Raw genomic sequence first — 72,089 nt, 5'->3', positions numbered from 1 at the left:
CTTCCATAGTATGTTTCCCTCATCTTCGTTCACGACACCCAAATATCCAATGCATGTTAAGGACTCTCTTCTCCTCATAGAGCACATGTCTCACATGCATTCATTGAATTTAAACTATAAAAGTAGTAGTGGTCAGCTGCATATGGTTTGGGGACAACCATAACAATGACATTTTCTATCAATCTAGTAACAAATTGAGCACCATACATCTTTTTTTCTTTTCTTTTTTCAATCATATGTGTTGAGTCCTAGCATTAATACTCACATTACACAACAAATGCATTCATGCACATAGAAGAGATTTTTGTGAATTAATTTATTTATTTTTAATTTGCTTTGCTTGTATCATACATATTGTTGAATGAATATATCTGTGATAGAGAAGTTTACTCGTATACTGCCCTCCCTTGAAATTCTTTTTTGACTTAAAGCAAAGTATAAGTTTCCAACCTCAAAGTTAATTCAGTTGGCAATTGAATGTCGAAGAATTTATTTTGGTTAGGGGTTTTCACAAAATAAGATTATATGAAATTAGAACATCAAAAGATTTAGACTTACTTGTTGAAGACATGATTCTTGATTTTTTTGCTCTTATTTGCTCTGATGCTCCTGCAAGTTGGAAAGATCAAGATCTTCCTATATAGTTCACACCACTCCCTGATCACAACTGTGGATAGGGCAAGTTGTAGAGTGAAGATTTACCAACTCACTTTGAATGCAGAGGGGACTGTTAAGAACCTTGGGATACACCACCCCAAAAGCTAGCTCAAAGGGTGGGAGTGCCCAAGACCTTATAAACTCCACATTAGTTGCACATACAACCAATGTGGGACTATATATCTCAACACGCCCCCTCACACGAGAGCCCATTGGGCTTGAAGAGTGGACAATGCAACAGGCCCAGCCTACCTGTGCTAAGAAACGCCACAAGAGAAATAGGGGGCGGCGAGGCTCTGAGAGTGAGAGAGAAGAGAGGAACATTTGAAATAATATTCTGTGTGTATTGATCTAATTCAGAGAGTTACAATCTATAGAGACTCTAATAGGCTTTAAGTGAAAGGCCCAGACCTAATTACAATCATCATAATAACAGACTAATACAATCAGCATAATTACAGACTAATCATATCTAATCATATTTAATACATTCTAACACTCCCCCTCAAGCTGGATCGTATAGGTCATAAGCACCAAGCTTGTTACATATAAACTCTATTCGAGGACCCCTCAAAGATTTTGTAAACACATCTGCTAATTGCTCATTAGAGGGTACAAAACTAGTTTTAATTTCACAGCAAGAATCTTTTCTCGAACAAAGTGACAATCTATTTCTATATGCTTGGTTCTTTCATGAAACACTGGATTTGATTAAATGTGCAGAGCTGCTTGATTATCACAAATTAGAGTTGTCTGTCCAATGTCTCCAAACTTAAGCTCTCTGAGAAGCTGTTTAAGCCAGATGAGCTCGCAAGTAGTAGTCGCCATGGAGCGGTATTCTGCTTCAGCACTTGATCTGGCAACCACGCTTTGTTTCTTACTTTTCCAGGAAATCAAGTTGCCTCCAACAAAGACACAATACCCAGAAGTAGATCTCCTATCAGCTGGACAACCAGCCCAATCAACATCACAGTACCCAACAACTTTATCATGACCTTTATCTTCATATTCAAGGCCTTTTCCTAGAGATGCCTTGATGTACTTAAGAATACGAATGACTGCATTCCAATGTTCTTGACATGGAGAATTGAGAAATTGACTGACAACACTCACTGCAAAGGAAATATCAAGCCGAGTGACAGTGAGGTAGTTCAATTTTCCAACCAATCTTCTATACTGTTCAGGATCTGAAAAGGGCTCCCCCTGATTTGGTAGAAACTTGATACTTGGATCCATAGGAGTATCAACAGACTTTGAATTCAACAGAGCAGTTTATTCAAGGATATCCAGAGCATATTTTCTCTGAGATATCACAACACCAGTTTTAGATTGGGCCACCTCGATTCCCAAGAAGTATCGAAGTTTCCTAAGATCCTTAGTCTGAAAATGATGACATAAATGTTGTTTCAATCGAGTGATCCCATGCCAATCACTGCTTGTGATGACAATATCATCCACATATACCACCAGATAAATAGATCCAGAAGCAGAATGATGATAAAAGAGAGAATGATCAGCTGCACTCCGAGTCATGCCAAAAAGTTGAACAACACTGCTAAATTTACCAAACCAAGCTCGTGGAGATTGTTTGAGGCCATAGAGAGACTTACGGAGACGACAAACAAGACCTGACTCCCCTGAGCAACAAATCCAGGAGGTTGCTCCATATAAATTTCTTCCTCAAGATCACCATGAAGAAAAGCATTCTTGATATCCAGTTGGTAGAGAGGCCAATGGCGAATAGCAGCCATGGCAATAAAAAGGCGAACAGTAGACATTTTCGCCACAGGAGAAAAAGTATCAATAAAATCCAAGCCAAAGACTTGAGTGAAACCTTTCGCCACCAAGCGAGCTTTATGACGATCCACTTGACCATCAGGTCCAACCTTAACAGCATAAATCCATCTGCAACCAACCACAGATTTTCCAGAAGGAAGAGGCACCAGATCCCACGTGTCATTATAATGAAGAGCACTCATTTCATTAATCATAGCTTGTCTCCATCCCGAATGTGAAAGTGCATCACATGTAGTCTTAGGAACAGATCAGAGGACAAAGAGGAAAGGCAAGCAAAGTATGATGGAGAAAGACGATGGTAACTAATATTGACTGTATACCTGGCCGGAGGGCGAGTATCACGAGTACCCTTACGAAGAGCAATGGGAAGGTCACTATCCGAAGGTGGGACCGAAGCCGTGGGAGGAGATGCAGTTGAATGTGAGTCCACAGAGACATCTGACGAACTATGCTCGATCTCATCAGCAGAAGAGGTGATAAAAGGAGAGTCAGAAACATGGACGGGTAAAGACGGAAGGTAAAGAAGGTCACCTGGGAGGGATGACTGTACAGAATCAGTATCCACAGGAGTAGTAGATGATCCAAAAAAGGGAACTGATTCAAAAAAGGAGACATCCGCGAGATAAAATATCGACATAAAGTGGGAGAGTAGCAACGATAACCCTTCTGAGACCGAGGATAACCCAGAAAAACACATTTATGAGACTTGGGAGCTAATTTATCCAAACCTGGACCAAGATGATGAACAAAACACATAGAACCAAACACATGTGGAGTTAAAGGATATAAAGCTTGATGGGGAAATAAAATAGAGTGAGGTACCTTATGATTGAGAACAGATGATGGCATGCGATTAATGAGATAACATGCAGTAAGTATAGCATCACCCCAGAATGTGTATGGAACATTGCGATCAATTAACAAGGCACGAGTGGTTTCAGCCAGATGGCGATTCTTGCGCTCGGCTACACCATTTTGTTGAGGTGTATAAGGGCAAGATGTTTGATAAAGAATGCCATGAGATGAAAAGAATTGTTGAAATTGATGAGATAAGTACTCACATGCATTATCACTACGAAAAGTACGAATAGGAATACCAAATTGAGTTTTTATTTCATTATAAAATAACTGAAAAATAGAAAACAACTCAGATCAATTTTTCATTAAAAATAACCAAGTGCATCTGGAATAATCATCAATAAAAGTAACAAAGTACTTAAAACCCAAAGTAGAAGAATGACGACTTGGTCCCCAAACATCATAGTGGACCACAAAAAAAGGAGAAACAGTTTGACGACTAAGACGACTCGAAAATGTACTACGAGTATGTTTCCCAAACTGACAAGACTCACAATTTAAAGTAGAAAGAGACGATAAATGGGGAACCATCTTCTGAAGCTTTGCAAGACTAGAATGGCCTAGACGAGCATGGATAGTAAGAGGAGAATCCACAGTGGAGAAGGCTGAAGAAGAGGGAACTAGTTGATAGAGGCCCTGAGACTCACATCCTTTGATAATCTCCTTCCCCGAACTCCGATCCTGAAAGATGACAGAGGTTTTAGTAAAAGAAACAACACAGTCAATGGATTTGGTCAAACGAATAACAGAAAGTAAGTTAAAAGGAGAATCGGGCACATATAGAACATGATCCAGAGATAAATTGGGTAAAAGAAGAACCGTGTCAATCCCCCTTGATTGGACCAGAGACCCATTGGCCATAGTAATAGTGGGAAAAGAACCAGTAGTACAAAGGGAAGTGAATAAGGACTTATTACCAGAAATGTGATCAGAAGCCCCAGAATCAAGAGTCCAAGGGCCTTAGAGTGCAACTGAGAGATGCCAGCAAAAGAATTACCAGAGGGTGCAATGGATGCAGTAGGTGGCCTGATGTTTGCTTCTCCGACTTTTGTTCAGCCGGAGTCCCAGAAACAGAAACATTGGAGACAGGAGGATCCATAATCAAAAACAAAAAAAAAATCAGAAAGAACAGATCACACAACTAACCGGTAGAAGAGGAATTTGTACGTCAATGCAAAAAGAGGTCCAAACACCAAAACAAGACCAGATCCAGAACCTACGCAAGGAGACGAGAAGATCGCAACCAGCCACGGCAGGAGAGGAGCCTCCACGCGCCGCCGGAGTGAAGGAGAGTGGTCGAACTGTCACGCGCGCGTGAGGGCGCGTGTGACCTTGAAATCGGACGGGACCGGTGGCGTTGGAACCGCGCGGCTGAGACGAGCACGGCGGTATGTGGATCGCCGGAAACGGTGACCGGACGGTGGTTCTGGACGAGTCAATAGCTGTATGCGGAGAGAGAAGTGTCCGAAAACTGACAAGGAGACAGCTTCGAAAAAAAAAAATTAAACCACGATGAACAGTGGGTTCACCAAATTTTATTTTTTTCAAAATTCCTTAGGCTCTTGATACCATGTTAAATAACGAGAGAGTGAGAGAGAAGAGAGGAACATTTGAAATAATATTCTGTGTGTATTGATCTAATTCAGAGAGTTATCAATATATAGACTCTAATAGGCTTTAAGTGAAAGGCCCAGACCTAATTGCAATCATCATAATAACAGACTAATACAATCAGCATAATTACAGACTAATCAGCATAATTACAGACTAATCATATTTAATATATTCTAACAGGGACCTAGCCAAACTTATTAACCCTAGTCTCCTTTCCATTATGGGCCTATGAGTTAGGCGTACACTATTACCCACACTAATCAGTTTACAGATATCTAAACCCAAACAAACGGATCACTTAATTAAATAGACTTTATACTGCACACCCTTATGGATTATGACTTAGCCCATTTTTTATAAAAAAAAAGCTACCATTGATTGAAGCCCACAATAATACAAAAAAGTTTAACATTCTTCCACTTGGGAAAAATTAATTGTACAATTTTAATTGAAATAAAAAAACAAGTTATTTGAAATCGACTCTTGGGTTAAGGACTAATTTTTATAATGTGGCCATATTTTAAGAAAACAGATTATCTAAGATGCGATATCTAAATATGACTCCATCCAACTAAAGTCAAATAACAATGAATCAGGCGGTGATTATATCCTTTACTGATATAAGACCTTCCATGGTCACATATGTTATTTGACTCCGTCGATTAGTCATTAGTCTGAAGTGTAGCAAGAAAATAACATGCCAATATGATCCAACAACAGCCAAACTGCTATTTTCTCTATCAGTTCTCAAATTTCTCTCAAATGCCTTAAAGTCAGAGAAATTTCATGGTTTATCAAAAACCATCATATAATCCAATATGGTGTCAACCACGGGCCCTTTGGTCCTAACAACACCGGTATGTCTCAAACTCTCATATAGTGTCAACCACAGACATGATGATTCCAACGACATTAAGTTCCAAAATCATGCCTCAAACTCCAATATAGTGTCAACTACAGGCATAGTGGTCCTGATAACATTGAGTTCCAAAATCTTAATATCATGCCTCAAACTCCAATATAGTGTCAACTACAGGCATAGTGGTCCTGATAACATTGAGTTCCAAAATCTTAATATCATGCCTCAAACTCCATTATAGTGTTAACCACAGGCATGGTGGTCCCAATGACACTGAGTTCCAAAATTTCACAATTAATACGTTGAAACATATATGCTCAAACATATATAATAGCAAAAACCAACACAGTACCAATTGCTCACAATGAAAAGTACATGTCAACCAAACACCAGTAGTGTCCTAAATGAAAAAATTGAGAATTCAAACTCCCACTAATCAAGTATATCAATGGAACCCACAATGCCCATGCTTTCAAAGCACATTTAAACACCATGGGCCTAAGTCCTTTAGTTAGAGGTTCAACTAACAAGAAATCTATTTCAATATGCTTAAGAATTAAGTCATTCACATACAAGTAAAGAGAATTTTCTCCCACTAACCTCACAATAACTTCAAGATGAGACAAAGTCAAATATATCTCTCTCACCAAAAAATGTTCAAGTGTACTCTCTATGTTCACTATAGGCTAACTTTTTTTTTTTTTGATAACCACTATAGGCTAACTTTAATAATGCTTTATCAAGATCAAAATTCATAAGGAAAAATTTAGATCTCATCTCCACTCATCGTAATTCAATCCAATTAACAATTCTATCATGACATTGTTATTATTCATATCAAAAGCATATTTATTACATAAATGCAATTATATTAATTATAGGCAATGAAGTAATTTTAACAAAATAATTAGCATAATATAAACTCTTCTTTAAGCAGAGTACATAGTAAATAATTATTTAACATTTTTAAAATTTTATCTAAATACAAATTTCAAAAATTGATACATACAATAACTTCCTTTGGGCAGGTAATTGCAAACTATTTTTTATTAATAAAGAACTCTGACAATTCACAAATAACATTCTGAATAATCATACTCAAATAATATGAAAAATCTTATAACATATGCTTCCCAAATTTATATTGTGTTTACTAAGCTATAATTTATGCCATAAATTTCAATCCTCAATATCAATAATTATATTCTTAGTTCACTAATCAAACTCAAATGACAAAGTACATAAAATTCATGCTAAATTAGGAAGTAAGTACTACCTTTATAATCTTTAAAATCACCATAAATTTTCATAAATTAAATTTTTTAAAAAGATCATAAATATTTCGTACAAAATTAAACATGAATTGAGCTCACAAAATCAAATATGAATGAGAGCAAATAATTCTAAATAAATATATCAAGATATTGATTTCAAAATGAATCAAACATGTTTTCAAATTAATTTAAAAGAACTAACATAGAAGTTCATTATTAAGGCAAAACAAGAACGCATCAGAGTAAATTACAAGACAATATATACCTTCAATTAAATCAAGATATTATAATAAGGCCAATATGAAAGTACATTTCCCTTTGGGCAAAATGTAGTAACCTAGGTTATCACCAAGGTCAGAACATCGAATGAGTTAATCAATGAGCACAACAGGTTGTCATAAAAGGCCAACATATTAGTACATTATCTTTTGGGCAGAATGCACAAACCAAGGTCAAAACCTCAGATGAGTTAATCAATGAGCACAACATTGGGTTCGAGAATTCATCCCCTTTGGGCAGATAGATCTCTAGACAAATAAGTCTCCAATAACTTCATCTACAACCTTAAAGAAAAGTTGCTCAGTGAGCATACATTGGTTTAAGAGATTTGTCCTCTTTGGATAGACAAATCACCTAGATCAATGCACTTCTATTAACTTCATCTCAAACAAATTTACAGTTATAACACACAATTACCCCCTTTGAGGAGGAAATTGCATGAAATAACCAAAATCATTCCTCAAATTTTACAAAGAAATTTTCACAAAACAGTATAAACAATCCCACTTTAGTGGTAATTACCCATAGTAATTTATGAAAACTCTTGCACAATAATTAATTTCTCTTGCCCAAAATATTGATACATCCCATAAGATATTTTAGCATCCCTACTAATTATATATTCAAAATGATAGCATTCCCAGACAAATTTTGTAATTAAACAGTTCAAGTGGAAGCATATAAATTACAAAACAAAATATTAGAGCATGGATTACAGGCTCAAAATACAACATTTAATGCAAAATATAATAAATGTTATATCAAGCAAGCCAATTCCTTTAACACAACACTCTACCTTTCGCATGATATGCACAGAATCAAAGTTTCAAACTACAATTGCTAGTTTTTAATCTTTTCAATTTAGCATAGCTTGTGCCCAACAATCCAATCCAACTTTTAATTACAACTTTCACAAATCAATTGTGCCATAATAAAATTTGTTTAAAACACATGCAAAATATGAAATAAAACACCAAACCATTGTTATTTTTCATAATTTAAATCTTGAAAATATTGAACTACACTGAATGTCAAATTTGGTTTAAAAATCATAATCGTGGCGCTATGAAAGCAAATTATCTCCCTGTGTATTATATAATGGAACATAAATAGATTTGTCTTCAAAAGAAGCACGAGACAATAAATACATGTATTGTGTAAACACAATTAAGGTCACCAATAAGGAAAAGATTTTACAAGATCATAGCGAATCAATTTAACGCCATCAATAGGAAATACAATATTTTCAAAAAAAAATATCCTAGAAAATATTTTATACAATTTAATAATTTTTAAAATATTTATTTCAATTGAAACAATTATAAACAATATGTAAAAAAATCTCCTTTAATCCCATGACCAAACGTGTAATATACGTCGAAGATTTTGGCCAAACCAAAGGCTTCGAAAGACTTCTAAACATCAAATTAAGGTCTCAAACTAAATAATAATAATAAAAAATCCAACTAAATATATAAGTAACATGATCACATTTTAACAAGCTTGTGGTGCAGCGTTCCACCGTGCAGTTATCATGTACAAGTTTGAATCTAAAGTCGAGATGTTTTTATTTCCAAAAAAGTCGAGATGTTTTATCTTATTCCTTTCCCTTTTTTTTTGTGAAAATAGAGTTACAGAAATAAGTAACCAATATTCCACAGTACAGTGAAAACAAATTTTGAAATTCTCTGCATCTAGCGTCGTTCTGTTCCAAATACTTAATAATCATGAAGACAAATGTCAAAATTCTCTATTTGTAATGCACAAAAATAAGGATTTAAAAGCTAATCAAAATTTTAATTCAAAAATCTAATCATATCTATTATTAAACAATTGGGTTCTAAATCATATAACATAGGCTCTGATACCAAATGTAAGATTTTCACAAAATAAGATTATATAAAATTAGAACACCAAAAGATTTAGACTTACTTGTGGAAGACATGATTCTTAATTTCTTGAAGGCTTTCTTGCTCTTGTTTGCTCTGATGCTCCTGCAAGATTGGAAAGATCAAGATTCTCCTCTACAGTTCACACCACTCCCTGATCACACCGTGGATAGGGCAAGTTGTGGAGTGAAGATTTTCCAACTCACTGTGAATGCAGAGGGGACCTAGCCAAACTTATTAACACTAGTCCCCTTCCCATCATGGGCCTATGGGTTAGGCCTACACTATTATCCATACTAATCAGTTATATTCAAGCCCAAACAAAAGGATCACTTAATTAAATGGGCTTCATACTGCACCATGGATCATAACTTAGCTCATTTTTATAAAAACATAAAAAAACTACAATTGATTGAAGCTTACAATTATACAAAAAAATTCTAACACTTCAAACATTGAGCAAAGTAAATTCTTGAAATTCTTTGAGTGTCAGAAGGAAATAACCTCCCTTTCGAAGGAGGATTAGTCTCACCCTTCTTCTGGTGACACTAGTCTAATTCACCCTCTATTTCAATGAGGAGCTAGCTTTAAGCGAGAACAAGATGGTTGGAGGAGATTGTGTGAGGAAACCTTTAGGTTATCTTTTCAGTACAAGAGAGAGTATAAGTTTCCATTTTTGACCACTTACAGTCTGATCTGGTGTACATCCTTTTTGCAAAGAAAGTTATGACATTCACAATTACTTTATACATATTAATTAAGTGAAACAATTTTCATTTATATATGAATGAAAAATGCTTGAATCAAAATTCACAAGTTGATGTGCTAACTCACCATATGCAACTTGGAAAAATAATTTGATTGTTTAGTTGATATGCAACTAAAGATACTTGCTTTTAAGTCATTATGATTGATATAGTGGTGAGAAATTTGAAAATGTTTGTATTAAATTATGTGTTCAATTGTCCACTTGTAAGCGGACCAAGGAGTGGACAATCGTCTCTCCTTAAATTTTTATTTTATTATTATTATATATTTAAAATAATATTTTCAAAATAAATTTATAATAAAAGTTGAACAAAAAGTTTTATTAAAAGAATTTAAATGTATGTTCACATTTTTTTTAATACCTCAATTAATAACATCAACATCACCCTCACCTTTATTTCAAATAAATTGGGTCGGTTGAGATAAAAATAAAATAAAAAAATATATATATACATAACAGTAAAAATTAAAAAATAACAATAAATAATTAAAAAGAAAAAGAAAAGAAAATAAAAATATCTCAACTAATAACATTATTTAAAAATCCAAATAGAAATATCTTTAAATAAGTTATGACAACAAATTGCCTTAAAATTTTCTTTAGAAACAACAAACCTTAATCGTGCTTGTGTTAGCTGCTAAGCATGCTTTCTCTACAAAGATCATTTGTCGCTATATGAAGCCACATGTGCATAATCATGCTTTCAGGTATATTATTTTCAGGTATATCTCAACTAAGTGCTACTAATGCATTAGCAAACTCCAGAAGAGGAAACGTGTAATGGGTGTCTTTAAAGAGCTCTTGTTAAAAAGGTGAGATGCTTAAGAATTTCCTAAAAAATACATTTCAATTATACCCATTACAATTATAGATTAAAATTGTTGTAAGAATAAAATTTTATTTCAATATTCAAGTTTTTATTATTATAAAATACTTGTTTCCACGTATGGATGGCTGAACTTTTATTTATTATATAAATCAAGAGTAATTATTCTCTCATTTTACATGAGATAACTAACCCATATTCTTCTTACATAAACAATTATGCCACCACTTTTTCTTTTTCTTTTTTATTTGGTGATGATTCCTACCACATCATGTGTCTATAGTACTAGTAGTAGATAACTATATCTTACAACATAAGAAAATAGAATCCCATAAATCAAATAGCATAATTAGATTTTATAAACATTGTTTTAAAACTGAAAACTATAACTAAATAATAATAAAAATAAAAACAGATACAATGAGTAAAATTATTACTAGAATTTTTTATATTTAATATTCAAAAGAATAACGAATGTAATGTGTTACGAGCTCCACATTAGTTGTCTATATAATTAATGTGTGATTTATAATGCATTGAGCACTCCCGCCATTTAAGCTAGTTTTTAATGTGGTGACCTTAGGGACATTTGGTAGAGGAGTAATTTTTTAGTGCATGGGAATCATGATTTCCAGGAATATGGTGAGAAAATGAATTACCCAAGACTGTTACAAAAAAGTTGTTTGGTATGGAAAAATATTACTGAGATTATTTGGTTAAGTTTACTGAGTCTGTGTTTGGTTGATTGTGAAATACTAGTGGAAATGTGGGGTTATTTTACAAAAATAACCCCACTTTACTCTTTTTTATTCACACTCACTAATTACTTATAAGAAGAAAAAGAAAGTCTAGGAGCTCTTTCCTTTGTAGCTGATGAAAGAAACCAAAAAGAGAAAAAAAAATTAAAAATGTTGCAAAAGAGAGTGTAGCTAGCCCAGGTAACTTTAGATCAAACTCCAATCGTCATCATTATTTGTCTCTTGAATTTGTATCAATCATTGCTGATATTTCGAAGAAGGTTCCAAATCAAAAAGCATTGAAGCTTCCCCTCTATGATCTCTAAACCTTGGTGATGGTGAGAGTAGTGTGTCTTCATGGGGTACCCTCAAACGCTGAAGAGGTGGTAGACAAAAAAAGAGGGAAGTGAATAGGCATTGTCATATGTGCTACCGACAAATAGCTCTGTCATTTGTATGCTTGGAGCAGGGAAAGGTAGATTTGTCCGAAAATTTTGGTGTTAAAATTCCATCATCCGGTATTCCAAAAATACCACCTTGTTGGTGGTATTTTGGAAGGGAAATTTCAACACAATTTCTATATAGATGAAAATCCTAGGCAAATTAGATATCCAGGAAAATTTTGTGAAAACTCCCACCAAATATGGATAAATACGAATCCCAAATTCAGTTTCGTGACATTCTAAAAAAATGACTCCTACCAAACAGTCCATAAGGTCCGTATCAATTGGTGTTCTCATTGAGAGTTGAAACCATGATGAGAGTGTCCAATGCCTTATAAACCACACATTAGTTATATAGGTAAGTGATGCGGGGCTCGTAACATAATGCTAATTTAAGACTTTATAATCACTTATAAAATAGTAAGGAGAAACAAAAAAAAGGATTTTTTTAACATATGAAAAAGAATTAATTTTTTTCTTTTTTCCTCAACATCTAGAAATAATAATAATAATAATAAAGAAAAACTTCATTTTCATCCATTGTGATTTTATGATTTACCACTTGACCCCTTGTGATTACAAATTTGTCACTTAGATCCATTGTTCTTAAATTATTTATCATTTAATCCTCTTTGTTTCAAATTTTCACTTACACTCATTGTGGTTACAAAAATATCACTTAGACCCCTTTTAGTCTTATAAATATAAAAATATTTACTTTTTGTAAGTTTTATTTAAATAATTATGATATTATCAAATAAAATTAATAATTAAATATAAATAAAAAATATTTTAAGTTATTTTTTTTGAAATTAATTTATATATTATCTTAACTTTATTTATTTTACAAATATATTTAAAAATTAAAAAAAATATTATTTAAAATAAGTTAAATATGTATTATCAAAATAAGGTATTTACTTTTTTTTACATAATTTTATAATGATATCGGGTAAAAAGTAGATAAAATAAGATAATATTTTATTTGAATTTATAATTACTATGAAAAGAAATATATTTGATTCGATTTTAATATTTATTACTATACACACATTATAATATTTTCCCTTTCATTTTGAAAATAAATATATTTTCTTATTATTTAACAGTGAGTGTTTTTTTAGTGAACTGTGAATGAGCTTATGATAAAAAAAAGTTTTATTATGTCATGTGTAGTTATAAATTTATTTTTATTTTTATTTTGTAATTAGCCAGCTCACACATTACTAAGATATGTTTGACTCGTGAGTTGTCATTATCTCATTCTTTTTTTAATTTTTAATTCATTTTTTTTTTCTTTTTGATAGAATAAGAAAAAATAAAAATGGTGAATACCGCTAGGACAAAATATGGTACTGTTCACACCAAGTTGTCTATATTTAAGCCTTCAACATTAGATGAACTTTCATCATTATCCGGACTGATTTGAGTAGTTTTATTTGATTCTTTGATCATTCAATTCGATATTGTGAGTTGAATGAATCAAACACTTGACCAATTTACCGGTTTTTCAACCAAACTAGCTAGTCTCACCCGGTTTTCGTAACTATGATGAAAATCATTGTTGATTAACGTTTGTCGAAATTAGAATATCTTAAATTGTACTGGTTCTTTGGTCGACAATTGTTAACAAAATAAGTTGGGAAATCTTGTTCCTTACAAAAGAGAATGCCAACGTTTCCTTTGATATGGTAGTCATTGTTAATATGCTTATTGAATTAATTATAATGGTTAGCATGCATCTCAATTCTTATGTTTATCAATAGTTATTAATTGGATAATTGATTGTTGTGGAATGCAAATTGCCGTTTTGCCCAGTCTGTTTGATGTCATGCAATGAGCTCATTTGGTGTGGATATTATGTTTTTAATTAATGGTTTGTATTCAATGAGCTCATTCTCAATTTGTATTCAAAAAATTAATATTCAAATTGAGAAGTAATTTTTATGGAACTGACTTATTGAATTCTTTAATAAAAAAGTGTATATTGATATATAATATTTCAACTACGGTAAACTGTAAACTATAACCCAAAAAAAAAAAAAAAATCATTATAGGAGGCAAACGATGGAGATAAATTTGTCTATCAATGTACTAAAAATAAAGGTATCACAAGTTTGCATCTTTCTACAAAAAGCAAAGGTATCACAAGGATATTAATGTCAAGTTAGAGAAAAAGAGAGAGGATATAATCAAGAGATAATAAGTGTATAAAACACGTATTTAGAACCTGGATATATGGAACCCATGCATCTTCATTGCCTACTGGAATCGTCTAATTCATATCATCTCGACCAAATTCACTAGTGTTTAACCTGTCATTGATAGTTTTAAGCTCAATTTTGAACATTCTCATTGTTGATTCAAAGTGTAATTTCACTTTTATGCTTGCGTTGAGAAATCTTGCTTCCAACGGGTGTTTTAAAACTCAACCGCCAATTGATTCGATTGAGGTATTGAGTTATTAGATTATTAGTTCAACCGGTGAATTATTGGTTAATTAAATTTATATTAAATTATATAATAAATAAATTATAAAGTGCATTTAGACTAATAATTGAAGGTAGTCTAGTCGTACAAGATAACACTACTCGTTCACATATGTTGGGTGCGATTTCCAACCAATATAAAAAGTGAAATATTTTGTCCAATTGACCAATTCGAATCTGGATTTTAAAACACTGCTTCTTACTAGAAGTGTTAACGAGCTGAGCTGGACTGGGCTGTGATATTAAAAGTTTAAGTGTGTTTAAATATGTCAATATAATTATTGGCGAACTTTGATTTTAAAAGACTAAGTTTGTATTTAAATATGTCAATATAATTATTGGTCCGTGACCTGACTTATTTACAAAAAATAAAAGTCTTGCTTAGCCTTTTAAAAAAGATTCATAAACTCAATGTATATCCAAACAACATAATACAGAACAAGTCTGCTTAACCAATAAACTAAGGTAGTACAAAATTGTTATCAAAAAAAAAAAAAAAAAAAAAAAAAGGTAGTACAAAATTCTGAATATCCAAAAAAATAAAAGATTACAAATTTTGGGTAAACAATTTAATATATTCATATCAACAATTTAATATATTTCGATGTTGCCTATTCTTACATAAAAAAAACAAGTCAAATTATTTTTGACATTCAATCATAATATCATAAGATATAAAATATTTAAATTAATTAAGTAAATTAATACCTTATGTTTTTTCTTTATGTCATACGTAACCAATTTACACCACAAATTAATGCTTGAACCGTATTTTCAGCCAAACTTGCCCGATAAGCATCAACGACTCTTACACCAACACTAAATGTCGATTCAGATACGACTGTAGAGATGGTATTGCTAATAATAACAAGATCGTGTGTATACCGTAGCTTTGGAGGGTTTGATCGTCCTTGAGGATCCGACCCTTATAAATCAGACGTTGTTGATCGATGGCTTGAGTGGGCTAGGTGCGATGATGAGAGTGAAAATTAAGTTAGTATAAAAAATAAAAAATAAAAAAGAGAGTTAGTATGTCAGCATGACGGACTTTAAAGTCAAATTTTTGAATTGAAAACTGAGACTTTTTTATTAAATAAATTTTTATACAAATCTAAATCTAAATCCAACAACCTAAATACACAAAACCTGAGGCTATACGAGCCGGCCGAGCCTGACTCTTTTAAGACCCCTGCTTCCAACTATTGCACGCCCATATCAATGTTCTATATTTGAATTGTCCAACATATTTTTGGTCACTACCTACTCACTTTTATATGAAACACAGAAATGATTTTCCCAAACTTAAATTACCAGGATTTATACTATGTACCAAGCACAATCTTAGTTCTATACTATTCTTATATTTTAAAAAGGCAAGCAAATCCAGATTCATTATTAAGAAAAGTTGTAATATACTTTAATAATAATATTCTCAATAGCTGAAATTTAATTTAAAATTTATAAATAATATTTTAAATTTAATGCAACAACTTACATAATTATACAGTTCATATGTCATGTTTTTATTTAATTGAACGTAATATTTTAAAAATATACAAGATTCTGTCTAATTTCGGTCAATACAATGTCACAACTCACAATATAGAAGATTTCGCCTTTCATTCAACTAGCGACTTTAACAGTGTTTCTAGCTTAGCCTGTTTAGATTTGGCGTAAAAACCTTTTCCATGGATTTTGTATTACATTTACCATACAATTACAGGTCAAAATATTTTTTTGGAGTTACCGAACTCTAATTACCTCTTTGAAGCGAGTTGGCTCCTTCCGGTATCCCCACGAAGAGTCAAAATATTTTGTGATAGAGCGAAATTGCAATATGTATTCTTATTTGAAAATATAATTATTTATACAATAAAAAAATTAAAAAAATATTCAAATTTAATGCTTTTATAAGTTCCAGGAGGACGATCCTTAATTATATAACAAAAAATAAAAATAATATTTAGATGTAAATGATTATATAAATTTGAAGGGGTGTCAGCCATCTCTCACTTCCCCACCGAGCGTAGTCGGAAACAAAAGCACTCAATTTAGCTTTTCGACGAACCAACGATCAAAGTGAAAATATAAAACAAGTGATATTCAATTAAAATATTTGAAAAGTAAAATTTACAAAAATTAAAATTAGGTTTCATAAAGTTAGTGTCTATTTCGGAGTCATTCCACTTTTACAGAGACGTTAAGTTCTTCTTCTTAGTATATTTGACACTAAATAACAGGTAGAGAGCAATTTAGTTTTCTAACATTGAAATTACAAACTTTAGAAATTGATTTGTTTTAATAAAATAAGAATTGGTGTAATTGTTAAATAAAATTTTGTCAAAAGATTAAAGTAAGTGTTAATTTAATATTTTTTTTATATTTTAATCTTAATAATTTTTATTTTAATTATTTCATTACAAATAAACCTTGTATTTTACCCCCCCCCCCCCCCCCAAAAAAAAAAAAAAAACACTGACATATAATTAAACATTCTAAAGTGATTATTTTGTTTTGAATTATCAATAGATATGATTTCAGATAGAATAATTCAAAAAGTTTCTAATTAATATTTTAATTATTAAATGAAAAAGTAATACTTTTTTATATTTTTAAGATAATAAATATATTTAAAATATTATATTAAGTATATAAAAAAGATTAATTACATTTATACTTTTACTAATTACATAAAATATTATTTTAAACGATTATTTAACGTTTATTAATTAATATTTCTCTTTCTTATTAAGTAAAAAATATTGAATAATATTTATACTTTCAATTACATTTACTTTTCATGTAATGCTTTCTTCATTTGATTTTAAAAAGATTTTGAGAAAAATAAAACAAGCTCCTTTATTTATCGACGTAAGTTATTACTTTTTCCCTTTAACAATATAACTAATTATTGTTATACAATCATGTCTGAACCGAGTTTCTATATAAAAACGTAAATTAGAAAACAGAATAATATTTCTGCAGTTACTTAGTGCATATAAATTATATGTATTTACTCTCAAAATGACGTCGTCTTGGGATTAAAAATTAAATAATTATAATTATAAAGACTATAATAACCCTGAAATAAATTAAAATTACAAAAATACCATAATTTTCGTTTCAAAACGACGTCGTATTAGGTTTACTGGATATAAGTTATCTGCGGAAAAAGCGAACCCATTGAAAAAATGACACGAAATGGAATTTTTTTTTTGGTAATATCAAAATGGAAAATTTTTATTACTTAAAGTCAAGTCACAAAATTATATATATATATATATATATGTGTGTGTAAAAAAATTTATCACATAAATCATTACTCAAAATTTAATAAATAGCTTCACCGTCCTCGTTTCATTAATAATTAATCAAGTCACATAATTATACGAGATATAAGTTCAAAAACATAAAATGAGAAAATTGAGTTTAAAAAAATGGAAATGAATTTTTAATTTTTATCCATTTTTATTAAGAACTTTTTTACTTGCATTTCCACATATTTTTACACAACATTTCTACATGTTTTTATACTGATTTCGCTTTTTCTGTAATTACTGTAGATAAATTATTTGCACTAAGTTTATTACGACGTCGTTTTGAGCAAAAATTATTGTGTTTTTATAATTTTAATTTATTTTAAGATTATTATAATTTTTATAATTATAATTATTTAATTTTTCAATATCAAAACAATATCATTTTGAAAATAAATACACGTAACTTATCAGTTATCAGCCAGCAAAATATTAATGTGATAATATATACAATGTAACATGCTCAATGATCCATAATAATAATGTTAATAATAAAATTAAAAATGATCTGCGAGGACGTAACAATTTGTTGATAAAGAATGACGAGTTGAGGCACTTTCACTTCGTACTCGTCGCCCACACTGTATTCTCTTTACACTTCAGTTTTTCAGTGAATCTCGTAATCTTATTTAGATCTCATCATATATCGTATCCTCTTCCAACTCAATTCGATTCGGTACGCTATTCAAGCTCTTTAATTGTAGATCCATCACTTAGTTATAGTTGAGTTTTTATTAAACATCGTTAATCCTTAATAATCAACTGTTTCTGTTTCGATTTTTTGTTTTTTGTTTTTCTGTTTCAGATAATGGCTTCTTCAGTGCTCTCCATAGCTTCACACTCGGTCTCTCCCTCTTCTTCACTATCGATGCACGAAAAACAAAAGGTTCTTTTTTCTGCTTATTCACCAACACATTTGAATATTTTTACCTTTTCATGATTTAACGTTGGTGTTGTACAGGGAAAGCCCAAGCTTGGAAGCAACAGAGCCAACCCCTTCTCGAATTCAAGAGTAAGTAACTCTCAACTAAGCTTGATACTTCAATTTTTTATTTTATTTTTCTTGCTTTATTACACTATGATCCATTGGTTATGACTAATGTTAATGGCACTCCCTGTTAACTATTTATGTTCTTCACTAACACACTAACTACTTATGATTCTAATTTGTTAAATTATCCTCACTTTAGTAGTTTCTTTACTCAATTTGAACTGTAACTAATTATATTCGTATTTTTGCAATTGAAAGTAGTTGATTAGGAGTGTGGATAGAAGATTTTGAATGCCAATTATCCCTATCTTGATCAATTTCTTTTTCTCTGTGTTCTAATTTGATGTCTGTTGAATTTGTTTAACAGTCTTCGGGTCGGATCTCTATGGCTGTTGCAGTTAATGTTTCTCGATTTGAGGGCATTCCGATGGCTCCTCCTGATCCAATTCTTGGAGTTTCTGAAGCATTTAGAGCAGACAGAAACGATGTCAAGCTCAATCTTGGAGTTGGGGCCTACAGAACGGAGGAACTGAAGCCATATGTGCTTGATGTTGTTAAGAAGGTCTTTGTTCCTTACTTGATTTGTGTGCAATGATTTGTTGGTGTACTTTTGTCCCCAGTTTGCACAAGTCCCTTGCCATATAATTGTTCCTAATTTTAATCTATTTTTGAATTGAGTTGGTATTGATTTGTATGAAATTCTTTTTTTTAGGCAGAGAATCTTATGCTGGAGAGAGGGGAAAACAAGGAGGTAATTTTCTTTACATCATATGTCTTTATGTGTGGCATGGAACTATTGGCCTTTAGATTATTGACTATGATTTAACTTTCAAATGCAGTATCTCCCTATTGAGGGTTTGGCTGCATTTAATAAGGCAACTGCAGAGTTGTTACTCGGAGCAGACAACCCAGTAATCAAACAGCAAAGAGTATGTTGTGGATTTAGAAAATATAGATGTCTTGAAGGATATAACATTTATTGGTTATGAGAAAATGGAAACAGCAAATAATCACCTTTTTATCTTTTTCATTTTTTACTTGCGTTATTCAATTGCACCCAGGTTGCCACTGTCCAAGGTCTTTCTGGAACTGGTTCTCTGCGGCTAGGTGCAGCTCTGATAGAACGATATTTTTCTGGGGCTAAAGTTTTGATATCAGCTCCTACCTGGGGTGTGTTTTTTATTCCTTTCTCTGTTTAACTTGTTCATGATATTTGTTTTGAGGGAATTCATACCTCATGGATAACATTATTGTCTTGCAGGTAATCACAAGAATATTTTCAATGATGCTAGAGTCCCATGGTCTGAGTACCGATATTATGATCCCAAGACAGTTGGCTTGGATTTTGAGGGCATGATAGAAGATATAAAGGTTACATCCTGATCCAGAATTTTTAAGTGAAAGTTACTATACTTCTATATGGACTATGAAGAGTGTTTTATTTAACTGCTTTGGATTAGACATTGATGTGCAAGAATGTTCTAGCTGATCTTCTCTTTTCCTCATTTGATCTTTCAATTTAGGTGTTGACACTTGTCATTTTTACACAAAATTCATGTTTTCAAATATATCTTTCACTTAAAAACAACTGATGGCATTGTTTTGATTAGCATATGTTGTTGCAGTATAATGGTTTTCAATGAATAATTGATTTAGTAATTGTAACTTCAGCATCTTGTTATTAAGGCAGGCACAGAAACGTTAACTCTCATTTAGTTTTCAGATTAGTTCAATTCTAGATAAAATTGAACTGTGCCTAATTGTACGTTTTTACATTTTTATAGTCAGCTCCTGAAGGATCTTTTGTGCTACTTCATGGATGTGCTCATAACCCTACTGGTATTGATCCAACACCTGAACAGTGGGAAAAAATAGCTGATGTAATTCAAGAAAAGAACCAAATTCCATTTTTTGATGTCGCTTACCAGGTACCAATCTTTGGGTAAATGAGCTATCATTTAATTGAATTTCTGGATAGCATATATCAAACACCATTAACGTATTTGAAATTAATGACAAATTATCTTTATAGAGAATGATATTGATACATTTTAAAATAGGTAGATATTGTACAGTCACCTTGAATCTATTTCACAACATACTGAACTCATTGAATTTTAGGGGTTTGCTAGTGGAAGCCTTGATGCAGATGCATCATCTGTGAGAATGTTTGTGTCACGTGGCATGGAGGTTCTTGTAGCTCAGTCATACAGTAAAAATCTGGGTCTCTATGCTGAAAGGATTGGAGCAATCAACGTCATTTCATCATCACCAGAATCTGCAGCAAGGTGTGGTTAATTAAGCATGCCATGCTTTCTCATATCTGAAATTGAATGAACATATCTAAGAAAAGATTGAGTCTGTTTAATTTACTCTGTTCAAGCATTTCTATTCCTTTTCTAGAAAGGTGAAGGGATCATTTTATCAATTAAGTACTGGTAGTATGAAATAGTTGCAATCTGATGCCATATTGTTATGATAGACTGTCTTAACATCGTGACAAAAATGCTCAAGTTTTATTTTAAAAAAGAAGATATCTTAGACTCAACTTGTTCAGGCCAATAAAAATACCTCAGTAAAAGTTCTGTCTTTATCAAGAATTTGGTAAATATGTATTTCAGGGTAAAGAGCCAATTGAAAAGGATTGCCCGACCAATGTACTCTAATCCACCTATTCACGGAGCTAGGATTGTTGCGGATGTTGTTGGAAACCCTGCTCTCTTCAATGAATGGAAAGCAGAGATGGAAATGATGGCTGGAAGAATAAAGAATGTTCGACAGCAGCTATATGATAGCATTTCTTCAAAAGACAAGAGTGGAAAGGATTGGTCATTCATTCTCAAGCAGATAGGCATGTTCTCATTCACGGGCTTGAACAAGGACCAAGTAATTGACTCCCCTTATGACTTCTTGGCTGTGATCATCTTGTGGCTTTTATATTTATCTTGAATCCTATTTCTTCGACTCTATTAAAATTATATGAATCCATAATTTGGTTTCACTGTATTGCAATATCGACTGTGTTCTTAATGATATCTTCTTTCTGATCAGAGTGACAATATGACAAATAAGTGGCATGTGTACATGACAAAGGATGGAAGGATTTCCCTGGCAGGATTGTCGTTGGCCAAATGTGAATACCTTGCCGATGCTATTATTGACTCGTTTCATAATGTCAGCTGAAACTCAATGAAATATGCAGTAGAACCAAGCTTGTATTTTTGGTGAGTATTATCCCCAATCACAGTGGTTGGCATACATGAAAATAATTTAGTTATGTATGCATTGTCATACGAATGTACCTTAAAATCCATTAGGAAATTTTGTAAGTTGAAGCAAAGTATTGATGCATGAGTTTGCTTCTCAGACTTTGAAGCAAGTTGAATCAAAGTATTGATGCATAATGAGTATGTTTCTCAATTCATGTGGGTAAGATTCAATAAAGCATTATGACAATATTTTTGTTGGATGCATCTGTTTCAGTTGCTAGTCAGTTTCTTTTCTAATCCTGCTTCCAATATAATCGAATCATTTATATTGATAGAAATCTTGAAGAGTTCTCCCATGTCATTTATTGTGATTGACGATGAGGTAATTAGAAGAACCAGTAAAGTAAAATAATTGACCATTGGATTAAAAAAATTACACGGTTTTATATATATATATATAGACAAGAAAAAGAGGGACATTGTGTGTGTGTGTGTGTGTGTGAGAGAGAGAGAGAGAGAGAGAGAGAGAAAGAGAGATCAATCTGTACTGTCGTCAGTTCTCTATGCTGCTTTCCGTAATTTGTCAACCCAATTAAAATCACATGGATCATAGACTCTCTTTTATAATAGAATGGCTCTGTCATCTGGATTTCTGGACTCTGGACAAGTAACTATGTTGGAACTCCTTCAAAGAAGTTCCCTAGTTGACTCCTTTAAATCACTAACTAGTATTAAATGTTTGCAAAGAAATCACAGAATAAGCTAACTACATTTATTCTTCTCCCGATTTAGCACAACAATAATTTATACATAGATTACTTGTAGCCTGATTTGCTGAATTTCATTTCATACAACCAAAAGAGAATGAACGATAATCAGATCCTCTAAACAGTTCAATATTCGACACAATCACCACTCTATACACACAAAATTTCACAGAAGTGAAAGTAATTTCTTCTTTACATTTGTCTTTAACAACCCAATGCTCTTTTACACCATTTAGGCCTACTTTCTTTCCTTATAAACGTGTATTGTAGGAACAGTGTGGTTGTTATGGATCTGTCTGTAATTTCGAGCCCCTTGATAAAGCCTCACAGATTCTCACTGCATGTTGTTGTCTTATATTGATAGTGACTATCGTTGACTAGAACTCACAGGTGGATTCTGCTGGTAAGACTTGTTGTTTTACTTGTGAAACTCTCAGTGTTCCTCCAAGCTCAACGGGTACAAGAGGGATGAGCGAGTGTAGAACATCTGTAATCAGTGGGCGATAACTTGGTTCTGGTTGCACGCATAGCACAGCCACAGCAGCAACCTAGAGTGTACAAAGTCAAGGTTACAATTAAACAGAATATGATAATGAAAAGACATTGAAGAGACAGTGTGTTCAGAATTCCATTAGGAACCTAGTACTAGTATTATTACTATTATCATCGCACCAGAGGTGTGTTTGGTACAAGAGAAATTTTTTGGTATTCAGAAATCACGATTAATGAGAATACAATAGAAATTGAGTTTACTTGGAATCTTACGAAAAATGTGTTTGGTTCGCCAAAATATTACCGAGAATATCGGGTAAAAATTACTGATTCCATATTTGGTTTAGAACGAAATATGACTTGGAATATGAGGTTATTTTACAAAAATAACTCTAAACTATTTTTAACTTTTGTAATTGATAGATTGGGCCTAAATTTTTATGTGTGTTGGGGTATTTTTGTCTCAAAAATTATTGTTGTGTTTTCCCTTTACTTGGTATTCTGAATTATCATATTATTTTTGGTAATATGAATAGTGACTTTTCTTTATAAATCAAATTACCGGTAATTCTTGGATATCCGGGGACTGATTTTTGTTCCTTCTACCAAACATGGTAATTGCGTTTATTAAAGAAGGTTCACGAGTAATCCTTTTTGGAATACTTGTACCAAACACACCCAAAAGGGTAAGTAGAAAACCGGGAATGGTGTCTAAGTTCTGACTCTTGAGTTTATCAAACCTGGTATAAGTGCTTGAGATCCATTGTATTCTTGATCACAGGATCCACAATGTTTGGAAGCTTGGATCTGTCTGTAAGCTGTGGCATGGCCTGCAATCATCATAAATAGCTATGTCATTTCCATATCAACCCGATTAAATTTGGAGTTTAATTTATCTCTTACACACACATAAAAATGTGTGTGGAGCCCATATTTTTTTTTCTTCTCATATGAGCCCATATGAGCTCAATAAACTTTTATATTTTGTAGGAAATAAATTTATCTCCTACAACATGAGAAATATTAAATCCTTAAATTTGATCAATCAACCCATACCCATGTGACAATAGATCTGCATTGAGCTGGTGCCAATTTTTCCACAGGTTTCCTTCCCAATAGAAGCTCCAGAAGCACGACTCCAAAAGCATAGACATCGCTTTTATCAGTCAATTTACCTGTAAAAATAATTTAAAAGCAATCTCCTCATTAGTTTTGCTATAGGTGAATTTCACACATAGTTTCTCATTGTTCCATGAACTGAATAAAAACCCGTGTGAATCCTAGCTATTTCATTCACATCTCATGTTAACTGTTAAATATCTACTTTAATTCACAAAGAATCTCTTAATAGTTAAAAATAAAGTAGCAAACCCTGCCAGATTATCGAAGTTCTCAACTGAATAATAGAAAGCTCATAGGCTTTCAAGCTGAAGAAAACCTTCCAATGTTTCCCATCTTTCAGACAAGAATCTAATTCCACCTCACTGATGCTTGCTGACACAGTAGTTGTGAACACATTTTAGTTCCTACTCTCACGATATATATATTTATTATCATTATTATTTTTATTATTATCACTGACTAGAAGCAACTGGAACAAACTAGGCATATGAGATTGTAACGTGTAACTGACAGGATATTAATTTAATAATCTGTATGCACAGATCATAAAACTCACTACAAAACTCATTACATCATTAATGCATCAAGGGTCCAAAAAACCAATATCTTGGATCTGATTTGTTGAAAGCTTAACGATATATTAAACATATAGCAACTTGTCAGACCAATGCATATGCAGTGAAGTTATATCAAGTTCAGTTGGCATACCATCTAAAAGATACTCTGGGGCTACGTATCCCAAGGTGCCTGAAAGCTTCATGTTGTTCTTGTTTTGGGACCCATCAGTTATGGCAAGACCAAAATCAGAAAGCTGAATCCACCAATAATTCATGGGCAGCACATAGAAAAAGAAGCTTTGGTGAACACAATAAATGTATGGTAGAAAAAAGGAAATAATTTATACAGCAATTTCAATATGGTCTTTATTTTACCTTGGCATTGAAGTTTGCATCTAAAAGAATATTAGAAGATTTCAGATCTCTATGGATCACCGGAGGGTAACAGTGCTCATGTAGATATTTTAATCCTCTGGTTGACATTAATCAATAGCATGTTTACAGACAATAGAGCAAATAGAAAGATAAAGAACTGATTAATGAAGCTTACCTTGCTGTGTCAAGAGCAATCTTCATCCTCATATGCCAAGTCAAAGCCGAGCCACAAGAAGGTCCTTCACATGATCATATTTTGGAAAACAAAGAGATTAATATTATTTATGTACCAAGAAAATAGGTTAGTGTTATTTTATAGTTGACCTCATTATCTTTCAATTTGTGTCTTGTACTAGGTAATAAAAATCAGAAACAATGTTTTACCATGTAATTGAGTTTCCAATGATCCATTATGCATCAATTCATAGACAATAAACCTCGTATCTTCATTACTGCTACAACCCAGTAGAGAAATTACATTTGGATGTTGAATTTTGCTTAACAAATCCACCTCATTCTGCAAATTCATCCAACTATTCAACACAAGATTTTTTTTTTTTAAAAAGAAGAAGAGCAAAATGAATAAATTATTAATTGGCATTACATTACCTCAAATTCTCGTTCAGCATCCTGACATTCACAGTGCAGTTTCTTGATGGCAACGTCCAAATTATCATCAAACCTAGCCTTGTAAACACATCCAAAACCACCCTCACCCAAGATGTTACTTTCCCTGAAATTGCCGGTGGCTTTTTCTATTTGCTTATAATCAATTATTGGAACACTCCCTTTCTTACCAACCATCTTGACAGAACTGAATTTACTCAAAAATGGAGCTAAAGCGAGCCCTTTCTCAGCATCTTGGCATTAAAAAAACAGAACAAGGAAAAACTAAGCTCAGACAATAACAAAGGAAGCAAATTAAATGTTGGAAGTTTCTTCACATCCCCAGAATTGTGAAGCAAAACAGGAATCTAACAAATGAAATAGTGAAGAAGAAAAAAAAAACCTGAGCTTTGAAGGTTTTTCCTGTTGGATTTTGAATGATACTTGGTGTAATAAATCCAGAAGCAAAGCACACACAAAATGACTGCACCAAGTGCAGTGCTGGCTACGATGAAAGCTATTACCATTTTCTTGTGTGAATCCATTTGTTGCTGTTCATCCCCCATTAGAATACCTGATCAATATGCAGTATATGGCAGCGAGTGAGCATCAAATACATGGGGGGAAAAAAATCTTATACGTTTATATTTTGAACCATTAATAGCAAGTTAATAGAGTTTAAGCAAAAGGGTAGGATCCAAATAATAATAATAAAAGAAAATTTTACTACACGTTATCTGCATTAAGTGCTTGTCATGATTTTGAAATTCAAATTTAAGAACTATTGAATACCAATGCTATCAGAAGAAACATACAGTGATAGAGACAGAAAATGAAACAGAGAGAGAGAGAGAGAGAGAGAGAGAGAGAGAGAGAGTTGAATGAGTACCTGGAGAGGAAGCAGCCATTGATGTGGAAATTGGAGAAAAGGGTGGGACTTGAGGAGAGGAAACAAGAGGGTCTGGTGAGGCAAGAATCAAAATGGGTTCGTGAAGAATAAGAAGAAACATGAGAAGCATAAGAAGAAGCTTAGTTTTCATTGTTTCTTTCGATGTCCCTTAAGAAAACATGAACTTAAAGATATCTGAAGGTAAGGCTTGTGCTGACGCAGCTTGAAAAGGAACACACACGCATGCACATCACTGAGTTTGTGAGCCATTGAAAGTGAATGTGTATGTGTGTGTGTTTTGGATCTTTGAGGCTTGACCACCTTTTTTTTAACTTAAAAAAAAAACAAACAAAGCTTGCTTTTTCTTATCTTTTCAACCATGTTTTTAAGTACTCCATGTCTCATTTTTATTTTTATTTTATTTTTTCACTCCTTTCATTAACTTTCTTCCTCTCTCGCTTTATCAGCATAAGGAAAACTGGAAAAGAGACTGATGCAATTCAACTTTAGGGTGGGGGCAACTGCATAACAATCATGTGCACTCGTGCATTATTTCAACCTCAATTTTTTTTTTTTTTTTCATTTAGTAAATATATAATGTTTTTCTCTTAATTATTACTTTTGTTGTTTAAGTTTTTGAAGTTTTTGTTTATAAAACTTATTAACTTTCACTCTATTGAATTTGTTGGATATGGCTCATATTTCGCATGCTAATGAGAATTTTTATTGTTGGAGTCAGTATAAAGGCATCTAGGATCATGCTCTCAGGTGAGCAGGCGGGGTCCAGAGGCAGCGCCCCGAGACCCGTAGAAACTAGGTATTATTACGAGCCTCTGATTTATTGTAAATTTTCTTTTTCCTAGTAGTTTGGACTTGGGCCCATGGATAACTGTTGTTAGAGTTTTTTCTAATTCTATTTATATTCTCCTTGTAAATCAAGTGACTTGTAACGAATGAGGATGAGGTGAATATAGAACTAAATTGGGTGAACCAAGGTAAATGAGTGTGTTTGTTCTCTCTTTCTCTATTTGTTTGCAATTTGTGTGATTGTCGATTTCCAACAAAAAAAAAAATACATCTTTACCGAATTATATGTTTATTTCTTTTTTCCTTCTCCTTGAAATTCCGAGGCATTTCATTTCAAAAAAAACAAAAAAAACTGAGGCATCATAAATGGAAGAAAAGGAAAAGATTTGAACGCTTGTATGATAACAAATTCCCAAATATAGCTCATTAAATACAGAAATAACTAGCTATACCGTCTTAAAATGACACAAATTTATTATTGGCGATTACAAAGTTGGGACATTCTCTTCTTCGAGGCCTTTCAATCATCATTACAGATATTGCATCATTTTCTTGTAATAATGCATTGACAAGTATATGTCAAATATTAAACAGAGTGAAAACAACAAATTAAATATTGTCATTTGCTTTTCTTATACAATTGTTCAAGCTGGCTTTTTGAACTAACACTAGTTAATTTTCTCTTGATGCTACTAGTTTTACTGAAATAACAATAATACTAAACTTATTTTTAAGTCATTTAAGATTGATTTAACGGTGAATGATTTGGGTAATATGCATGAGGTAGTAATTTTTTATTTTTACAAAAATAACTAATGTTTTAATTGGTCTAAAAAAGGTGTGCATCAATACAATTACGAAATCTTCTAGGTCGATTTTCTTCTTAATAAGGAAAACATAGTTCGCTTCTTAATGACTAGAAATAATTTAAACTTTAAAAAGAAATATAGGTGTCAAGTTATCTTTTTTTATTTTTTTTTTGGAAAAATGATTATTTTCCCTTATAGTACGTTGATGTGAACTTTTATTTAATTAAAAATTTATTTATTTTATAAAATGACAAGAACTTCGACAGGAAACCTTCCTCCGTCAGTCAATATTCCCGAAGAAAAGGATGTATGCATAAAGAATTTGATTTTCTCATGTTGCATGAGAATTCAAATCTCATGCTGTGACTCAACTAGTAGTGGGCCCCATATTTATTAAAAAAAGAAAAGAAAAAAACTTTGCACACAAATCAAAGGATCACTAATATAAGAGTTGAATTCTAATGCAACATGAGAAAAAGTTTTCCCATACATAAAATATACATAACTTGTACAAAGGTGAATGCAAAGTACCAACTGTTAATAATTATTTTACGTTTTTAAGAATTATGAGGTGTTATCACATATTGAGTGTGACATCGTACTTATGGGGGCATCGCTAGAGTCAAGTCACAAAAAATTTAATTTTTCCACTGTCAGACTTCATATTTATAAAGAAAATATTATTCTAGGATTCAAATTCAATACCTGTAATTAAGAGAAACAAATCCCTTGACACTTGAACTAACATAATCGCTGAGATTTCGAATTGGTTTTTTTTGTGTGTGTGTGTGGAAGAATTGGTTTTAACTTCTTGGCTTTTAATTCTCAACTAATTTTATTTATCAAAATCAGTCCACTTGGCGTTTAATTCTCAACTAATTTTATTTATCGTAGAATTTTTTTGACAAAATCTATTTTTCGTCAATGATAATGATCAAAAAGGATTTTGTTTTTATTTTTTATGGAATTTATTTTCGTTTCTATTTTTTACGGAATATATTTTTAGTCAAATTTTTTTAGTAAAAATAAAGCCTTTTCTATTAACATGAATAGCAAAAGTTAAAGAAACAACTAACAGTGGGTTGATATCCTATGGTTTGATTAAAAAACATAAAGTGAATGGTTGAGAAATTTATATATGAATTCATTGTGGGTTTACTAGATTACACGCGACTCATAGGATTATAAACTAATTAATAGGGTTGATTTGCTATTCATGCCAACTCGTTGACCCGGCAATAAAAAAAGTGTAAATACCTTTTTTAATCCTCAGTAAATTTTACGACGCCTGCTTTAGTCTCTAACAAATAAAAAGGCTCGTCGTGGTCCTTAATAAATTCAAAATGGATCCATTTAGTTAAAATCGTGGTCCCTCACAAATTCAAAAAAGATTCATATTAGTCCCTGACAAGGACTAAAATAGATCTATTTTGAATTGTTTAGAGATCACGATGAACCTTTTTATTTGCTAGGGATTAAAGTGGACTTCGTAAAATTTGCTGAGGACTAAAAATGATATTTACTAAAAAAAATATTATTTCAGGCTACGGGTCAGATTGGGTGGATTCAATTTTGCAAACAGACTTCTTGACCCGGTTCCCGGATTCCCTCTTGGTTTCGCATTTTGTAAATTGCGCATTATTCCATACGCAATTTAAATGCATACATTGTCATATCATATGCGTATGACATGTGGTAATTGCCATTCGCATTTGCATAAATCATACATCGTTCCATATGTTAAGTGTTTAGGATAGATGAATACCATGGAGATTTTGCTATTTAAACAGTGAAGGATTCAGTTTTTTTATATATATATACATATTCCAATCGATTGATTGCTTTATGATTAGTTTAATTTGAGATGGGTTTTAAAATTAAAATTTTAAATTCTTCCTAAAGACAATATTGAAGAATATCAAACATATGCTCTCACTGTTAGAATATTGAGACTCTAATATTGAAATATATAAAAAATACTGAAAAGAGAATGCTACATATTTCTTCAATACACCAAGCCTATTAATAGGCAACACAAAACTCTGAAAGTATCAATGAAGAGACTCGTTACAAAGCTAATCAAGAGTCTCATAACACCACTAATTAACAACTCATAACATCAGTCATCATACCCCTAATAAACATAACAATTTAACTTATAACTCACATAAGAAAACTAAGAGACAACTTACTCTTCAATATTCTAACTGACACAAGAAATTAATGAGATACTTCAACATTCCCTCCCTTAAATTGATGTTTGCTAACAGTCAGTTTAAAGTATACTGACACCTAATAATCTTCTTAACTTCACAAATGACTCCATCTTGAGAGCTTTAGTGAATATATCAGCAATCTGATTTTCACTCCTGCAGTAGATTAAATAATAGCTCCATCATTACAAAGATCTCTTAAAAAATAAAACTTCACATCAATGTGCTTGCTTCTTCCATGTAGCACATGATTCTTGGATAATCTAATTGCTGAATTATTATCACACATAATTTCAATAGCTTTGAGTTGCTTGAATTGAAGCTCCTCAAGAATTCTCCTTAGCCAAATGGCTTGGCATGCACAAGTTGTAGCAGAAACAAATTCAGCTTCTGTGTTTGACAAGTGACAATTGGTTGCTTCTTCGATGCCCAAGAAACAGCACTTGTACCAATCATAAAAACATAACCTAATATGCTCTTCCTATCATCTTGATCTCCTGCATAATCACTGTCAGTAAGTCCCATTAAATTAGATTTTACACCCTTCTTGTAAAATATCCCGAAATTTCTTGTTCCTTGCAAGTAGCGAAGGATTCTCTTGGCAGCCAACAAATGCATTTCTGTAGGATTCTCCATATACATGCTAATTAAACTTACAGAATACATTATGTCTGGCCTTGTTGCAGTGAGATACATTAAGCTTCCCACAATTTGTTTGTAGATGGTGTTGTCAACCTTCTTTCCTCCATGATCTTTGTGTAGCTTCAAGCCACATTCAACTGGAGTGTGCATAGGATTACAATCCTTCATCTGAAACCTATCTAGAATATCTTCCACATATTTATTTTGAGAAATAAAAATTCCATCACTTGATTGTGCTACACTTATGCCAAGAAAGTAATGCATCATACCAAGATCAGTCATTTCAAACTCATTCATATAGACTTTTTAAATTCTTCAAACATAACATCACAATTTCCAGTGAATATGATATCATCTACATATAAGCAAACAATAAGCATTTTTCCTTTATCACCAATCTTAACAAAAAGTGTATGTTCATACGGACACTTTATAAAACTAGCCTTAAGAAAATAAGACTCAATGCGACTATACCAAGCTCAGAGGGCTTGTTTTAGTCCATAAAGTGTCGTTTTCAATTTGTAAACTTTATGCTCATCTCCAACCTTCTCATAACCAGGGGATTGTTCAATAAATACTTGTTCCTCCAAGTAGCCATGCGAGAATGCCGATTTGACATCTAGCTAGTAAATAGGCCAAGAATTTTGTGCAGCCAATGCAACCACCAACCTGATTGTATCATGTCTCGCAACAGGAGAAAAAACTTCTGTATAATCAATCCCATATTGTTGCTTGTACCCCTTGACAACCAAGTGTGCTTTCTGCTTGTCAATTTCACCATTTTCCTTTAACTTTGTTTTGAACACCCACTTCACACCAATGGTTTTGTGTCCATTTGGAAGATCAGTTAGCACCCAAGTATCATTCCTCTCAATTGCATCAATTTCAACATCCATTATTTTTTGCCATTTTTCTTCTTTGACAGCACTCTCAAAAGTCACGAGATCACATTTTGAAAACAAGGCAAAGTGAGTAATTGGATCTTCAATTCCAGTTACCTCATAATCTTCCATCCAAGCAGGCCTTCTTCTAACACGACGAAGAGATTGAGTTTCTTCTTCGTTGCCTCCAACTACTATTGGTGAGGATTGACTAGCTGAAGAAGTTGCGGTGGATGAATTTTCAGACATACTAGATGCTGAAATTTGCTCTTGTTTAGAATCAATATCATAAAGTACTTGGGTAGGACGCTGCATATTCCAATTCCAAGTGATTTCTTCATCAAAAACAACATCCCTGCTAACCACAATTTTTTTTGTTAGTGGATTAAATAATTTATATGCTTTAGATGTGTCACTTACACCTAAAAAGACACATTTTTCAGCCTTGTCATCAAGTTTCTTCCTTTTCTGATCCGGGACATGAGCATATGCAATGCATCCAAAAATTCTAAAGTGATCCACATTTGGTTTTCTCCCACTCCTAGCCTCTTCTGGCGTCATATTTCGAACTGCAAAGGTTGGACTTCTGTTTAAGACATGAATGCACCAATTTACTGCTTCTGGCCAAAACGTCTTTGGAACTCTTCCTCTATAAAGAACCTTGGGATACACCACCCCAAAAGCTAGCTCAAAGGGTAGGAGTGCCCAAGGCCTTATAAAGGCCACATTAGTTGCCCACACAATCAATGTGGGACTATATATCTCAACACGCCCCCTCACGCAAGAGCCATTTGGGCTAGAAGCGTGGAATTGCACAGGCCCGATTTTTGGTTTACCTTTTTTGTGCTTTTTATTTTAATTCCACTTTAAAGCGGGGGACGGTGAGGCTCTGATACCATGTAAAGAACCTTGGGATACACCACCCCAAAAGCTAGCTCAAAGGGTGGGAGTGCCCAAGGCCTTATAAAGGCCACATTGCCCACACAATCAATGTGGGACTATATATCTCAACATCCTCTTGCCAACAAGCTTCTAACCATGTTGAGGATGATTCTATTCTTCCTCTCTGATACACCATTTTGTTGTGGTGTATATGCAGTTGTAAGCTTTTTTCGGATGCCATATTCTTTATAGAAAGCTTCAAATTCTTTTGAGAAATATTCACCACCACGATCTGTGCGAAGTGTCTGAATCCTGTCTTATTCTCCACACGAGCTTTGAAATTTTTAAATGTAGAGAAAACTTCTGACTTTTCCTGTAAAATATAAACTCACATTTTTCTAGAAAAATCCTCAATAAAGGTAATTAAATATTTTTTACCTCCATTAGAAATTGGATTTATTGGACTACAAATGTCTGAATGCACCAATTGTGAAATTCCTTTTGCTCTCCATGAGTTCCCTTTTGCAAATTCAGAACGATGTTGTTTGCTAACAACACATTCTTCATATACTAAGGAAGAAGGAATCGTGATTTGAGGGAGGGAGTTGTATTTTGAGGGAGGCCTGTCACCATGTTTTTCTATTGGAGCGTCTTCAACCCACCAAAGCTCAAATGGCCATAGCAAAAATGCCACAACCATGAAGGATCTTTCATTTCAGCCATTAAACTAGATTGGATCCCTTCAATCTTTAATGGAAACAATCTGTTTGAACTCATCTGAATAACAGCAATAACACCTCTAATAGAATCATATATTTCACAAACACCATTTTTAATAGTGATCACATAACCTTTTTCTTCTAATTGGTCAGCACTCAATAAATTACTTTTCAAATCAGGAACATACAATACATTAGATATTGTTTCCACAAAATCATTTTTAGTTTTTATTTTAATGTCACATTTTCCCATTACTTTCACAGTAGAATGATCACCAAAACTCACAGTGGATTGAAAATTTTCATTAAGATGAGAGAAAGAAGACTTACTACCACTCATACGGTTGCTACAGCCAGTATCCACATACCAAACATCTGGCTCAATTTTCTTTTCATCTTCAGCAACCTACAATAAGGTTTTACCTTCCTCTTTTTCTGCAAAGTTTGAACTTTCTCCTTTTTCTTTGTTATTTGGCAGCCTAGTATAACATTCAGATTGATAATGACCAAATTTATGACACTTGAAATATTCTACCTTGGATTTATCAAAGGCTTCTCCTCTGCCTTTGCCTTGAAATTGATCATTATTGGCTCTGAAATTAGTGGAGGTATCTCTGATCTTGAGGTATCCCCTTCCTTTGCCTCTGCCTCTACCTCTACCTCTACCCCTTCCTCGAAATTTATTGGAACGAGTATCGGTAGAAGCCTTTAATGCTTGCTCATCTGCATCTTTCTGTTTGAACTTCTATTCATGCACCACCAATGAGCTCTGCAATTCATCAAGTGATAAATCATCTATATCTTTAGATTCTTCTATAGCACAAACAACAAAATTAAATTTTGCTGTTAACGATCGAAGAAATTTTTCTATGACAGTTGTTTATGTTGTCCTGTCTCCATGAATTCGCATCTTATTGACAATGGTCATTACGCGGGAGAAATAATTTGCAATTGATTCTCCCGACTTCATTCGAAGTGTTTCGAATTTCGAGCATAAAGCTTGAAGCTATTGCCTCTTTGCTCTTGCAGAGCCTTGATACTTCTTTTTCATGGAGTCCCAAATATCCTTGGAAGATTCTTTGCAAAGAATTGTTTCCAAGATGGAACGATCAATGGCCTGAAAGAAAGAGATAATTTTTCGTCTTTAAATCCTTCAGTTTTGCTGCTTCATGAGCTGCTCGTTGTGCTGCTGTCAACTGAGCTCCTTCTACTGGTTCGGCAACACCATTGGTAACTATGTCCCAATATTCCTTGGATCGAAGGAAATTCTCATCAACATGCTCCAATGATCATAATGACCATCAAAACGTGGAATGACTGCTTGCACAAAATTAGAATCTGTGACCATGGTTCTTCACTCTCTTTTTTTACAACTCTATTCCCTCACGTGTTTGAACCTCAACCTGACTCTTGATACCACTGATAGAATATTGAGACTCTAAAATTGAAACACGTAAAAAATACTGAAAAGGGAATGCTGCATATTTCTTCAATACACCAAGCCTATTAATAGGCAACACAAAAAACTGAAAGTACCAATGAAGAGACTCATTACAAAGCTAATCAAGAGTCTCATAATACCACTAATTAACTACTCATAACCTATGATGCACCGACACCGACACGGGACACGACACGACACGCCGACACGTTAATTCTAAATAATATCATATTTCGACACGTTGGAACACATTTTGATATTAAATAAAAATTTTAATATATATAATATAATTTATATTTAATACATATAAGAGCCCATAATAAGTTATTAACCAATCAAATATTTAAATTTTATAACATAAATATAAATATAAATAATTTTTCGTACTTTGTTAATTTTTCATGTCAAATTTCATAATAGAAGAAAATTATTTTATAATTTTTTTATATTTAGTTAATAAAATGAAAATAAGATTAAAAAAAAAACGTGTTCGAGTGTGTCCGTGGGTTGACCGTGTGTTGAAAAAAGTTGACCGCGTGTCGGAACGTGTTCGTGTCGGACACGTGTCCGACACACAAATTTTGAAAATTTTAACGTGTTCGTGCTTGCTCATAACATCAAATTTTGAAAATTTTAGCGTGTCCGTGTTTGCTTGCTCATAACATCAGTCATTATACTCCTAATAAACATAACAATTTAACTTCATAATTCACATAAGAAAACCAAAAGACAACTGACTCTTTAATAGTATAACTAACACAAGAAATTAAAGAGATACTTCAACACTCACTCTACCGATTCAGTTCTTTGAGAACAACTGAATTATAAATCATGAATTTAGATCTTCTCATATGAGAAAGTGATCATGTGGTAATGTTATTTGATCATAATCACTTATTCAAAAATCATACATTCTTCTCTTTCTTATCTCATCATCAATGAATAATTATGATCAAATCATAACTACATTATTATTTTTTTCATAGATGAAATCCATAAATCATTTACTTGACGGATTCAGTTCTAGAGTTTGTCACCGCCTCTGACGAAATAGGTACAAGAACTTTTGTAGTTTTGAGTTTTGACCTTCTATGGCCTTCTAATATAATGACTAGTATGTCGCCTGTCGGTGCTGTAACCGGATGCCTATAATGGGCTACAGTTGTAAACTGAGTTGGAACAATTTTCGTGTAACCTTGCTATTGGGTGGATTATTGAGGTATTGTTCCCACTTTCTATTCCGAATACCATAGTGGTGTACATTTCTTACTTTACCTACAATTTTGAATTATTTCGCTAGACGCTAAAGAGGTAAGGGCCTTTAAATGTTGAACTTTTGGATGATTTGACCTTAATTGGGTCTCTAATATTCTTCGTAAAAAAAAAAAAAAAAAAAAACAAGCAAGAATCGAAAGTGACACTAAAAATGCATTCTCAATGTTATAAAAACTTGTGCTTTCATTTCCCTTTAATTTGTATATATGTATAGAGATAAGATATTATGACTATACATACTGTATTTACTCGTTTCTAATATTATTAAATTAAAATTTTAATTAATCTTCATCATTTATCTTTTTTTTTTTAAATTCTAATCTAACGATGTCAAAAATAAATAGAAAAAGTATGTATAAAAAAATATAAACATAGTATCTTATACTATATAAAAAAATGAAAATATATTTATCATATTTTATGAGATAAATTATCTCATACAATATAAAAAAATAATATGACCTATTAAAGAAAAAAGAAAACAAAATCTCATATATATCTCATATAATATAAGAAACATTTTCCAATATAAAAATAGCCCCTTAAATAGAAAAGGGCCACTAGGCCACTCCAGCACAAGGACAGTGTGGTAGACATGAAGTTAAGAACGGTGGATTACATATAAATAAGAGACTATAGGTTTGAACTTGGAATATACTCGTAGAAAAATAACACTCGTCACGTGTTAGGTCGATTATAGGTTTGAATTTTGATAATGTAGCACGTTACTCCAACTAACTATAATATAACATATTTATGGATTCCCGTATTCTTTTTTCAATAATAAAATTAGAGGAGAGATATTCTAACTACTAAAACTTTTTACTACTAACTTACTATCTATCTATCTAATTACCAATAGATTAATATTTTTTCTCTCTTCAAAAACTTTTTAACATTCTCTCTCTTTGATTCAATGGTGATGTAATTGATAGTAAGTTAGTAGTGAGAATTTTTGGTAGTTAGAATATCCCTATGAAATGATTTATTAGTGTTATGGTCCAAAGTACCTTTCTGAACGTCATAAAAGGAGAGATACGTAAGCAAATTCATGAAATATGAAGGTCAAAATGGTTAAGCCAGAAAGGTATGACGCTGTATGGATCTTTTTTAGTTTATATATTTTTATTGATAATTATAAAATTTTCATTTTACTTGTACTTAGACCTTTGCTAGGCCCATATATATGACTCGTATTTTTATAATTTATCAATAAAAATGGAATTTTGGATTTTGGTTTTGTTATATCTTATTGCTTTCTTATCATAAAATTGAAGGGAAAAAAAACCCTTTTTATTGTGAGTAAATGGAAGAATTTTGTATACTTTATGTATTTCTTTTATTCATGTTCATATCAATTAATAAAAGGTTACGAAGCCTCTGCTTATCATCTTTAAAAGAAAAAAAAAATGAAAAGAAAGCCAAAGTAATTAAAGCAAGGAAAATCTGATAACAAAGAAATTTGCATTTGAATTATAGATGTAGGGACATATCATCATGCTTTAAATACGGTCTAATAAGTCAATGCCTTATGTACGTAGTGGTTGTAGAACAATTAAGATCGCTATAAGCATCTAATGAACATCATAAACTTAAATAATTTCAAAAAATCATTAGATAAATCATATTGCTTAGGGGCTTTCTGAAAAAAGAAAAGAAAAAAGGAAACATTTATTTAACAATGAAAGTTTGATGATTTTAGTGCTTTTCTCTAACTTTGGTATTCTCAAGGTGGGATTAATTTCTCCTCTTTATAGTGCTTCACCCAAATGCTGTCGACAATTTCTGTAATTAATAATCTATCTAACCATTAGGTATTTACTTAGAAAAAGGTTATGAGCGAATGAACCTATTTGGTAGGTGTTAAACAAATCTATGAGTAGGCCCAATAGCTTTGGAAGCCTTTGTCGTCTTCTTTCTTTTGGTATAATAATTGGTGCATACATTTTTTTGGATGGAAATGACATTTTTTGGGGAAAGATGTCAAACATGGGGGGCATGGATATAATTCAAAGTTAAGATTGGGCAAGTAACGTACATAACATTTTGTTTATTGTAAAATTTGTCACTAACACTAAAGTAGATAAAGTATTTGATTACAATTATTATTTTATGAATGAAATGTTTTCTTTTGGATCTCAAATTTACTTCATAAACACAAATACATAGCGACTAAAATTACTATCAATTGAAGAAACAAAAAAATATCAACAATTTTGGAATAAAATTGATAAATAATAGAGATTACTCGAAACATCAAGAATTAAATGATTTAAACTATGGGTTTAGTGTGTGTCATTTAAAAGGACACAAGTTGTGTCCTTTTAATAACTTACACAGAGTATTGATGTGACCGGTCATACTTTGGGTAAATCATCTAAAAAAACACAACTTGTATCCTTTTAAATGATAGTCTTTTTTCCCTTAAACTATTCGACAAATAAAAATAATGGAAACATGTGTAAGAACAATTAAAACGACAAAAGTCAAATGGTCAAGATCATTCGACCATCAAAATTAAGTCACATTTCTATGAAACATTCAAGTGCCAAGTCACGTGATTAATTTCTGTTGTTACGTGTATGGAAGGATTTATAAAATTAATTTCATTCATTTAGGTACTTAATAAAGAGAAATAATTTACGGTGACTGTTCAAACATCTCAATATAGCTGATATTAGAAGTCAAATTTTAATTAGTAAAAGGTCACAATGACTATGTTCTTATGTTCAAATTCAAGAAATAAACTATTTGCAAATATGCAAGGCAGCAAGAATAAGATTGTGTACAAAAATTAGCCTCACCACTACACTCAATAATCGGAGTTTAACGGAGAGTAATTTTTTTAATTAATAAAATATATTGTAAATTACCTTAATCAAGAAAATTGGAAAAGACCGAAAGACATACCAGTACTAAAGATACGGTTAATTGGTCCTTTAGTTAAATATGCCGATACTCAATAAACAGCATGAAGATTTGAATTTCTAATCCCCGTAAAGTACCAAACTCCTCACTACTAATCCAAACTTAATGGCTTTCTCACTAAAGTGAGTTAGGTGAAAAAGAGTTCGCGTCCATTGCTAGTTCACACTGAAATGGATAGAAAAGAATTGAAAATATAAATTCAAGGCAGCACAACTGAAATGAAATGTTGTAAATTGGACTGCATCTGCAAGAATTACTATAGAAACAACATGCTCATCCCTGAGATAATTAATATTTCAAAAATGACATGTACCAAAATCTATTTAAGAAATTACTTAGGCTATAGGGACAGCTTATGTGGATTGCTTTAGCTTCTCTTCTACAAGCTCAATACAACGGTACAACACCAACTCAAGTGGATTTAGGGTGCACACAGAGTCAATTGCAAGTTGATCATAATCATTCTTGTTCTCTGCCATTATACCTGTGACTAAGGTACGCAAAGGAAGCAGCCATTCATTGTAGGCCTTCAGTAAACTGCTCCTAGACAGGACTCCAGTGCTGTTTGTCTTTCCTGTGTTACAAATGTAATTGTGAAACCTTCATAATTAAACCTTAACTTAGATTAAGTTTGGCAACTACTAAATTATCAAACCATAACAAAAATGTAACATCAAAATTTTCAGGGAAAATTACAAAAAGGAAAATTCCAGGTAAAAATATTTCTGTTAAGAAATAATTAACCATTCAAGTGGTTCATTAACTCAAAAAATTGTTACTCATTAAACACTCCTTGAAATTGGATATATATATATATATATATATATATAGGGCTTATCATTTCTCAAGCTGCTTGAGACAATGTTATCTCCGGCTATTAAATCATAACCGTACAAAGATGGATCAATGGTGATAAAGGAAGAGAGAGAAAAAGGGAATCATAACCATTCAAAGGTGAATCAATTAATATAAGGAAATAAATAAACAAAACGACGTAGTTTTGGGGTGGCCGGAGATAACATTGTCTCAAGCAACTTGAGAAATTAACTTAGATTAAGTTTGGCAACTACTAAATTATCAAACCATAACAAAAATGTAACATCAAAATTTTCAGGGAAAATTACAAAAAGGAAAATTCCAGGTAAAAATATTTCTGTTAAGAAATAATTAACCATTCAAGTGGTTCATTAACTCAAAAAATTGTTACTCATTAAACACTCCTTGAAATTGGATATATATATATATATATATATATATAGGGCTTATCATTTCTCAAGCTGCTTGAGACAATGTTATCTCCGGCTATTAAATCATAACCGTACAAAGATGGATCAATGGTGATAAAGGAAGAGAGAGAAAAAGGGAATCATAACCATTCAAAGGTGAATCAATTAATATAAGGAAATAAATAAACAAAACGACGTAGTTTTGGGGTGGCCGGAGATAACATTGTCTCAAGCAACTTGAGAATATATATATGAGGTAGGATCCTTTGACACCAGTGTCAAATTTGAAATTTGACACCTCATCTGAGAGCCATTAGATCAAAAAAGATCAACGACTCTGATTTGTAAACATGTGACACCATTGATCTTTTTTGATCAAATGACTCTCAAATGAGGTGTCCAATTTTAAATTTAACACTAGTGTCAACGGATCTCACCTCTATATATACATATAATATATATATATATATATATATATATATATATCTGTGTTTGTGTGTGCACTTTTTCTGCAGCGGCTGCAGAGAGCTGCTATCTGCATCTGACACAGAAAAGTGGGCTCCACTGCTTTTCTTAAAAAAAAAAATGCCAAGATACGGGTACAGCGGCTGCAGAAATGATTTAGTCTATATATATATTATCAAGAACTCCTGTTATGTAATTTTCCCCATTTTTTTAATGCTTTAATTGATAATTCATTGATGATACATACCTGTAGATTCTGTCATCAATACAAATCTGTATAGGTTGAGGGCTGACAAAACCTGTAGGTTATAATACATCATGCTATAACTTAAAACCTTTGCAAATCAATGCATAACCCAAAAAGAATGAAAAAAAAAATAAAACAAAAATTAATGCCGAATGCTTCTTCAAATAGATGTGCACTTCAAGATACCAGGATTATATAAATATCAAAGAACAAATGAAACAAGAAGAATACCGCATCACTCTGCTCAGGAAGGGAAGGAGGTCCCCCCTGTGGAGGTCTTAGAACCAACTCCACCAACTCAAGTACACTGGGAGTCCAAAATAATGTATCTGGATATGCTTTGTTATCTATCTGTGCGACATTCTTTACTGTTGATGTATTACTGCAGATTTCTGTGTGCATTTCTCGCCTTACAAGATCGATTAAAATGGCTATCTACACAGATGCAAAACTGCCATTAGATGATTTAACTTTTGACTGTTAAATAAGACCAAAGTTAAACAACCTCTAATTAAGAGGATTACCATAGAAGAAGAGTCAGTATTTGTAATCAAAGCTTTGAAAATGTCAAACCTTTGAGAAATTGGAATATCAGCAAGTACCTAGTTCAAGTAACATGAGCACAGTACCATTAATAACCTCAAGAAAAATACGCCCAAGACATTAAGGGGTTTAACAAACATCATATATATCAATTTCAGAAAATTTCACGTTTCATATTACATACAAACTATTAAAAACTTTCAACTTCAAAAGGCATTGTGTAGTATTAGAAACTCACTCCTTTTAGCACAGCAAAGGCTTCTTTTCTAAGTTCTGGATCTGGGGCATACATTATAACCATTTTAACAGCCTGAAAGGTTAAAGTGTAAGCAAAAGAGAAGAATTTATCAGCAATAACCCTTCCTCCTTAAGAAATTAAAAGATCAAGCAATGATAAACAAACTTAAGTCAGGAATTGCAGTAAACAACCTGCAAAGCTGAGAAAAGATTTGGCATATAAGATGACCACTCAGAATGCTCATCATCGTAGTTTCCAGGTATAGCTCCATCTGTGATGCAAAGCAAGAAGTTGATAGTATGTTTCTTTAACTCCCATGGAAGATTTACAAAGGAAAGTACATGCTTTAATGTTCCTATTGCTTGCCACCTTTTGGTCTGGTTATTGCGAAGTTCATCCTTGATGGCAACTAAATCCTCTTTAGCAGTATGAGCAACCTCCTTTGAGGCATGCCCCCAAATCACTGAAAAAAAAGGGACTTTTGATGGGTTAGTGAAAGGGAAATGCATAAGAGAAAAGGCAAGGATTCAATTACATTAATCGTCCTAACACAAACCTGAAAGAGCAGCACCATGTTTGACATGAGATAAACAACCCATATCATCTTTATCTTCTGAGCAATTGAGGGGGAACAGAAAAACATAAAGTGGTGTAAATAATGCTTGAGTTAACATTGAAATGAATTAGCAGCAGACACGAAGTAACCTAATAGTACTACCTCCAAAAACCGAGCAAGCCACAGTCTCGACATCATAAGTTGTTACTAGATTGAGATATGATAAACCACAATATGAAGACATTCGAGACAGTTGTAAAACCATCGAACGACAACTGGAAGCTTTATAGCTTAAGCTGGCTGAAACAAGAGCCTGAACAGTGCATGGTAACATGTTAAATCATATAAAAGTAAATAAAATCATATTATATATGTAATGAATTTACTAAAAAGTAGTTGGGAAAGAATTACAAATAAGAATAATTATAAAATTTTAATGCAATACAGAGAAATCTACCAAGCACTGCAGGACATATAGACCAAGAAGAGCTCGGAGCTTCTCCTTTGCAACACTCTCCTGTTGTAAAAGTGAAAATAAATGTCAGCCAAAATATTGAAAATAAATCCGTAATTTAAGTTTTCCTTACAAAGAAAAAGATAAGTTGTTTTAAAATTGACAAACCAACTTATTGCAAACTTCACATATAGAATTTGCAATCTCAACAGCTCTGTCAAATACACCCTCAAGGTCTGCTTCATCTGATTCCAAAGACACAGCCTTCAATACATTAAGAATCATAGGAACGGCTTCTTTTACTTGCTCAAACTGACGCCTCTGAATGGAGATAAAGACTGAAAAGGAAAAATAAGTATGAATCAAAACTTTGAAGCAATGTGGCTTCAAATCATTGACAGAGCATTTAGGTTTTGTATTTCATCAAGAAAGATACCTTCAACTTGAACATTATAGCTTAAATACTAAGACAAATGCTCCATTGGTCTTTACGTTAAAAAAAATTGAGCCCATTAACAAGAGTATAGACAATCTAAAATCAAGCTGAAGCTACCTTAAGAATATTTTTATCTTTTTTTTATCTTTTGAAATTTGATATAAAAATTCAATCTCAAAATATGACTCGTTTATTTGTATTGGAAGGTTTAAATAAGATTTTGACAAAGCTCTCTCATCTTCCAGACATCCAATAACTACTTCAATATCGTTCCAAAGCAATATAATTTTTTCACCAGAAAAAAAAAATGCAAAATAATTCTTTCTCACCCTTATCATGCCACTTTACCCAAACAATACTTTGTCTCATATCAGTTTTGCTAAAGTCCTCTTAAACTCAAGATTCAAATCACTATATTCAACCCAATAAAGTTATACACATATGAATAGTTCAAAATGCTGAAGCAAAAGCACTGTGTCTTGTTAGAAATTGCTTCTCTAGCTTCATCCTTCATTTAGACATGTGATCAAACTTTAATAGACAATATATACCCTTTTAAAACATCTCTTTCAAATTGATCCTATCATGTTCTTAGCAAGAAAGGGCGGTGAAAAAACAAATTATAAATACCTTCAATAAATCACAACAAACCAATTAAAATAAAATTGATATTGTATTCAGTTTTCTCAATATTAACATAATATAATCATAAATTCGATGCAACTCAGGCTGAGAACAACAAACTGAGCTTGGATTGTAAAGGCCAGAGAGGGTAAGAAGTGGGTTCTCTTTACACCAAGCCAAGAGCAGTTAAGGTTAAAGATAACCAAATATAAAGTTCATGGCATGAATCCAATTATGAGTTCACATGCTGAAAGAAACAAGAAAAAGAACATAATCCTTCAAAGTCCTACGTTGGAAGTGAATTAGCAAGACAACTGCTGCCATCTTTCTTGCTTTTTTTTTAACAGAGGTTACAACTTCAAATTCTATCCACTAATTAAAAAGTTTAAATGCAATGAATTACCCTTTGAGAGCCCTGATAAAGGAGGAATAACGTAACTGGCAGCCTTGGTCATCTCACTTGAGTAACCTAATGTCTGTTTCAATTAAATTAACAAAAGTATAGGATCAAGATATTAACCAAAAATAATTAAATGTGACACTGGCACTGACCTTAAAGTGAAAACAAATTGGTCCCTTAAATGAAGGACCAATTTGATGTCTCTGATTAATGGAGGACTAATATGATGTCGTGAATATCTTTGAAGGACTAAATTATACATTTACTCGAAAATAAAGAGATAAACTCACATTACAGAGAATTGATAGCATATCCCTTGGACCACATTTCGCTATAAACTGATCGATGATGCTAATTGCCATGTCCAAAAATCTACTTGAAATGCTCACAAACTTTGAAACAGCCTTTGGCAGTTCAAAGGAAAGGGCATCAACAACTTCCTGTCATATCGCCAAGCAATCAATAAGTCAATCTTTGCTTCTCTCTCTCTCTCTCTCTCTCTCACTTTAAACAAGAACTTATATTAAAGTTTGAGCTTGAAAGAAGACATGATTTGAATAATAATATGTTTGATTCGAAGCATTAGCATAAAATCATTAATCTCCCAATTTCTGAACCCATAAAAGGTTCTTGTATTAACATGTCTCTATGTTGTTTGATTTCAAAGTCCACATTATGGAACACTTAAAAATCCTGCATGTGAAACATGACAGAAATGCTGAAGTTAACCCACCTGGTCAAGAGAAGGAGAACAGATATATCGATGGATCTCTGAGAGAGCTTCAAATGCAATGTTCTCTGCATGGTCATTGTCTGGGTCTGACAAAGCAGCATCCAACAAAGAATCAAGGAATATGACAAGCTCTGAGATGGTGCCTTCAGACTCGTGAAAATCTCCACCTTCAGCCAACTAACAAGTATAAAATCATGAACAAACCTCTCAGTTCATAACAATACAAAAGCATTCATTTTTATTTTTTATTTTTCAAGTTTATCTTTTCCCTTTATTTCTTGCTATAGAGCATGGTATTGGCTTCACTGACACAAGTGAAGAAATCACAAAAAACCAAAGGCAAAAGGTAAGAAATACCATAAATCATTATACCCTATATCATCATCACTGAACAAACTAATTAGCATTATTCAAGCTTCAAAATCACACCTTAGTAAGCAAAAAAATAAAAAAAGTTTAGGAGAGAACTAATTGAGCTTACTTTAGAGCATGATTCAAGAATTCTTCGAAGATTATTCTGAGCTTCAGAAGCATGAAACGACGCAGCTTCGCTCTCTACAGATACCGACATGAGAGTGATATAATTAAAGAGAAAGAGAGAGAGAGAGAGTAAAATACGCTTCTTTTCTCAGTTCCAGACACGAATGAAATATTTCGCACAAAAACAAAAGGACGAGGGCAAAATAGTCATTTAACGTACAAAGGAGGGGCATTTTGCGTCATTTACATTTTTCTGGATCGTGATTCGTATAAGCATTGAAGCAGTGAGTGTTGTTTCCGGAAACAGCAAGTAACCGCTATGGAACCGGAAGTGAGCATCGAGGGATCGTCGATGATCCAGGTGGCGGTGGTTCCCGTCGGAACGGTGCCGGCGAACGCGTTGCGTGACTACTACTCGATGCTGCTCCCTCTGCACACGATCCCTCTCTCCGCGATCAGCTCGTTCTACACGGAGCACCAGAAATCGCCGTTCGCGCACCAGCCGTGGGACTCCGGTTCGCTCCGGTTCAAGTTCGTCCTCGGCGGCGCTCCGCCGAGTCCCTGGGAGGACTTTCAGTCCTACCGCAAAACCCTCGCCGTCATCGGCATTGTCCACTGCCCTTCCTCGCCGGATCTCAACGCCGTTGTCGATCAATTCTCCAATGCCTGCAAGTCTTTCTCTTCCTCCCTCGTCGATCGCTGCTTCGCCTTCTGCCCCAACGATTTGCAGGTGCTTCATTTAATTAATTTTTTTTCTTTTTTACAATTTAGTAAAGAAATGGATCAAAAAATGAAAAACCTTAATCGGTTTTTGGTGATGTGTGATTTGGTTGTAGCTTGAGGAGGGAAGCAAGAATGAGGGGAATTTGAGGTTGTTTCCTCCTGCGGATCGTCCAACGTTGGAGTTTCACTTGAACACTATGATGCAAGAAATAGCTGCGTCGCTGCTCATGGAGTTTGAGAAGTGGGTGCTTCAGGCGGAATCTTCTGGAACCATACTCAAGACGCCTTTGGATTCTCAAGCTAGTCTCAGCTCAGAGGAGGTGTTCATGTTTAGGTGTTCTTTTTTTTTTTTTTTTTTTTTTGTATTTGTAGTTTTAAGTGTATTTTATTTTGGATTCAGCTGTATTTTTTGCTGTGGATAAGTTCAATTTGATTCATCTTTCGTATTGGATTGAAATGCAGGTAATCAAGGCCAAAAAGAGGAGACTTGGGCGTGCACAGAAGACCATTGGAGATTACTGTTTGCTGGCAGGATCTCCAGTTGATGCCAATGCTCATTATTCTACTGCATTGGAACTTGCCAGGTTGACCGGGGATTACTTCTGGTATGCTGGGGCATTGGAGGGTAGCGTTTGTGCCTTGCTGGTATTTTCTCTCTTCTTTTTCCGCTTTCATTTTGGAGAAATTCTATGGCAATCTGACAGTAATACTCTCAACAGCTAATATTTGATTTAAAATTTATTAATACTATGTTAAATTTAATCTAAGGGCCGGTATGGTTATGCAATCCATGAGTTATGTTTTATGTTGGATTAAGTGTAGTACTGACTATACTACTGAGGGCCCATCTCTCATTGTATATTAAATGATCGTTCAAAACTTATCTTTCGGTGATCAATTTTGCAATTTGAATACTGATTGAGATCATTCGCTACGGTAATGGTTTATTATTTATCTACGTATTTGTGTTAACTACATCTGACTAGTGCTTAATTTTTGAGCTACTGGCACACGAGGTTTCAAGAAATACTCATTTATTGTATTATTTAATTGGAAAGCATCAACTGGTTGGTCGGAGTGCAAAAAAAGGGATCCAATGACCAAAATCTCTCCCCTCATTTGTTCTCAAATCAAGCAAGATCTTAGGGGGTGTTTAGTAGATGGTTTTTGTTTAGATTCCCAAAATACTGAGGGTGGTAATCCAATTTATCCACATTTGGTAGAAGATTTCTAAAAAATTTCCTGGGATTTTGTTTTGTGAGCAAAATTTAACCAAGGATACCATCTCACATGTGGTATTCTGAAAATCCCACACTTTGTGGACAAAAATACCCCTTTCGATTTAGACTAGCCGTGATAGTTTTATGCACAAAATCGATGGAGTCTCCATTTTTCTAACTGATGTTTGCCTGTTCTTGCTTATACATTGATCAGTTAGCCATGAAGATTCGAACAATTTAATTTACAAAGACAGAAGGATTCGAACCACTGACACAAAACCCATACACATCAGCAGCACAACTGTATTCCTTTCTTCCAAGAGAATGGACGAATCACAATTACCGCTCTCGGCTCAACAGTCCAATTCAACATAAGCTTTCGTGAACCAAGAAAAGAAACTTCGAGGTTCTTCTAGAACCTTGTACTTCTTCATATCTTTTTCTTTTTCTTGGAAGTAATCAGCCATGGCCACGAGTGGGAGATCTACTGGCACAGTGAAATGGTTCAACGTGCAGAAGGGTTTCAGATTCATAGCTCCCAACGAGGGGAGATTTTCTCACCAACCAAACAGATCTGTTTCACCTTCATTTCATTTCATTAACTAATGAATCTTCTAACAAAAATGAAGGAACAGCTGCAGAGAAAAAATTATTACCATTTTATTTTAATTTTAAATTGAAAAAGTTTTGAATAAAACTGATGGGTAAGGTTAATTTTGTAAAATCACCTCACATTTCCAGTAATATTTTACAATCAACCAAATAAAGAATCAGGAAAATTGACCCAATATTCCCTTTGGAATATTTTGGCCTACCAAACAACTTTTTGGTAATATTTCCGGAAAATTCACTTTCCCACCATATTTCTGGGAATCGTGATTCTCGGGTAAAAAAAATTTCTCCTCTACCAAACACCTCCTTAATTCCCAAAAGAGAGAGAGATTATATGTTCAGAAGACAGTCATATGAATCTATTCTTCAATTTTTGTTTTTCTTTGGACTATGGTTATTTTGCAAGGGTCTGAGGTTGAGGTTGAAAAATTAGTTGAACTTGGAAATATTGCATGTCAGATGTACTTTAGTTATTGATTCATTTAGACAGTTGCAGTTCTATCATGAATCTGAAGGGAAAATTAGTTATTTTTTATTTTAGGAACATCTACTGTATGGCATTGCATGGTCTCTGTGCCTTCTTCACTATAAGAATATAAATATTTCAATAGTTTCTATAAATGAGATGTAGTGGCAATGCATGGGATAGGATTATATATATGATGACCATGAATATCCTAAAAAGTAGACGGTGTGACTCTTGTCGACATTCACATCCCTATATATTTATTTCTTTTCATTTCTATGGTATCAGATTGACCGTATGGGCCAGAAAGATTCGACCTTGGAGGAGGAAGTTAGATATCGTTATAATAGTGTCATCTTGAATTACAAGAAGTCACAAGATAATACTCAGCGGTAAAAAAGTTCTGCTTTGAGCTTTCATTAACTGATCTCTCTGATGCCTATTCCATAACTGTGCTTTCCATAATTATATTACTTGTCTGTATTTATATCTCTTGCAGATTATTCCATTTGGTAGTTGTCAATCCTAAGTGTTTTTATATCCTTTTGTGCAGAGTTTCTCCCCTAACTTTTGAACTTGAAGCTACTTTGAAATTAGCAAGGTTTCTTTGCAGGTAGATTATTCGCTGAGCTTTTACAATGTGATAATTGTGCTATATTCATGCATTATGCATATAAAATTCAGTTAACATTGGTATTCTTGAATCAAGATTATGCACCATGTCTGCCCTTTCTAAATTTTGCATTTCAATTGTTTGACTTTCTGAAGTTAGACCAACATTTCGAGATGAAATTTGGTGCTCCCAGCGCACAAGGGAATGGGTGGGGTGGAGGAGAGAGAGTGAAAGAGAGATTGAGGAGAGAGGAGAGAGAAGAGAGAGAAAAAAAAATCCATGTGTCACTTCCTTAATGGGAGGACCATCATGGTCTTGGAGCATGTTAAAATTTTCCCAACATTTCAGTTGATTCTTCATAAATTTGTAGATTTTTAGAAATATGTTTTGCTTTCATTATTTTAAAACAATTTTATCTGAATTCTCCCAATCAACAGGAGAGAGCTGGCCAAGGAGGTGGTGGAGTTGTTGACCACTGCTGCAGATGGTGCTAAATCCTTAATTGACGCAAGTGATAAACTCATATTATATATTGAAATAGCTCGTTTATATGGAAGTCTTGGATACCAGAGAAAAGCTGCTTTTTTTTCAAGGCAGGTTGCCCAGTTATATCTGCAGCAAGAGAATAGGCTGGCTGCAATTAGTGCTATGCAAGTTTTGGCAATGACCACGAAAGCTTATCATGTTCAAAGTAGATCATCGATCTCCGATCATTCTTTACATAATGTGAGTTTACAGGCATCATCCATTGAACCCCTTACTTCATTGGACAATTGAAACACCTAATTATATATGGACCATGCTTGTGCTTCTGTTACTGAAGATATATAATCACTTTATGTGTTGGAGAGAAAGTTTTGATTGATTTGTCATATTTGCATTTAAACTAGAAATATTGTTTGCTATGACGATAGACAGAATTCCTCTTGCTGTTGCTGCGTATCTCTTATTTTGGTTTTGTTTGCTTGAACTACTGCCCACCGCCCACTCCTTTCCATAGTTGGTTTGAGCTTCAAACTTAATGCTGCATCTGTATCTCTCGTTGAGGTTGTTGCTGGTTATAAATGTTTCCAGTCAACTCTAGCGATCATCACTCATCACTTGTCTCAATACTCAAAGCATAGCATGCATTACCAAAAATGATGTTGGCAATAATATTCCTGGGCTTCTATTCCCGTGATAAGGAATGAGAAAATTACATGGAGGACTTTGCTGTGCATATTGGATATGAAAAGAAAAATATTTTGTGCATCCATGAAACTTGTCCTTTTTTTCTTTAATTGAAACTAAATATAATACAGTATTAAAATTTCATTTTCTCCGTGAAACTGATATGTTTAAGTCTGTAACGTTTATAGTCAAAGCAATTAAAGTGCTGTATGCTGTTGCATTTATTAGAATAAATGTCAAACATCTCAGCGGAAACTCATCTCTAACATTTCAGTAAAATCATCTGATGAGGATGTTGGAATTGATTGGTCTTAAAATGGAAGAGATGAAAGAAAATTATGTGATTTTGAATTATCTATATCTGACAAAGCTAGTTAGTCAACTTTATATTATATGGCACTAACCTTTGTAATTCAATATCCCAGTTTCCATGCAACATAGTTTTTTTTATGCAGGATCATTCACACACAAATTCTGGAAGATTTCAAATTAAGTTTATGGACTGAAAGAACGAAAGATGCTAACTTGCTTAGTTGCATAATATATGTTATATAAGTCATGTCATTCTGTTGCAAATGTGATTCACCATATATCTTGTGTATACCTGCTGTGCTATCTTGGCATCTTATATTGAACTGTTTTAGTAGATAGCACAAATTATCAAAGACGAAAAGTCTAGTATGAATGCATTACTGAGATCAGAGACTCAAAACAAATTTAATAGTTTAAAGAACTTTTATTATTAATAAACGTTTGCATTTATAAAATTGTAATTTAAGCTGTTGCTTCTACACAGAAGGGAATTGGATCAAATAATGCTGATAGTGGGAAAATATATCACCAATCAGCAGTCTCACTATTTGAGTCGCAGTGGAGTACCCTCCAGATGGTTGTATTAAGAGAAATTCTGCTCTCTGCGGTTCGTTCTGGAGATCCTCTTACTGCATGGAGTGCAGCAGCACGACTTCTTAGATCCTACTATCCTCTAATAACTCCGGCTGGGCAAAATGGCCTTGCCAATGCACTTTCAAATTCAGCTGAGAGGCTGCCACCAGGGACTCGATGTGCTGATCCTGCTTTACCTTTTATAAGGTATTTGCATGGTTGAAGATTTCTTTCCCCCACAACTTACATCATGACTAAGTGATTTCATGTCATAATCCTTTTAATGCAAGTTCATTTGTGCTTATGCAAAATGAACCCAGAATTGATGATGAATTAAGTTTAGTAGCTGAAATGACTTAAAACTACCTTTTTCTGAATATTACCTATTAAAACTGGAACTTCAACTCTTTTTACTTTATTTTGACTCATTCAACTTTTAAAATTAGTTTGCTGCTTCGACAGACAGTGTTGAATTCCCCATATCAACAAAAAACTTTGTTTACATTGTCATGTCAAATAGGTGTATTTGAGAGCTGGAAACAGATCAAGTTGCTCTCTTAAATGAAAAAATCCTGTGCAATCTATACATTCAGACTACAGCTGTTTGCCATAGCAGTAGAAAACAGTATATCACAATAAGAAGGTTTTCAGTTCCTTTTGTTTACTGAGTCCCCAGAGGAATTGGATTTTTCCCCGTGGGAATTCAAAATCATCTTTCACTGCTTTGGGGTCCACAAGTTTTTCAAATGCTAATTTCATCAATTACATAAATTTTGGAGAACTAACACATATAGCGATTTGATTATTAATTGCCTTCAGGCTGCATTCCTTTCCTCTCCATCCAACACAAATGGACATTGTAAAACGCAATCCAGCTAGAGAAGACTGGTGGGCAGGTGCTGCTCCTTCAGGCCCTTTCATTTATACACCATTCAGTAAAGGAGAGCCAAATAATATCAAGAAGCAAGAGCTTATTTGGATTGTCGGAGAGCCAGTGCAGGTCTTGGTGGAATTGGCAAACCCTTGCGGCTTTGATTTAAGGGTTGATAGCATCTATCTGTCTGTGCATTCAGGAAATTTTGATGCTTTCCCCGTGAGTGTAAGCCTTTTACCAAATTCATCAAAAGTGATCACCTTATCAGGCATTCCAACATCAGTGGGGCCAGTTACAATTCCCGGGTGCATTGTTCATTGTTTCGGTGTTATTACTGAACACCTGTTTAGAGAGGTTGACAATCTGCTTCTTGGGGCCACACAAGGTCTTGTCCTTTCTGACCCTTTTCGATGCTGTGGATCTCCAAAGTTGAAGAATGTATCTGTTCCAAATATTTCTGTTATACCACCACTTCCATTGCTGATATCACATGTTGTAGGAGGTGATGGTGCCATCATTTTGTATGAAGGTGAAATTCGTGATGTATGGATAAGTCTGGCTAATGCAGGCACAGTTCCAATTGAGCAGGCACATATTTCACTGTCAGGGAAAAATCAAGATTCTGTAATTTCATATTCTTCCGAGACTTTAAAATCCTGCCTCCCTCTAAAGCCTGGAGCAGAAGTGACATTCCCTGTGACCTTGAGAGCCTGGCAGGTTGGCCCGGTGGATGCTGATACTAGTGCAGGGAAGACTGTATCTGGAAGCAATATGAGGCATTCCAAAGATGGAAGCAGTCCATCACTGTGGATCCACTATGCTGGTACTGCCTTCAAGACACAATCAGTAGTGTTTCTTGCTTTCTTCTTGATAAATTTAGCAGTTCAATCTGCAGTCCTTACATTGGAATACATTCATATCAAACCTTTTACATGCGGATTCCAACATTTAAATCATTTAACTTAGGCAAAAAGAATTCTCATGTTGCAGGAATTCCTGCAATAAAAAAATAACTATATACTACAGGTAGTACATAGTTATAAATTCTTGCCAAAAAAAATAACAATGTACTACGGGTAGTAAATAGTTATAATATTAAAGTTTTTTTTTCATACCCCATATAACTATGTACTACCTGTAGTACATAGTTATTTCTTTTGCAGGAATTCCTACAACATGAGAAAAAAAGGATGAACAGAAAAAAACTATGCGTAATTTGTCCTGTTTTCCATTTTTCCTTGTCTTCCTCTCCTCCTTTTGTTACTTCAGTGTCATTGTTTTCTTGAATTTTATCCTGTCATGAACAGATGAAATATGTGGATTTGGTCAGGTTCCTTATGTAGCTCCAATCCTGTTGCACATTGGCATTTTTAACAATTTTTTCGGTGCCATTTTCTCATACGGTAGCTTCATGTTCTGCTTAGGACCTTTAGCTTATGCTAGTCCTTTTATATCTGGTACTATTGCTCTTTCTGCGTTTATTTCAGGGCCACTGGAAACCTCTGGAGATCCTCCAGCAAATGGATCTACTGTGCCCCCTGGCAGACGCCTTGTTGTTCCCCTGCAGGTTTGTGTTTTGCAGGGTTTGTCTTTTGTGAAGGCTCAGCTGCTTTCAATGGAATTTCCTGCTCATGTTGGTGAAAATCTTCCGAAGTTGGATGATGTAAATGATAAGTCAGCGGAAGGACATGTTGACCCAGAGACAAAAATGGACAGATTGGTGAAAATAGATCCTTTCAGAGGAAGTTGGGGACTGCGATTTCTTGAACTTGAGTTGTCTAATCCAACTGATGTTGTGTTTGAAATCAAGGTCTCTGTGCAACTGGAGAGCTCTAGTAATGAGGATAATCATTTTACTGATCAGGATGCTAGAGAATATGGCTATCCTAAAACAAGAATTGATAGAGATTGCTCAGCAAGGGTTCTAGTGCCTCTTGAGCATTTTAAATTACCTGTTCTTGATGATTCCTTTTTTATGAAGGACACTCAGGCGGATGGGGTTGGCGGAGGAAGAAGTGCATCCTTCTCTGAAAAAAACACCAAAGCTGAACTCAATGCTTGTATTAAAAACCTTATATCTAGGATTAAGGTTCGATGGCATTCAGGACGCAATAGCTCTGGAGAGTTAAATATCAAAGATGCAATCCAGGCAGCTCTACAGACATCAGTCATGGATGTTCTGCTGCCAGATCCACTGACATATAGCTTCAGGCTTGTTAGAGATGGTTTTGAATCAGACAGACCTGATCCTGATAGAGAATCTAATATAATGGAATCTCCTGCTTCCAAAGGCTCTGTTCTTGCACATGAAATGACGCCAATGGAAGTTCTGGTTCGTAATAACACAAAGGATATGATCAAAATGAGTCTTAATATTACATGCAGAGATGTAGCTGGGGAAAATTGTGTAGATGGTCCCAAAGCAACTGTTCTATGGACTGGTAATTTGTATTTTATTTTTTTGCTATTTGTAATTGGCATGCAATCGCATCGGTCTCTAACTTTGTATTGTCTTGCCTTAATCAATCTTTTCCAGGTGTTCTGAGTGATATTACTCTGGAAATTCCCCCGCTTCAACAAATTAAACATTCTTTCTGCCTGCATTTTCTTGTCCCGGGAGAGTATACGCTTCTTGCTGCAGCAGTGATTGATGATGCAAATGACATCCTTCGGGCTCGTGCCAGGACCACTTCAGCTGCTGAGCCAATTTTCTGTCGTGGACCACCATATCACGTTCGTGTCCTTGGGACTGCATGACAGTTTTTGTCCATAAATGTGATCTGAACTTGCTAAACCTAATATTTGTAGATTTCACAGTTTCCACTTGAAGTTTGAGATATGATGCACTTAAGTTGCAGCAATGCTGCTCCTAGGGGTCTTCTGGTTGAAATTTCTTGGAATTGTAATTTCCAAATTAAGAATTCAACGGAAGACAAAACTTGGGGTTTATTTGTAAATCCTGTCCAATGTACTATGATGAGATCTTTGTTTTGGAAATGTTGTTTATTTTTGCCAATATGCTTGTTCTGATTTCTAATACAGTTTTTTCTTCTTTTTTGTCAATTTCCTAACCTAATACGGCTTTTGGCATTTGATTATTTTTCACATATAATAACAAGCTGTCTTCGTTAACAAATTGAATAATGGCGAGTAATACGCTTGCCAAATTTATTAGACATCATCACTAACAAGTAACACGATCCTAAATGACCTTGTTTCTCTTTCAGGTTTTTATGCCGTTTTCTTGACAGCGATTAAGTAGATCTGTAATGGTTGTGAATTTGGTTGGTTGTGAATCTGTGAGCTATAATGGTAATATTTACTCATTTTTAGGAGGATTAAGTAAATATTTAGTCCTTAGAAATAGAAAAGAAAAAGAAAATGCAAACAACTTCGAAAATATCTAATCAACCAACTAAAGCTAAGGTCTAAAACCATGAGGAAACAAAAAAGCCTCCCTTTTTTTAATATTAACATGTCGCCTCTAACAACTTTGAACTGAAGTACCTCAAATTTGTAGGTGATCATCTTCTATAAATCGGCGTCAAACAGAGATTTTGATGCTAATGATAGAGAAAATTTGTAATAGTGCAGCTTTTTAAGCTTTTGATTGTGACTAATTAGGATGTCAATTGCTTTCGTAGTTCTTCTTTAGGAGAATTAATTAGTTGTTTTTCATTACTTGCAATTTGCAAGATATGTAATTATCACATTATGATTTGACCATCGAGAGGGCCTTAATTAGGTGGCACAGGTTGAGGCAACATTTATAACAAGCAACCAACCAAAATAGCACCTTGGACGTGGCCACTCTTTCATTCGGTAGCATGTGAAACAAACTTTTGTTGTTCCTTACACTTTTTTTTTTTTCCTTGGTGAAATGATCTTAGTGACTTTGAAATTACGTACTGAACGTCGTGGAGTCTCTACCAAAATCATTGTAGGTTTAAGGCAATATAATTACACACCAGTGTTATGACATCTTACCCACTTTCATTTTCTCATGTTCCCATCAATCGTGAAAACATTGTTAAAAATTAATAATATTGTTCGGTCCTAGAGAACCGTAATGATATAACATATGGTATGTGCTCATCCAGATTGGCTTATAACCAATACTCTAATCACTGCGCACAAACAATAGGTTTATAGCCGAGACGTGAATGTATGCGCACAGTGTTGGCAGCAATAGTAAATAGGTCAAAAAAGTGTGTACTTGTGGGTCTTAAGCCTTGTATTTATAGGAGTTACCTCTTGGACTGTGTAGATCTCCCTGTTTGAGTAGAATTCAACTCCTTTTTTGTAGGAATAGAGATTCTATCCTTAGTAACTTTATTGTTTCATGCTATTAAGATAATTGGGTCTTTAATTTTTAGGGATTCTTAGGTAGGTAGTTAGGATATAGATATATTTCATGACAACCATACGAAGGTGATTTGTTATATATTGAAGCTGAAAATACTAAGGTAATGTCATGAGATTTTGTAGAGACAAAATACTGTCGGGATTTAATCATACTTATAATATTGAAGCTGAAAATGTTAAGGTACTCCATGCTTGGAACTTTATTATTGAGTTTTAATTAATATTGAAGATAGAGAATATTTGTAATCGTACAAGGCTTTTTCAAGGTTCTGATCTGACCTAATTAAATTGTCAATTGCTTTCTTGGTTGTTAATCATACTTTGAAGAAATATAATTATCATAATGATTTGACCCTCGAGATTTTCTTAGGTGGTACAGTTTCAGCTTTGAGAAACATTTATAACCAAGCAAAATTAAAAGCATAATTAGACATGATGTCAATGTCAATGTGTAGCATGTGCTTAAAGTTTCTGTAATTCTTTGTGATTTTGAAATTACGTACTGAATTCCAGAGAGTCTCCATCATCACTCATCAGAAATACTTTGTTACTGTAACGTTACAATTCATGGCAATCGTACGAAACAGTAAGTTATACCTACTTTCATTTTCAGATGCTACGATGGATGTAGACAACTAACACCTTTGAAGTGTGTCCTTGGAATAACACTTGTTCTTCTTGCATGTTGATATCATAAAAAAAGAAAAAAGATGTGTGATTGACTGAATGATTGCTCGCGTTTCATTGCTTTGAAGCCTGACAATTGTTGTTGGATACCTTTCCATTGATTCAGCGATTAACCTACTAATTCGTTGAGTGGGATAATGATCATATTGCTATCTTTTAGGTAAAAATTTACTCAATTGTTACGCCAGAATTTTTTTTTTTCAAAATGCCACATCACATTCTTGCTACGCCATCCGTGAGAATGAACTGGACATGTGGCAGCGTCTTTGTGTGGTGATCAGCGAGAATGACAGGATGCTGACACGTAGTAAAAATACATGCATTCTCTGCAAAAGTTGTTCAGGTGACTAATCTCGCAAGGCTGCTCAGCGAGAATGCATTTACTTTTGCCACATGTCAGCATTTTGTTATTCTCGCTGAGCTGCTCAACTAGAATGGTTGACCATGTAGACGCTGTCATGTGTCCGGTCTATTCTCGCTTGTCAGATCAGCAAGATTATGACATGGCATTTTGAAAAATTCCTATTGGAGCATGGCATATCGGTAAAATTTGATTAAAAGGGTGCCAGTTTGATCAATGTCCCTCATTGAATCGGATATGATCACAAAAGTCACAAAACTCTTCTTATCAAATTTTTATAATTTTTCCTTAAGCAGAAAAATTCCAAGTCCCTTCAACTTTTTTCATTAATTTTTTATTGGGCTGCATTAATGTATCTGGGCCTCGTTTGGTTTCAACCCAAGGGAAAGCTGAAATCGTCCACGTGCCAATAGCCAATGGGGTTTATTATTAGAAGTGATTGAAAATTAAAAAAAGAAAAAAGAAAAAAGGAGAATAATAACCGATCGAGGGCCTACAAAAAAAGATAAGAAGAAAAATTAGAAGTATTGAATAATGAGAAAAACTGATTGTTTTATGTGATTTTACTATATTTTATTTTATATTTTGCTATACTTGAGTATTTACTTGGAATGCATTTGCAAACATTTAAGGCTCTCTACTTTTTTTAGTATTTTATTTTATAACATGTGACATGTGAGGTTAAATTTTATGGGTTAGGAAAGGAGACCTTGATTGTAGGGGTAGATGGCTTGGAGGATATGGTCACCACTCTCTTGGGGATACCGGTTGGGAGAAGGGAAACAGGGCATTGTAACCTAAATGGACAGAAGGAAAGTGACCCCAAAGAACATGTGAAATATGGTGGTACCTTGGCAAATACTTGAAAATGATTGATGTCCAATTGACCCTATAGTTATGCATGGTTAGTAATTAGTATAGCAGGATACCTCAATTATAGAGGGGACTCAAACGGTTTCCTCAACGATTATTTGTATCCTATTCTATAGTTTCTAGCTGTTTTTTTATATAAATGAGGAAGTTTGCAGTGTAAATTCACGTTGACATTTCTCCTGTTTTAATTTATATTGCATATTTTTATTTTATGAATTGTACATAATGAATACCAGCTACCCACTGTACTTTTGCCACTTGACTCTGTTTCCCTAACCTTGTTCTTCCTTTTCACATTGACCAGTTTCTTTCACATGGGTACTATTGGTAGTCGAGAATATTCAGACTTTTGAAATTGATTTGCTATAAGAATGACCGAAAGGCCATAATGGTTTAAACGAGTTATATATGTATTTAATATAAGATTAATCTTTCTCATATTTTAAAAAGATACTTTTATTTCTTACACGGGATAAGTTATTCTACTTACTTTTAATTTGTTTATATTTTTCTACCCTTTTAATACCGTTCGATTACAATCTCATCCAATGATTGATATCTGTCATATAAAATAAATTCTTTTTTCCTCTTCTTTCTCCTCACTTCTTCCCACATCTCTTCTCTTTTCTCCCCTTTCTCTTGCGTATACCTATTTGCCTCAAACAATCATGCGACTGCTAATGGAATTAAACTGATATTCCTCCAATTTTCCTTCCAATTAATTGGTTTAGTTGGACAAAAGTCAAGTCCTTTGTGCCAATCTCCAGTAATGACTGACTCAAAAATAACATATGGTAATTACTTGATGTAATTTATCTATAAAGAAGATGTTTCTAATAGACATATGAGGAACCGAAGGAATTAAACATCAAAAGGAAAAAGAAAAAAGATTCATTGTTAACAATAATGATAAAAAGGAACATGCTGAGAAAAAAGATTCATTGTTAACAATTATCTTTTGAATTATCATATGAGAAAAACTGAACCGATTAATGGGATTCCAATGGGCTTTTTGACCCTTTTTCCCCTCATTAATTAATTAATAACCAATTTGCCCCTGATCAAGAACTATCCACCAACCTGCCCCCTTTTAGTCGACTACCTTGCTATTTTAGTCGAGCAAATGGTCAATCTTCAGAAAGTGGACTACCGCAAATTTAGTCGACTAAAAAATCATCTTAATCGACTACATTTTTGGGATATTTAGTCGACTAAGTAACGATATTTAGTCGACTAAATGTCGACTGAAACCCTATATTTTCCATGTTTTCGGTCTCATTTTGATTGTTGTTGTGTAAACCTAAATAGCTCCCTTTGTTCATGTGTAATCCTCTCAATCCGATTGTATTTCATCCCACCATCTCTACAGACCTAATATTGTGAAATCATTGTCATTGCCCAATTCCAAACCCCAAAATCCGAACCCAAACCCTCAATTTCAGAACCCAAGTCCCAATTTCGTGAGGAAGATGAGCACAAGTCCAAACATGTATGTGACAATGATCTACTATGATGGAAAGCATTATGAAGGCCCCAAGGTCTTCTTCAACAGCTCAGTCTCCATGGGAACACCAAAGTGAACCAATATCCTCTGTACCAGACAGGCGTATGGAAGATGACCCTTATGTTTGGCCTTAAACATAAACCAACAGATATAGTGCCTCAAGTTCACCATCTGGGCATGTCGGATAGCCCACATAATGGGAATGTCATGTTCCAACACCCTGGAATGATTAAAAGATCGCGGAAACAGAACGTGGGTGAGGACATAGTGTAGTATACGGGACTCCACAGAAAGCAACCCCACCGTATAGTGCAAGTGTTCCCCACGGACTCTTCTCTGCTCTTGCACGGCATCCTCTCGTACATATCCTGGAAGTACTACACCACTATCAGCGTCATACACCACAGTCTGAGAAGAGTCAAAATCATAGCCGAGTATCTCCAACCATGCAGGTGCCGTCATGATGATCTCTATTCCACAGACCCTCGACCTCAGCTCGCCCTGTACGTAGCTGAGGTTATGGTAGAAGGCCCACACCATAAGCTCTGAATACGGACATAGGGTCTCGGCCAACACCCTCAGATGTGCCGCCTCCAACACCCCCACAATTTCAAATCCCTCCTTATCAAAAAAGGCTGTATCCAAAGATTTTGGAGCACATAACGGCCGGTTCAAATGGTCACGTACGAATGAAGCGTGGACGACAGGGTCGTCCTCAAACAGATACCCATACGGGAGGTCAACAGTATCAGGCTCTTCGTCTTGTCGCCTTGACGAAGAAGGTCGCTCTTGCCTATGCTTGGTGCGTCTCTCAAGTGACTCATTGCCCTCATCGTTTGGTCTTCTGCGGCTCGTCATTTGTTTAGGGTACCTACAATGAAACATGTCAGCATTTAACTATATGAAACATGTCATGATGGTAATGAAAACTTGCAACATAAGCGCTGTAAACCAAAAGCAAACTTTTGCCACATACAAACTTCTCAAACAAAAAAATTCACACAATGCAAAAAAATAAACCTTAGTAGATTAGGGTTACAAAACCTACAACAAACGCTTTGATTAGAGTTCACAAATTCGGACAACAAACAAATACAAAAAATTCCTAAACCTAAAACACAATGCAAGTTAAGAAACCTTACCTATCCTTCAGATTTCACGATTTGGACCAAATTTGGGGGCAATCCACACGCCTAAGGGAATGGTTTGGGGCGTTCTTCAGCTGCTCCTGCGGATTTGGGGTTTGGGCCGCCTCCTTAGTCGATTAGGTCATCCTACTCCCCCTCTGCCGAATGGGGGGTTTTTAAAAAACAAATCCGTCGATATTTAGTCGACTAAACGTTACTTAGTCGACTAAATATCCCAAAAATGTAGTCGATTAAGATGATTTTTTAGTCGACTAAATTTGCGGTAGTCCACTTTCTGAAGATTGACCATTTGTTCGACTAAAACAGCAAGGTAGTCGACTAAAAGGGGGCAGGTTGGTGGATAGTTCTTGATCAGAGGCAAATTGGTTATTAATTAATTAATTAGGGGCAAAAGGGTCAAAAAGCCAATTCCAATGTCATTATTGCCGGATGATTTAACGCCTATCTCCAAACTTTCGACAGCTAATGGAATTCCAGTCTGAGAAACTGAACCGGTTAATGGAATTTCAGTGTCTCAGGAGCTGAACTAGTAATTCAAATGGAAGATAGGTATAAGTATTAGTGACAGATAAAGAGAAAAAGGGAAGGAGAGAGAAAGGATGTGAGAAGAAAAAAAAGAGAAAAATGGTTTATTTTATATCGTAGATATCGACTGTTGGATGAGATTGTAATCAAACGGTATTGAAAGGGGTAGGCAAAAGTAGGCAAATTAAGAGTAGGTTGAATAACATATCCCTTCTTACACATATATAAAAATATGAGAACTCATATTTTGAATTTTTTTTTTTCATATGGCTTTACATAAGGCCCACATATTTTTATATGTGTGTAAAAAATAAAAAAACATCAATCCCCTTTTTTATATACACAAATATGTTCAATAATACTTAAATAATCATCAACTATCATATTTTGTTATTATTTTTCTGATTTGGAGCGGCAATAAAGTTACTTTTTGGGACGTTTGGTAGAGGAGAAAAAAAAATTTTATCCGGGAATCTCAATTTTCAGAAATATAATTTTTACATTCAGTTTACGATAATATTCGAAAATTTAAAATTTAGAAAAAATCAGTTTCCTAATAATCCTAAAATTTAAAATTTAAAAGTCATAAGTTAGTTCAAGTATAAGAAGCAGCATTACTGATAATTGATCATTATCCCTATTGTTATAAGTTTGGGGAACCTTATGACCTATGTGCTATGAAAATCGACATGTTAGTTTTCTTTGACGGCATTGAATTGTCAAATTTATACTTTTTTTTACATTTACATTTCTTTTGTACAGTGCTTTATGACGTGCTAAAAACTTTTTTATTTTAATTTTTAATGCTAATGTTTTTTGTTTATGGGGAGGTATAGGAAAAAAAAATTATTCGAAAATCACGATTTCCAGTAATATAGTAAAAAGGTGAATTTGTCAGGAATATGACCAAAAAATTATTTGCTAAGTCAAATTTTTTCAAAAATATTGGGTCAATTTTTCTATTATATTTTTGGTTGATTATAAAATATTAATAGGATGGTAAAACGAATTTACAAAATTAACCTTTAAAGTTTTTTTTATTCAGCCTCTTTTTTCTTCTCTTTCTCAACTCTCTTTCTTTCTGTCTAAACTTGTTGAAGACGAAAATGAAGACGAGAATGAAAAATTTGATTGGCGATATTGGTGCATGGAGCACCAATCTTATGGAGCACAGCGATTCAAAGTGGAGCACCAGAAATTTTTAGAATGAAAAATTGGTGCGATATTGGTGTATGGAGCATGGCGATTCCCAATGGCTAACAATACTGGTGTATGCTAATTGCAGCCTCCCCAGCAACAAGGGCAACCAGAAACGGGCCTCCATCAAGGACGAAGACAATGTCGGGAGGGTATTTTTGTCAACAAAATCTTGTGTGATTTTCCTAGCCCCTAGGTAGTATTTTTCGACGATAATTTGATTTAGAGAATATACACAAAATGAAATTCAGAGAAAATCACTTTCCCAAAAAAATTATTTTCCCGAGGAGATTTTTTAAAATCTTCTACCAAACATAATCTTTTTTTTTTGTTTCCTAAAGTATCTTCCGGCCGACAGCTGAAGACTAATTCTTTCGAAGCGGGAGATCACATTAAGTGGGTAAACAAACTCTCCCAACAAAGCAATTTCCATACACACAGTCAGGAATTGAACCCCTGTCTGTATGCTTAAGGAACTCAGCTATCTACCAACTGTGTTGGGCTTTATTGATAAACATGATCTTTTAGATTACTGTCTTTAGTTTACCGCCAATCCTAAAAAAAACCGTGTAACCAAGGCCCCTTTTATGTCTTGCAATAAAAATGGTCCAGCAACAATGTAACGTTTATTGCATTTGATTCTGACTTCTGAATTTACTTAATCAAGTAAACCAACAACCAACCACACAAATTTAAAAAAGGAAGCAGATTGGTGTGACAATACATAAAGAGCACGTAGAACACGAGAGCATAAGAATGGCCATAGTTTTCATATCAAACCAAAACAATTAATAGTAAATTTTTAAAGAAAGAAAATAAAACACAGAACCATCAACCACACATATGTTGTGATGCCTGAGCATGCTTGCTCCTATGATTTCAAGCGTTTATTGATGCTTTTTTTTTGCCTAATCTACATTGCCTTGGTGGGGGCACATGGTCCCTCTTACTTATTCTGGTTGGTATTATTATTCCTAGTTATATGTAGCTTCATCCTCATGTCCTAGTCTTTCTAACGCGCTTTTAGTTGGATCGAGTGACTCATAATTCCTTATAGTTGTGGAGGAAACTGTATTCATTTTCGTGTTCTTCAATTTCACATGATCAAGCTACCGGTCTTGTCCATGCTATATATGCATCACCTTATGCGAATACGCCCAAGAGAATAAAAAGTTGGAGGTAGGGGTGAAGGACGAAATACTAGAGTGGTTAAGTGGTCCAGGAAAGGAAATAAAATAGTGCTCATAAGTGCTTTTGTGGTCCTAGACTTGAGGAAAGCCTAATTTGGAGGCAACTGAAAATTAAGGGGGGGCCAAAGGAACATGAAGTGGTGGGAAATAGAAGTGGCTTGGTTTCCATCCTTCAATCTCTCACCCCAAACAGATCATCTCTAGATATGAAATGAAATGACAATATATAAAGGGAAATCAGTTTGTCATGTTGTAAAAATGACATTGTTTCATTCTGTAACAGAATCTGGTTTCATATTCTGACTTTTTTAACAGGATTCGATTTTGGATCCTGACTTTTTTTTTCTTCTTAAGTACGGGACTCACTTGATTTGTGTGTGCAAGTAAAAAGCTCTTGTCATGTGATATGATAAAAAATGAACTCATATATAAATTATTATGACTCTCCAATAAAATTAAAATAATAATAATTTGTATGATATTATATATATATATATATGGGAGGAATCTTTTGACTTTAGAGTAAGACTTATAACTGTTACTCTTCATCTCAACTGTTGATTTCCGTCCATCTAACGGTTATATCTCAACCGTTGATTTCCGTCCATCTAACGGTTATCTATACCAATTAATTAACTATTAATTTTAAATAAATAATAATCGTTAGATGGACGGAAATCAACGGTTGAGATGGAGAGTAAGACTTACAAGTCTTACTCCCTATCTCAATTATTGATTTCCATCCATCTAACGGTTATCTATACCAATTAATTAATTATTAATTTCAAATAAATAATAACCATTAGATGGACGAAAATCAATGGTTGAGATAGGGAGTAAGACTTGTAAGTCTTACTCTAGAGTCAAAAGATTCCTCCCCTATATATATATATATATATATATATATATATATATATATATATATATATATATAACTTAAGTGATACACTTGAAATGATTATCTTGGAATGGATTTAAATTTGACCAACTCCTATAATTGATCTTATGATCAAGGAGTATATTGTTAGTACTATAGGAGTATGTACTCCTTTACTAAAAATAGAAAAAAAATGAAACTTATACGAGAATAATAATAAAAGAGTGGGTAAAATTAAAAAATGTAGATATATTACTTATTTCCAAATTTAATGAAAGACGCACGGAGTCTTGAGTAGTGAAAAAGTATTGAAGATGTTTTCTGGATCAAGGCTCATCCATGAGCCACAGTGTTTTTGGGCTTTCAGAATTATTGTTATTGAGTTTTTAATTTCTTTCTGTTTATTTTATCTTTTTATTTTCGTAGGAACAATTTTGTAATTTCTTTTTGTTGTCTATTTAAAAGCATTGTAAATCCTAATTTGTTTAATTATTTTTTATTATTAAAAAGATATTATTGAGAAATATAATTGTTCGGTCCTAGAGAACCGTATTGCTATACCGTATGGTATGCGTTCAGAGATACCCTAGAGATAGGTATCCAATTGGCTTATAGTCAATACTCCAATAACTGCGCACAAGCAATAGGCTTATAGCCAAGACGTGAAGTGTTGGCAACAATAGTAAATAGGTCAAAAGTGTGTACCTGGGGTCTTTAACCTCTTATTTATATGGGTTACCTCTTGGGCTAGTGTAGATCTTCCAGTTGTAGGAGGATTCAACTTCCTTTCTGTTAGGATAGGGACTCTATCCTTAGCAGCACTACTGTTTTATATTGTTAGGATAATTCGATAATTATCCTTTAAGGGATCCTTGGATAAGTGGTTAGGATATGGAAATATTCCATAATAGTTGCCCCCAGCCCGGCAGTTCGAAAGCTCGAACTGCTGGGGTGCCTAAGTCTGATTGATAGGTCGACCCTACCGAGGTACTATGATCCTGCCTTGAGTCTAGTGCGATTACCTCTTCTTGGTTTAGCTTTTTATATTGGCTTCTTTTCTCTTGAAGTCTCTGAGTGGTGAGCGGTGTTTGCCTTTTTTTTTTTTACTTTGAGCTCGGCTTCTCTTGCTGAGGCTCTTTAGTTTTGACTAGGCTTCGTGCCTCCTTAATAATTAACCCGACTTTGCACTTTCTAGCTTAAGTGTCCTGGTTCCAGATTTGGCTCGGTTTCGCATACCGAGATCTCTATTTGCATGAATTTGACCTTTTGCAAAGGTGTGTTGTACTTTAGAGAGCACAAATTTTCGTATTACGACTTCTCCCTTTTGGATTTGACTTGCTGCTTATATCTTAATTTTGGGAAGGTCTTTTGTGCTTTCTTAAACGATTAGTCCGGCTTTGAATACCATGACTTCTCTTGTTTTTGACGGACTTGGCTTCTTTTGCGATAGTCTTGGATTCTTGAAGGAGGAGTTCCCCTCCTCAATTTTAAGCCTGAATATGTATACCGTGGCTTTTATTTTGAGCGCCGCTTCATTCGCGATGGCTTTTTAATTTGAGGTCAGCCTGTTAGGCCTTTGTGGCCAAAACCTTAACGACTTGACTTTGCTGTTGTAGTCTTAAGTTACTAGGGCAGTTTTATGCCTTCTTCATTTTGAGCCCAGCTTCACATACCGTGGCTTTCTTTAAATTGACATGGCTTTTACCTTGTCTACACTTTTGAAGGCAATATCTTTGCCTTCCTAATTTTAGCCCGGCTTAATGTACCGTGGCTTTATTGTTGGACTAGACTTTTTTCCAGTCTTGTTTGCAAAGGTTGTATTCACCTTCTTGAACTCTGCTTATCATACGGTGGCTTTTGTATTTGTGACTAGGCCATAGTCATTTTATATTTTTAGCAGTGACTTTTGCCATATTTTGTTTGAGCCCGGCTTCGTATACCGTGGCTTTCTACTTTGAGCAACGCTTCATTACCGATTGATTTTTAATTTGAGGCTGGCCTGTTGGGCCGCAAACTTTGTCATTTTGCTTTGTTGCCAAAATCTTGAATAGGAGCCCAACATCATATGCCGCCTCAATTTTTCTTTTATCTCAAATTAGGGTTTGATCCTTTTCTAGGATCATGATCTCTCTAAATTTGTCTTCTCAGATTGGGGTGTGATCCTTTTTGCTAGAATTACATCTCTCTAATTAATTCCATCTTTCTTTCTTTTTTGGATCGGGGTGTGATCCTTTTGCAATGATCACATCTCTCCTTTTGTCTACATTTTAATCTCGGAGACTGAAGTTATGGCTAAGGCTGAGTTGAAGCTCAAGGTCGAGGTCAAGCTTTAATCTTGAAGCCCTTGGTTGGGTTGAGCTTAAGGCTGATGTCATGCTTTAATCTTGAAGCTTTTGGTAGGGCTGAGTTGGAGCTCAAGGCCGAGGCCGAGCTAATAAATTTGAAGCCCTTAGCTGGCCAGAGTTGAAGCTCAAGGATGATGCCAAGCTTTTAAACTTGAAGCATTTCGCTGGGCTGAGTTCAAGGCCGAGATCGAGCTAATAAATTTGAAGCACTTAGTTGGGCTGAGTTGAAGCTCAAGGTTGATGCCGGGCTTTTAAACTTGAAGCCCTACACTGAGCTGACTTGATAATCATGAAGCCCTTCACTGGGCTGAGTTGAAGCTCAAGGCTGAGGTCGAGCTTTAATCTTGAAGCCCTTCATTGGGCTAAGTTGGAGCTCAAGTTTGAGGCTGAGCTATTAAACTTGAAGCCCTTCATTGGGCTGAGCTCAAGGCCAAGGCTGAGCAAATAAATTTGAAGCCCTTAGCTGGGCTGAGTTGAAGCTCAAGGCTGATGCAGAGCTTTTAAACTAGAAGCTCATTGTTGGGCCTGAGCTCAAAGCCGAGGCCAAGCTAATAAATTTGAAGCCCTTAATTGGGCTGAGTTGAAGCTCAAGGATGATGTCGAGCTTTTAAACTTAGAGCTCTTCGCTGGGCTAAGCTCAAGATCGAGGCCGAGCTAAAAAATTTTAAGCCCTTAGTTGGGCTGAGATGAAGCTCAAGGCTGATGCTGAGCTTTTCAACTTGAAGCCCTACACTGGGATGAGTTGATAATCATGAAGCCCTTCACTGGGCTGAGTTGAAGCTCAAGGATGAGGCCGAGCTTTAATCTTGAAGCCCTTCACTGGGCTGAGTTGGAGCTCAAGTCCGACGCCAAGCTATTAAACTTGAAGCCCTTCGTTGGGCTGAGCACAAGACCGAGCTAATAAATTTGAAGCCCTTAGCTGGGCTGAGTTGAAGCTCAAGGATGATGCCGAGCTTTTAAACTTGAAGCCCTTCACTGGGCTGAGCTCAAGGCCGAAGCCGAGCTAATAAATTTGAGGCCCTTAGCTGGGCTGAGTTGAAGCTCAAGAGTGATGCCGAGCTTTTAAACTTGAAGCCCTGCACTGGGCTGAGTTGAAGATCAAGGCTTAGGCCGAGCTTTAATCTTGAAGCCCTTCACTGGGCTGAGTGGAATTCAAGTCCGAGGCCGAGCTATTAAACTTGAAGCCCTTCGTTGGGCTGAGCTCAAGGCCTAGGCCGAACTAATAAATTTGAAGTCCTTAGCTGGGCTGAGTTGAAGCTCAAGGCTGATGCCGAGCTTTTAAACTTGAAGCCTTTTGTTTGGCTGAGCTCAAAGCCGAGGCCGAGCTAATAAATTTGAAGCCCTTAGTTGGGCTGGGTTGAAACTCAAGGCTGATGCCGAGCTTTTAAACTTGAAGCCCGACACTAGGCTGAGTTGATAATCATGAAGCCCTTCACTTGGCTGAGTTGAAGCTCAAGGTTGAGGTCGAACTTTAATCTTGAAGCCTTTCACTGGGCTGAGTTGGAGCTCAAGGCCGAGGCCGAGCTATTAAACTTGAAGCCCTTCGTTGGGCTGAGATTAAGGCCGAGGCCAAGCTAATAAATTTGAAGCCCTTAGTTGGGCTGAGTTGAAGCTCAAGACTGATACTGGGCTTTTAAACTTGAAGCACTTCGTTGGGTTGAACTCAAGGCCGAGACCGAGCTAATAAATTTGAAGCCCTTAGCTAGGCTTTGGGTTGAACTCAAGGCCGAGACCGAAATAATAAATTTGAAGCCCTTAGCTGGGCTGAGTTAAAGCTCAAGGATGATGCTGAGCTTTTAAACTTGAAGCCCTTCGCTAGGCTGAGCTCAAGGCCGAGGCCGAGCTAATAAATTTGAAGCCCTTAGCTGAGCTGAGTTTAAGCTCAAGGTTGATGCCGAGTTTTTAAACTTGAAGCCCTTTGTTGGGTTAAGCTCAAGGCCGAGGTCGAGCTAATAAATTTGAATCCCTTAGTTGGGCTGAGTTGGAGCTCAAGGCTGAGGCCGAGCTATTAAACTTGAAGCCCTTCGTTGGGCTAAACTCAAGGCCGAGCTAATAAATTTGAAGCCCTTAGATGGGCTGAGTTGAAGCTCAAGGCTGATGTTGAACTTTTAAATTTAAAGCCCTTCGTATGGCTGAGCTCAAAGTCAAGGCCGAGGCCGAGCTAATAAATTTGAAGCCCTTTGTTGGGCTGAGTTGAAGCTCGAGGCTGATGCCGAGCTTTTAAACTTGAAGCCCTTTGTTGGGTCGAGCTCAAGGCCAAGGCCGAGCTAATAAATTTGAAGCCCTTAGCTGGACTGAGTTGGAGCTCAAGGCTGAGGTTGAACTATTAAACTTGAAGCCCTACACTGGGTTGAGCTCAAGGCCGAGCTAATAAATTTGAAGCCCTTAGCTGGGCTGAGTTGAAGCTCAAGGCTGATGCTGAACTTTTAAACTTGAAGCTCTTGGTTGGGCTGAGTTGGAGCTCAAGACCGAGGCCGAACTTTAAATTAGAAGCCCTTCGTATGGCTGAGCTCAAAGTCAAGGCTGAGCTTTTAAATTTTAATCCCTCTTTTGGATTGAAGTTTTTCCCTTACGATTTAATGACCTCCAGGTCTTCACTTGCTCCTTCAAGAATTGCGACGACGAGAATCTTTATCAAATTGTCATCTGCTTGGATCTTGAGCTCCATTCATGAGTCTCTCGGAGGATCAAAAGCCCTTTTGCGGTAGTGTTTGTCTCCTCATATATATGTGGTTTCAGCAATTTCACGACGCACGAGGTATCCTGCAATCTGTGGCTTCGTGCTATGTCGCGCGTGTTCACCAAGGATGGGAGTCGAAATTTGCCGATTCCCACAGATGGCGCCAATATTCGATCCTAGAGAACCGTATTGCTATATCGTATGATATGCGCTCAGAGATACCCTATAGATAGGTATCCAGATTAGCTTATAGCCAATACTCCAATCTCTGCGCACAAGCAATAGGCTTATAGCCAAGACGTGGAGTGTTGGCAGCAATAGTAAATAGGTCAAAAGTGTGTACCTAGAATCTTTAACCTCTTATTTATAGAGTTACCTCTTGGGCTAGTGTAGATCTTCAAGTTGTAGTAGAATTCAACTTCCTTTCTTAGGATAGGGATTCTATCATTAGCAGTTTTACTCTTTTATATTGTTAGGATAATTGGGTAATTATACTTTAAGAGATCATTGGGTAAGTGGTTAGGATATGAAAATATTCTATACCAATAACTACTCTGAATCCTTAATCATTCTATTTAGCGAATTTCCCATAAGCTTCGTATTACTAAATCACCCATCCATAATTGTTCCATACCGATAATATAGATAGATACCATTTTGCTTTGATCTGTACAATCATTTTCAGCGACAAAGTGAACCTTGAAAAGCATATACAGCGAAATTGGTTACAAAAACAAGTTATATGTATACTATAGTCTTTAAAACGAAAAATATGGATAGAAGCAGAGCGCTCCTAATCTGGATAAGGCAATCACATCCTCGAGTGGGGGCGGTGCCATTATCACGCGTAAACTTGAATTAGACACTTCCAAGGTCCACTGTCCAATCCTCTCAAAACACTTTGGAAAATATGTGCTCCTTCAAACAGTGCAATTTAAAGTTTGTGATTACAACTGTTTGTCTTCTATTGTCTTATAATTGATGGTCTATACACCAATCCCTTCACCCTATAAAGCAGGGGTAGAAAAAGTAATTGGCGTTGTTTTTCATTGACTCATAACTTGAAATTGGGTTTGGTGAAGTTCGAAGTCCATGCTACATTTTCAACTTTAGTTAAGAGTTAGACTATGACTTAGAAATATTGCAATTTGGTTTGAAAGACTTTTGCTTTAGGTTCGAAAGACATTTGCTTTAGGTAGATTATAAATTAATGAGTAAATACTCTTTTTGGTCTTCAGCAAATTTTATGATGCTCGTTTTAGTCCCTAGCAAATAAAAAGGCTCATCGTGGTCCCTAAGAAATTCAAAATGGACCATTTAGTTGAAATAGTGGTTTCTCACAAATTCAAAAAAGATCCATATTAGTCATCAAAAGTACTAAAATGGGTCCATTTTTAATTTTTTTAGGGACCACGATGGGTCTTTTTATTTGCTAGGGACTAAAGTGGACATCGTAAAATTTACTGAGGACCAAAAAGAGTATTTACTCTAAATTAATTTCTGGACTTGCATATGAGAGAATATTGTTGGGTAGTGTTTCTCCATTAATGGTGGCATACACTCTCTTTAATTGATGCAGGGCTCAAGGCAGCCCAACCACTTCAATCATTGTAAAAAATTCTCGAAAAAAATGTAGGGTTTCCTTCACCTTATATAAGTCCACTAAATTCATTTGTAATTCGTTACTTGAATGAATTTGAAAATAAGAAAAATTTGAGTGAGATCTCTTTAGGAAAGCTTGAAGATACTACCATTGTAAGTGATACTTGATTATATCTTCACTGAAAGACTAGTAAAGCTTGATTCTTTGTAATCTTTCTTCTTCATACTGAAAGATTTTCTGAATTAGTATCTCACAATTTTTACTTCTTCACATTAAAAAAAATTTCACGTTAAAATTTAATTGTGTTCTTATCTATCTTTCTCCTCTACACATTTTTCGTTTTCTGCCATGTGTTG

At 34.4% G+C, this 72,089-nt stretch overlaps 5 protein-coding genes across 10 annotated transcripts; 2 read left to right on the top strand and 3 right to left on the bottom strand.

The window, feature by feature from the left end:
- Window positions 1-18,351: 18,351 nt before the first annotated feature.
- On the top strand, window positions 18,352-23,314 carry LOC133307404 (aspartate aminotransferase P2, mitochondrial). 4 transcript variants are annotated; one of them, XM_061507915.1, is made up of 13 exons: window positions 18,352-18,484; window positions 18,614-18,694; window positions 18,770-18,820; window positions 19,167-19,361; window positions 19,512-19,550; window positions 19,639-19,728; window positions 19,861-19,969; window positions 20,061-20,170; window positions 20,584-20,727; window positions 20,921-21,087; window positions 21,421-21,685; window positions 21,851-22,023; window positions 23,213-23,314. In XM_061507915.1, exons 2-12 carry the CDS (start codon window positions 18,617-18,619, stop codon window positions 21,980-21,982), a joined length of 1,380 nt encoding a protein of 459 aa, XP_061363899.1. In that variant the 5' UTR covers window positions 18,352-18,484; window positions 18,614-18,616; the 3' UTR covers window positions 21,983-22,023; window positions 23,213-23,314. The 4 variants fall into 4 exon arrangements, with proteins under 4 accessions (XP_061363899.1, XP_061363897.1, XP_061363898.1 ...); XM_061507913.1 differs by having other exon boundaries at window positions 23,140-23,265; XM_061507914.1 differs by having other exon boundaries at window positions 23,166-23,254.
- A 687-nt stretch (window positions 23,315-24,001) lies between these two features.
- Window positions 24,002-26,875, bottom strand: LOC133307405 (probable receptor-like protein kinase At1g80640). The gene is made up of 9 exons (XM_061507916.1): window positions 26,817-26,875; window positions 26,331-26,501; window positions 25,931-26,181; window positions 25,706-25,838; window positions 25,497-25,560; window positions 25,322-25,418; window positions 25,098-25,200; window positions 24,324-24,442; window positions 24,002-24,097 (listed from the first exon to the last, which is right to left on the bottom strand). The coding sequence occupies exons 1-9, from the start codon at window positions 26,833-26,835 to the stop codon at window positions 24,002-24,004; spliced, it is 1,053 nt and encodes a 350-aa protein (XP_061363900.1). The 5' UTR covers window positions 26,836-26,875.
- A 4,109-nt stretch (window positions 26,876-30,984) lies between these two features.
- On the bottom strand, window positions 30,985-31,584 carry LOC133307392 (uncharacterized mitochondrial protein AtMg00810-like). Its single transcript, XM_061507898.1, has one exon. It carries the CDS (start codon window positions 31,582-31,584, stop codon window positions 30,985-30,987), a length of 600 nt encoding a protein of 199 aa, XP_061363882.1.
- An 8,031-nt stretch (window positions 31,585-39,615) lies between these two features.
- Window positions 39,616-45,957, bottom strand: LOC133307400 (aberrant root formation protein 4). Of its 2 annotated transcripts, none has more exons than XM_061507907.1 (14): window positions 45,817-45,957; window positions 45,336-45,512; window positions 44,893-45,042; window positions 44,606-44,678; window positions 43,311-43,480; window positions 43,146-43,205; window positions 42,851-43,001; window positions 42,689-42,745; window positions 42,324-42,610; window positions 42,133-42,204; window positions 41,876-41,953; window positions 41,583-41,786; window positions 41,352-41,403; window positions 39,616-39,987 (listed from the first exon to the last, which is right to left on the bottom strand). In XM_061507907.1, exons 1-14 carry the CDS (start codon window positions 45,904-45,906, stop codon window positions 39,767-39,769), a joined length of 1,842 nt encoding a protein of 613 aa, XP_061363891.1. In that variant the 5' UTR covers window positions 45,907-45,957; the 3' UTR covers window positions 39,616-39,766. The 2 variants fall into 2 exon arrangements, with proteins under 2 accessions (XP_061363891.1, XP_061363892.1); XM_061507908.1 differs by having other exon boundaries at window positions 42,324-42,595.
- A 177-nt stretch (window positions 45,958-46,134) lies between these two features.
- LOC133307398 (trafficking protein particle complex II-specific subunit 120 homolog) lies at window positions 46,135-55,361 on the top strand. 2 transcript variants are annotated; one of them, XM_061507904.1, is made up of 10 exons: window positions 46,135-46,545; window positions 46,652-46,858; window positions 47,001-47,183; window positions 49,125-49,228; window positions 49,390-49,449; window positions 49,887-50,175; window positions 51,419-51,711; window positions 52,324-53,201; window positions 53,866-54,819; window positions 54,915-55,361. In XM_061507904.1, exons 1-10 carry the CDS (start codon window positions 46,135-46,137, stop codon window positions 55,133-55,135), a joined length of 3,600 nt encoding a protein of 1,199 aa, XP_061363888.1. In that variant the 3' UTR covers window positions 55,136-55,361. The 2 variants fall into 2 exon arrangements, with proteins under 2 accessions (XP_061363888.1, XP_061363889.1); XM_061507905.1 differs by having other exon boundaries at window positions 46,143-46,545; window positions 51,416-51,711.
- The last annotated feature ends 16,728 nt before the right edge of the window (window positions 55,362-72,089 follow it).

This window comes from Gastrolobium bilobum, unplaced genomic scaffold (assembly GCF_033153095.1).
Source record: "Gastrolobium bilobum isolate Gb01-03AN ecotype WA unplaced genomic scaffold, APGP_CSIRO_Gbil_v1 utg5611, whole genome shotgun sequence".
NCBI lineage: Eukaryota > Viridiplantae > Streptophyta > Magnoliopsida > Fabales > Fabaceae > Gastrolobium > Gastrolobium bilobum.
Note: the sequence above shows the minus strand (reverse complement) of the source record. Positions and strands in the feature narration are given on the sequence as shown.

Bases quoted from the DNA above. Each gene is read 5' to 3' on its own strand.
- LOC133307404 (XM_061507915.1), top strand. From the start codon at position 18,617: ATGGCTTCTTCAGTGCTCTCCATAGCTTCACACTCGGTCTCTCCCTCT. The intron at 19,551-19,638 runs GTAATTTTCTTT...TTTCAAATGCAG, and splicing joins AGAGAGGGGAAAACAAGGAG to TATCTCCCTATTGAGGGTTT. The intron at 20,171-20,583 runs GTTACATCCTGA...ACATTTTTATAG, and splicing joins GCATGATAGAAGATATAAAG to TCAGCTCCTGAAGGATCTTT.
- LOC133307405 (XM_061507916.1), bottom strand. The intron at 25,839-25,930 runs GTAATGTAATGC...ATGAATTTGCAG, and splicing joins ATGCTGAACGAGAATTTGAG to AATGAGGTGGATTTGTTAAG. The intron at 25,201-25,321 runs GTAAAATAAAGA...TGGTGGATTCAG, and splicing joins ATGCAAACTTCAATGCCAAG to CTTTCTGATTTTGGTCTTGC.
- LOC133307392 (XM_061507898.1), bottom strand. From the start codon at position 31,584: ATGAATGAGTTTGAAATGACTGATCTTGGTATGATGCATTACTTTCTT.
- LOC133307400 (XM_061507907.1), bottom strand. From the start codon at position 45,906: ATGTCGGTATCTGTAGAGAGCGAAGCTGCGTCGTTTCATGCTTCTGAA. The intron at 43,481-44,605 runs GTAATTCATTGC...TTTCCTTTTCAG, and splicing joins TTTATCAGGGCTCTCAAAGG to TCTTTATCTCCATTCAGAGG. The intron at 41,954-42,132 runs GTGAGTTTCTAA...TACTTGAACTAG, and splicing joins CCTTTGCTGTGCTAAAAGGA to GTACTTGCTGATATTCCAAT.
- LOC133307398 (XM_061507904.1), top strand. From the start codon at position 46,135: ATGGAACCGGAAGTGAGCATCGAGGGATCGTCGATGATCCAGGTGGCG. The intron at 49,450-49,886 runs GTAGATTATTCG...CCCAATCAACAG, and splicing joins TTAGCAAGGTTTCTTTGCAG to GAGAGAGCTGGCCAAGGAGG. The intron at 51,712-52,323 runs GTATTTGCATGG...AATTGCCTTCAG, and splicing joins CCTGCTTTACCTTTTATAAG to GCTGCATTCCTTTCCTCTCC.